Source organism: Telopea speciosissima, chromosome 7, assembly GCF_018873765.1.
Source record: "Telopea speciosissima isolate NSW1024214 ecotype Mountain lineage chromosome 7, Tspe_v1, whole genome shotgun sequence".
Lineage (NCBI taxonomy): Eukaryota > Viridiplantae > Streptophyta > Magnoliopsida > Proteales > Proteaceae > Telopea > Telopea speciosissima.
In genome coordinates, this window is record NC_057922.1 from 54,357,504 (window position 1) to 54,429,592 (window position 72,089).

General features: G+C 39.5%; 3 protein-coding genes and 1 long non-coding RNA gene across 5 annotated transcripts in view; all 4 read right to left on the reverse strand.

The window, feature by feature from the left end:
* LOC122668867 (protein SEMI-ROLLED LEAF 2-like) overlaps nucleotides 1-11,676 on the reverse strand; it is a 24,398-nt gene extending 12,722 nt beyond the window's left edge. Inside the window, exons 1-5 of one of the 2 annotated variants that reach the window (XM_043865422.1) lie at nucleotides 11,657-11,676; nucleotides 11,063-11,200; nucleotides 10,040-10,114; nucleotides 9,824-9,939; nucleotides 1,072-1,186 (exon numbers count right to left, since the gene is read on the reverse strand). In XM_043865422.1, the coding sequence (XP_043721357.1) occupies nucleotides 1,072-1,186; nucleotides 9,824-9,939; nucleotides 10,040-10,114; nucleotides 11,063-11,197 (441 nt within the window). In that variant the 5' untranslated portion in view covers nucleotides 11,198-11,200; nucleotides 11,657-11,676. Of the gene's footprint in view, nucleotides 1-1,071; nucleotides 1,187-9,823; nucleotides 9,940-10,039; nucleotides 10,115-11,062; nucleotides 11,201-11,475; nucleotides 11,516-11,656 lie in introns of those variants that run through there. The other variant, XM_043865421.1, reaches the window with a different exon arrangement.
* An 11,547-nt stretch (nucleotides 11,677-23,223) lies between these two features.
* Nucleotides 23,224-24,540, reverse strand: LOC122667162. Its single transcript, XR_006333764.1, has 3 exons — nucleotides 24,529-24,540; nucleotides 24,150-24,157; nucleotides 23,224-23,503 (listed from the first exon to the last, which is right to left on the reverse strand). It is a non-coding gene; the product is annotated as an uncharacterized LOC122667162 (long non-coding RNA).
* Nucleotides 24,541-28,295: 3,755 nt separating this feature from the next.
* Nucleotides 28,296-29,488, reverse strand: LOC122668695 (F-box protein CPR1-like). Its single transcript, XM_043865229.1, has one exon. The coding sequence runs from the start codon at nucleotides 29,466-29,468 to the stop codon at nucleotides 28,296-28,298; it is 1,173 nt and encodes a 390-aa protein (XP_043721164.1). The 5' UTR covers nucleotides 29,469-29,488.
* Nucleotides 29,489-53,025: 23,537 nt separating this feature from the next.
* On the reverse strand, nucleotides 53,026-54,228 carry LOC122668696 (F-box protein CPR1-like). Its single transcript, XM_043865230.1, has one exon. It carries the CDS (start codon nucleotides 54,226-54,228, stop codon nucleotides 53,026-53,028), a length of 1,203 nt encoding a protein of 400 aa, XP_043721165.1.
* Nucleotides 54,229-72,089: the final 17,861 nt, after the last annotated feature.

Below are 72,089 nucleotides of genomic sequence, written 5' to 3' on the forward strand. Positions count from 1 at the left end.
ATGAAAGCTAGTCAACACTCAAAAGATTGGGACATAAGATATCAAAAAAAATGTTTTTTTAAAGCAATGCCCAAGACATAAAACAAAAATGCAGATGCTTAATACTTTGTTAAGGCCAAAAAATAAAATCCATAAGTTGATGGCATCTTCTCCAAGTACGAAAGCACCTCACAAGGTGTTGGCACAAATGCCCAACCCAACCATCTCAAATCTAGTCAGGTGCTCAAACAAATTCCCCTTCTTCAGAATTCAGATCAAGTGATTGAAGAGAATTATTCACTACACTAGTAAACTACCACAGATCCCCCCCCCCCTCCAAAAAAAAATAAAATTTAGGGATCAAGAACTCCTGGCTTTTTTGCATTGGGGTTACAATTTTTGTGGCAAGGAAAAATCCATCATTAATTCCATTATGTTGCTGGCTTATCACAATGGGAGATAAGCTCAATAACCTTTCAAACTTCACACTTATGCCCTTAATTTTCTGATTAAATTTCCAGTTAAAAGAAATTTAAAGCACGGAGGATAAACAATTATGAACATGAATGTCTACAAGTGTAGAATGCCCATTATGCTGCTAAATGTTCAATATTTATATCATTCTTTTTTTCCATTTGATTGATCTTTGCACTTCCCTCCATACCAGGAAACACTATTTTGACACCACAATCTCTTTAACTTTCCTCTTTTGCCAGGAAGAACTACAAAACCTCAAATCCTATAAATCAAACAGATTACCATAACATGGTCTACCAACAGTGGAAAATTTGTAAAATAACCTTTATTTTTTCACTAAATGGATGTTTCACCAATCGGAAAATTTTCCCGATTTCTCAACAAAATATTGTTAGCAGCTTTTTTTTTTTTGATAGATAGGACCCTAGGAGAGTTGAACCCATGACCCTTTAATTATGAGGTGTCGTCATTACCAAATGACCTAACCCCTTGGGGTTGAGACATTTACATGGAAGACTTGAAAAAATTCAACAGTTTGTACAATGTGAAGAAAGTGATGGCAAGACACCTGAGTACCTTATCAGAATAAATAAGTCAATAATATACTACAATCACCTGACTACGAATGAATCTGGTCAAGGTTTTGCATCCAAGAATCCGAACACTGTCTTGCTTTGTGTAATCCAAGAGTTCAACTACCACATTCAGTAGGCTGAGAGAAAAGTATGCCCTATAAAACAAAACACATCCATTTGAATTATATTCAAAATATTGCCGAAGACATCAATTATGGCCTAGCAACAAAAGAATGGAAACAAACTCACCTTTTTATTATTATTATTTTTTTGTGTGGATAGAATAACAGATAAGGGCTAAAAAAGCAAAGGTGTCCAGCTATACATGCATACACGAAACTCAATTAATCGGACCCATAAGGAGGTCATGAATATACCAGAATGCCAAAATAAAGACTCTGCTCACAGCTCACCACATATTCATCACACCGACCTGCCCTATAAACAAAGTATGTCTATTCATCCACTCTTGGCTCACAAGTCTGCTAAGGAGTTTGAAAACCTCAGTTTCCATGAAAATGAGACATTCCACTGTTTACAATGGTGCCTAGCCCTTATTATTAGATAAGCTAAGGGTGTCACTTTGGAATCAAAACCGACCGTTTAAAACCGTACCTAACCAAATAAGAATTGGTACGGTTTCGGTATCTAAGGCAAAACCGTTCAGTACAAGCTGTACCATACTGAATTAACTATTCCCGAACCGAACCATGTATACACATGTATAGTAAATATAAATTATGTATCTCAATATATATTGTATATGTGTATCTCATGTATTATACATGAGATATGGTTTATGAAACTGTATAAAAACCAAACCAAACAAGAAACCGTTTATGAAACCGAATAAAAACACACCGAAACCTAACCTACTCGATACGGTTTTGGTATCGAAAATGCATTCAGGTTCTTGGTACAGTATGTTTTTGTTTTCTCTTTTCTGTCTCCTACACCGAACCGAAACTGTACCAAATTCCAAGACCGTACCGATTGACACCCTTAAGCTAAGCCAGTCTGCTAAGGAGTTTGCTGACCTTGGTTTCCATGAAAATGAGATATTCCCTTATTATCAGACAAGCTAATCTCCAAGGAAGTTGTTCCTTTTGTGAAATCATGTAATAACCAGTGCCGAGTACTACCCTCAAATCACAAGATGGATCCAAGGCTGACAATTAAAAATTTTGAACCCACTGTATTACTGACATGGTTTGAGGAATCAGTATTGGATCGCCCAAATCGGGCAATTCGTATCGGAATCGGCAGAAGGCAATACTGATTCCGAGGTGATCTTGTATCGGTGGATCGGTACAAACCAAAGTTACAAAAGTTTTAAAAAAACATCCGACTTTTTTAAAGAAAAACTGGGGTAAATCCATTCGATCTGGCCCAATTCAGGGTGATCCGGATCGGTATCTGCCGGGACTGATACCGATTACTAAAAACTGTGATTACTGGTTGAACTTCTGCTGCATTGGAGTCTGCTCTTCCAAGTTCCAAGGGGCCTGAAAAAATGAGAATGATTCCCATATGGCAAATAGATCCATTTTCCGACTACTAAAATAAGTAAATGAAGGTTGCTAGGAATTTATGGAGAAAAACTCCCCAAATAATATAGTAAAAACATAAGTGAAAGAGAAGAAGTCTTGAAACTCCACCATAAATTCCAAACAAGGAGAATATTCAAATAATACCAAATCTGGGTCAACCAAATGATACTGAATTCACTTCTTGAGTTGCCTTGATCAAGAAATGGAACCACCAGTTCTTAAAAGTTCTAAGAATAGAGGACAAGGAGTCTAGTTTCATTAGAACAATTAACTCCAAAAAAAACTTATTTACTAACAAGAGAACCCTATTCAACAACTAAAAGTAGAGTAAAATGTTAAGAGTTTATGTAATAAGGATACTTTAGGAACTAGTTTATTGTCTAGTTACCTTATATTGTAATTTTTTTTACCTTTTACCTCCCTAGGGAGGTGTATGTAATTTCTTTCTTATTACTAGTGAAGTAATATAGGTGTGATGGAGATAATACTCCAACACACAACATTCCCAAATCTTCTCTTCTCTTCTCCTCTCTTCTTCTCATCCATCTTCTTCAACCTTCTTCCTCCATCTTTCTCCTTGTTCTTTACATTCCTTAACTTCAAACTTGGTATCAGAGTGCACTTTGTTGGTTTGAGAGTTGAAATACCTTCTTGTTCCTTCATCTCTCTCTCTCTTTGGAACCCTAGGTTACAAAGAGGTTCCAAGGAAGGGATTCTTATGTGAAGTGTTTGAAGAAATCTTGCAAGGAGCATGAATGAAGACCATGGAGACATCAAAAGAGCATCTCTTTTGAAGGAATAGGCATTTGAAGCTCATCTCAAGCAAATCCAGCCATGGCCATGTTACCGCCAGCCTATTTTAATATTTTTTTTCTCTCTCCTTCATGCGGCCAGTGTTGCAGCTGAAGTTAGGCTCCTTTGGATCGCCCTAGGGTGTTCATTACCCCTCCCATGGTCTTGCTTCATACTTCTACGAGTTGGTGCTCCACAACTAAGTTTTTCCCTTGTTTTCAAGTTACCGCCAGCTTTTTTTCTCTGTTTAACCTGAGAAATGGTTCTATGATAATTTGGTAATGTAAAGGCAGGTTAGGGTAACCTAGCCCCAATTAACCCACAATGCAATAACTCTACAGCAGGGTACAAACCAGGTCCGACAATAGGACTTAGGATTCAGGTCAAACACAACTTTCAGCCACTTAAAAGGGACTGTAACTAGGGCCAAATGCAAGGCTGAGAATGCTCAGCAAACCCTGAGAACAGGGACTGATTTGGATGAGCAGAAACAGTAGGTCACCAAATTAGAAAGTAAAAGAAATAGGTGTGGAAACCAAACCAACCTGTAGAAAGTCCCCAAAGTCAGGTAGAGTGGAGAGAAGGTTGAAGAGGGGCTGCACTCCAAATTTTAGCCAATTCTCCCAAATTAGAAAGTTTGGAGAAAACTTGCAAACCAGCACTGCACTTGGACTCCAAGCTGGATCGAGCGTAGGGCTTATTGAAAGGAGGCTTTGCTGCAATTTTGGTGAAGTTCTGATAGATGAAAGTGAAGTTATGGAGGTGGAATGAAATAGACGGTTTGTGTTCTTGGTGGATTCCAGCCAATGGAATGGGGTAGAAGTGGGAATCGAATGGAGGGGATGGTAGTGTGAGATGATGTTCCAAAACTCTACAGGTTTAGATGAAGGGGAGTGGAGTTTCACAGCCTTGATGTTGTAGCAGAAATCAAGTCTCAGGGGCAGCAGCAGCCTCACTCGAATGGGTGCAGTGGCACAGCAATCTTCAATGGATCTTCTCAGCACCTGTGTTGATGTAAGGGGAAGCAGCAGCAGTAACTGTTGCAGCCACAGATCAGTGGTAGCAGCACTAAAGGAGCTCGAGTAAGGTAATGAAGAGGGGAAGAAGAGAAGATAGAAGAAGAGGGTAGGGGAATGGCTCTCTCAGCCTTGGCCTCTCACCCACAGCTATCTCAGCTGTTGCAGCACAGGAGAAATTCCCATACTCGATGGGTAAATTGGCCTGAGATTCTTTTCTCTAAATTCTCATCTTTCATTAAGATGTGATGCCTCTAATAGCTTAGGCAAGCTTACAATAGAATAGAAACTTCCCAAAAAAAAAAGCTAATCTAAAATAGAAACTACTAAATCCTAACTAAATAGAAGTTCACTAAATTAACTTGGCTTTATACTTCAGCCACAAATTAGAAACTATTAAATATGGAAACTATTAAAGTGCACCAACTCCAGCTGACCGGTCAAAGGAGGATCCTAGCAAAATCGCGGAGCATCTTCCTCTCAAAATTGGGGAGCATCTTTGACTGGTCAAGGGGGATTCTTGTCACAATCGTGGGGCATCTTGGACCCCTGCTGGGCTGACTCTAGCTGGTCCATCTCTGGCCCAAAGGGCGGCCTGGTCCTTTGTCTCTTCTTCTGGCCAGAATCTACATCATTTGGTTTCCTTGAAGTTGGTGCCTTATGATTGTTTGAGCTTCCTAGTGGTTGTATAATTGAAGCTATGCTTTAAAGGATTTGGTGGAGTTGCTTTTCTTTCAGACGTTTGCCTTGTTTGATTGCTGGACTGTGATTATCAATGTTTGAAAGGCTATTTTGAGTCTATTTGGGTTGAGACTATAGTTCCAATTTGAATTTTGAGTGTTCACCCCACTTTGCAAGCTTGATTTTACATCATGTCTGGGAAAAGTGGTTCAACAAAGGTTGTTTCGAGTAGTGCTCCTCCTACTCAGGTGCTTTTCGACAACCCCAACACTCAAATTTCCCTTGTAAAGGCAGACAATACCAACTACTTAGATTAGGCACATTCGGTGAAGCTTTCCCTCCGGAGTAGGGGGAAACTAGGGTATGTTACAAGCACCATCAAAACCCCCACTCTTGATGACCCAGCATATCAAAAATGGGAGATAGAGAACCCGACGGTTATGACTTGGCTTATCTTCTCTATGAAGCCTGAGATTGGGAGAAGATTTATGAGAAAGGAAACTGCCAAGGACACCTGGGATAGTGTTTCCAAAACCTTTGACCGCATTGGTGACTCGGCTAAGGTGTATCAACTTCACCAGAGGATCATTACAATGAACCAAGGGGATAAGTCTATTTCTGAATTTTATAATACTATCATTGGTCTATGGGAAGAGTATGATCATTATAGGGATCTTCAACCATCCAGCCCATAAGATGAAGCAAAGGTTTATCGCACCCTTGAGAAAGAGCATGTTCTTATTCTGCTTTGTGGCTTGAACCCGGAGTATGAGCCCATCCATATACAAATCCTAGGCAGATCTCTTCCATCCCTAGATGAGGTGTACAGTTATTTGTAGAGTGAGGAGACTCGGAGGGTAGCTATGGAACCTGCATCCTCCCTTGAGCCATCTACTCTTTCTTCTAGCTTCCAGAGAGATTGGCATGCTGGCGGCAAAGGCCAAGGCCCACCCCGTAGAGATGACAGAGATAAGCCCAAATGCAACCATTATGGGAGACCTGGGCATACTAGAGAGAGGTGTTGGACTCTTCATGGCCGTCCTCTTGGTGCACGTGGTGGATCTACTGGTGCACGTGGTGGCTGTAGAGGGGAGCTAGAGCACATTCTATGATGACTAAGACTGATACTCTAGAGTACCCACCTAGCATACAGGTTGATTCCAGCGTACTCACCAGGAAGGACATTGCAGCATTTCGCAGTTTCATGTCACAGTTGGAAGCAACCCATCTTCTACACCTACAATGCCAGATTCCTCATCATCCTCAGCTTTGCAGGCCTCTACATCCGTCCCTACTACGGCCCCATCTTGGGTCATTGACTCTGGTGCCACTGACCACATGACTGGTACTTCCCAATATTATGATTCCTACTCCATTTATTCTAATAGGAATAAGGTCGGATAGCTGATGGCTTCCTTTCCTCCATCTCTGGTAAGGGCAGTATTCCTATTACATCTTCCATTTCTCTTGATTCCACTGTTCATGTGCCTAACTTTGCCATTAATCTGTTGTCTGTGAGTCACCTAACTAAATCCTTGAATTGCTCTGTCACTTGTTTCCCTTCCCACTGGCTTTTTCAGGATTTGGGGACGAAAATGATTATTGACAGTGGACGTGAGGAGAAAAGGCTCTATCTTCTTGAACCTCGACCACCTTTTTTTGCCCATAGCTCAATCCTATATGTGTGGACGTTGTGATAGTAGTTTTGTGGATTCTATAATGTTATGGCATCGGTGTCTTGGTCATCCATCTTTTGTTGTAATGAGGAAATAGTTACCTCATTTATTTTCTTTTTTTTCTTCTTCCCATGTTTTTCAATGTGAACCATGTATGTTTGCCAAACATTGTCGCGCATCTTATCCGTATCAGGGTAATAGATCTATTGTTCTTTTTCACATTGTGCATACGGATGTTTGGGGACCATCTCCTACTACCTCTATTTTCTGTTGTCCCTACTTTGTTTCTTTTGTTGATGACTATTCCCGCACTACTTGGACTGTTCTGATGAAACATAAGAGTGATGTCTACGATGCATTTAAAATTTTTTATCAAATGATTCTTGTTTAGTTTAAAATTAAAATCAAAATTGCTCGTTCTGATAAAAGGGGGGAGTACATGTTTGGTGGCCTCCAAAACTTCTTTACTGATAATGGCATTATCCATCAGCTAGCGTGTATTGACACACCCCAACAAAATGGGGTAGCTGAGAGGAAAAATCGCCTTTATTGGAGGTCACTCAAAGTCTTTTATTTGGCATGCATGTTCCTAAGACATTTTGGTCTAATGCCCTTCTTACAGCTTCCTTTTTCATCAACCGCATAACTACAAAACTTCTTGGTCCAATATCTCCCTTGGAAACCTTGTCTCCTCAAGTTCCTGCTTTCTCTCTTCCTCCCAAGATCATTGGATGTGTTATGTTCATGTTAACAAATCTTCTCAGACTAAACTTAACCCCAAGGTTCTCAAATGCCTCTTTCTTGGATATTCTTCTAATACCAAAGGCCACAAGTGTTATCATCCTTCCTCCTGTCACTGTCTCCTCTCCAAAGATGTTACCTTCCTTGAATTTGTACCCTTCTTTGCTGCTCATCAACATCCTCTTCAGGGGGAGAATTGTGGGAGTGAAAAGGTTGCTAATGATATTCCCTTTCTTTCTCGCCTAACTATTTCTCCTTTTATGCTTGACATTGGTAAACATAAAGAAGTGGATGTGGTTGATATTGATAGTCAATCAGGTGTTGGTTCTAACAATACGAAGGAGTTAAATGTGTACAAAAGTGGCTACTGGAGGAAGAAGACCTGCCAAGAGTCCTCTTTGGGTCCACATCCTGAGCTCCACCATCCTCATGCAGGTGACAATTCTTCCATGCCTTCTGATTTAGACCTTCTTATTGTTGTTAGAAAGGGACACAGAGTTTGTACTAATCCTATAGCCCAATTTATTTCTTATGATGCTCTCTCTCCTACAGGTATTGCCTTTACTGTTGCCCTCTCTTTTGTTTCCATTCCCAAGAGTGTTACTGAAGCTATGTCTAACCCAAAGTGGAAGCAAGTCATGTCTAAGGAAATGATGGCTCTTGCAAAGAATAGTACTTGGAAATTGGTAGATCTTCCCAAGGGGAGTATACCAGTTGGATGCAGGTGGATCTACACAATCAAGTATCGATCTGATGGTGTGGTTGAGAGGTACATGGCAAGGTTGGTAGCCAAAGGGTACAGTCAGGCATATGAGATTAATTACCCGAAGACATTTGCTCCTGTGGCTAAACACAACTCTATAAGAGTTTTCTTATCATTGGCGGCCAATAAAGATTGGCCATTGTATCAGTTAGATGTGAAGAATGTCTTCTTCCATGGTGACTTAAAAGAGGAAATGTACATGCAAACCCCACCCGACTTCAAGCTTCCTTCAGCTGAAGGGAGAGTGTGTCTTCTCAAGAAAGCACTATATGGCCTCAAACAGTCGCCAAAGGCATGGTTTGAGAGGTTCAAACAAACTATTTTGAAGAATGAGTATTCCCAGAATTAAGCTGACCACACTCTATTTAGCCGGCAAGGTAATTAATGTTATCATCACAACTCTTATTGTTTATGTTGATGACATTGTAGTGATTGGAGATACAGAGCTGAGATAGCTAGGCTGAAGACCTACTTGTCTCAACAATTTGATATAAAAGATTTGGATCCCTTGAAGTATTTCTTGGGAATTTAAGTGTCAACATCCAACAAAGGAATCAACATATGTCAAAGGAAGTTTGTTCTTGATTTATTGAAAAAGACAAGCATGTTGGGCTGCAAAATAGCAAATTCTTCTATTGAGTAGAATCAGAAACTAGGAGAAGATTGTGGTCCCTCTCTTGTTGATGTCGGGAAGTACCAACAAACTAGGAGAAGACAGGCGAGTGGGAAAGCCCATCTATCTGTCTATGACTCGCCCAAATATTTCTTATGTACTGGGAGTGATGAGCCAATTTGTGCATGCTCCTAAGAGTGGACATTTGGATGTTGTATACCGCATTCTCAGATACTTGAAGTCCTCTCCAGGGAAAGGACTATTGTATGCCAAGCACAATCACTTGATAATAGAAGGTTTCACAGATGCCGATTGGGCTGGATGCATCTTAGACAGAAGGTCTACATCTGGTTATTGCACATTTGTGGGAGGTAACTTAGTCACATGGAGAAGCAAAAAACAATCGGTTGTAGCTAGATCCAGTGCAGAGGCAGAATTTAGGACTATGGCTCATGGAGTTTGTGAACTCATATGGTTACGACGAATGGTCCAAGAGTTGGGGTTTGACACTGAAGGACATATGCGGCTCTACTATGATAACAAAGCCACCAGAAGCATTGCTCACAACCCGGTGCAACATGGCAAAACAAACACATCGAAGTGGACCGACACTTCATCAAGGAGAAGATAAACTCTGGCTGCATTTGCATCCCTTTTGTGAAGACTAGTGATCAATTGGCAGACATCTTCACCAAAGGGCTTACTTCTCTCCAATTGGTACCTTTTACCTCCCTAGGGAGGCGTATGTAATTTCTTTCTTATTATTAGTGAAGTAATATAGATGTGGTGGAGACAATACTCCAACACACAACATTCCACCATCTTCTCTTCTCTTCTCTTCTCTTCCTCCATCTTCTTCAACCTGCTTCCTCCATCTTTCTCCTTGTTCTTTACATTCTTTAACTTCCAACTTAAAAAAATCAAAAAAAAAAATAAGAAAGGGAAAAAGAGTATACTTACATCTGCTCCTTGCACATGCAAAGCAGCTTATGGTAGGCTTCTATGATGACACTGATATATTTGATGTGGTCAGACCGCAATTCTTTTGAGCACCTTTGTTCAAGATACTTAGCAATCTACAACAAATAAAAGGAGAACAACACAATTTCAAGTAAGTAGAAGCCAATTATACTAATTAATCATAGGAGGTTAAATTATGTTGAAAGAGGGCAGTACCTTAGGAATACGGAAGGGATTCTTGGCAGCATATTCACATAACTTACCAATTTTCCGTTCATTTGGAGCACCTTCCTGCAAAATTAGGCAGCAAGACTTTATTCTTCTGGATTTTAAATATACAATTACGACTATTCTGTACTAATTAACACTATTTAAGGAGACGTGTGTCTCTTTCAAAGAAGGATACAAGATATCCAACATGGTAACCCTACAAACTCGACAGCCAAACACTTCTGTATTGGTATACCTTACTTATGTTCTTCATGTAGGGAATCATCTGAATCCAGCTTTCCTCTTCTAGCCACTACCTATAATATGCTTTCTTCAAAAGGCAACATGTGTGAACACAGCCATAGAATGACTGATAGGTGTGTTCTTGTTACATAGGCAAGGACAAGAGAGCCGCTCATCTTAACATTTAACATATACAATAAGTTAACCATCAACTGAATGGCTCAAGCTCATATTGAATTCTCTAACATCTTTCTTACATTTCACACTCATGTTTGAAAGATTTAGCTAAAGCTCAAAAAGTTAAAGCACCAGATAACATTAACTGATTTCACATTTTTCCCGAGTGAAGGAAAGGCTAGCCTAAACAATGGGCCCCACAAAAGAAAAAGCAGCCACAATTACATAAAAGTAATTTTTGCCAGTCATTTCCATGTGGAGTAGAAAGCATTTCATTCTGACAAAGAAGTTGAAACAATGGTAGTAACTGTAGTTGTAGTAGTAGGTGTATGGAAATCACTCTTATAATAATGCTAATAATATAAAAATAATGATATATCTGCAACAGATACATAGTTCACTATCTGAACCAACAAACCAGAAGTAGATTTTAGCATCCCATTTAGCTCGTTCAAATGCAAGAGAATCAATCGAGTACCTTAGGCAACATCTCACATTACAAAACCAAACGCCGCACGTTTATTGTGCAACAACCAGAGCATGGTATATTGATTCGTAAACAAACAAACAGCGTAGAAAAGATCAAATAAGAAGTTGGTAAGTACTCACAAGAGATTTGGGGAATATCTCAGCAAGCAGCTTCTTGTACCGTTTGACGGGTTGCCTGGATCTCGACCTGAAAGCAGGGCAGCAAACACACATGTTCCCGCAAACAGGAAGAATTCTTCGGGAGATAAAACCCATTCTCTGCAGAAATATTAAAAAAAAAAAAAAATTGGAAACGGGAAGAACTCCTCTTAGATCCTCCAGAACTTGAAAGTTAACAAAAGCAAGCAAAAACCCAAAATGCCGAACCGACAACGATATAGCTTAAATACTAAATAAGCAAAACCAAGTACGAACAGCAACTCAAGAAAAATGACCACCCCGGAAAAACCCTCAAGCAGAAAAGTTTTAACACTTCAATGTATACAATTTCTATCTCCTCCCAATTAAAAATGTAGGAGAAGTGGAGAACATACTCTGCTCTGCAGAAGCAGCTTCAGTTAGCAAAACCTTCCAAGAGAAGCAGGCGCGATATACGAGGAGAAGAGAGGGTGGGAAAAGTGGAATGGAAGAAATCGATCACGAGATAGAGTCAGTTTTATACTGGAAAAAATAAATCTGCTTCCTGTCAGAACTCGAAGGGAACAAAAATCCAACCTTTTTTTATGTTTATGGAATTTAAAAGCTCTCATGGTCTTGGCGGGCTTCAATTTAACCGGCTGTGAGCGGCTGTTTTATATTCTTCTTCTGTACCTTTTCTTCATCTTCTTTAATGGTGGATTGTGGAACTCTCTACTGTAGTACCGTTGTCACCTTGTATTGCAGAAATCAGTTAAAACTCTCAAACAGAAATTCTAATTTCTAAAGCCATTTTAATGGAGAACAATCTTGAATCAAAGTGGAAATCCAGGTGGCATTCCAAATTGTTCCTACGTGTTCTAAAACTCAATAGAGAAGTGACTGGTTTGGACATTGGACACGGAACAGAGCCAAAACTGAGAATTTTGTAGGGCATTGGGCTTTCGGGAATCATTGATTGGGTTGGTTCTGACCATGGTTTCAGTGCATGGTATTGGAACGGTTATCGGTAACGTAGAAAATCGATATAATATTGATACGATAGTGGCCTAGATCGACTGTATCGGACAAATTATCCCTTGATTTTTTAAAAAAATAAATTTTCGGATCATTTTACCCCTTGTTCGTACCTTGCCACCGATATGATATTGACTCGGTATCGATATCGGTGACTAGCAAAACTGATATGTATCACCCGATACAGACGATACGATACCGATACTTAGAACCATGGTTCCGCTTCAAGGTGGAATGTTGGGTTCCAGATCCTCTACTACCGAGTTGCCCGATAGGACCGTGTTGCACAGACACAGCAAAGTGGGAAATGACTACCTTACCTCTGTCCGAGCAAGGGTAAGGCAATCATTTTCTACCTCACCATGTCTGCACAGCTTGGTCCTACTGAGCTGCTCAGCAGTAGAGGATCCAGATCCCCTTCACAATAATGAGAAATTGATAGAATTTCTGTATGCGTCCAAAGGGTAAGAAAACCCTTTGAATTCAATAAGCATGGTATCAGTCACCTGCAAAACTGATATGGTATCAACATGAATCAGCTGTATTGGACATATTTGCCTTTGATTTAAATTTTTTAACGGTTTTATCCCTTAACTATACCGTTTCATTGATACGGTATTGGGATTGGTGATTAACAAAACTAATATGTATCACTTGGGCGATACGATACTTTCACCTTAAACCATGTGAATACTTGACAAGCAAACCTTGGATCAATCGAAGCAATCGAAATCGATCAGACCAAATTGAATTTGACTGATGGAATTCTTTAATTGGTTCAATATCAGTTTTGGTTTTTAAGATCCATTAAAAGCCAAAGCGATAAGATCCTTAACGAAACTATTAGACAACCACCGCGAAGAAGATGAAGATGAAGATACACATGGGATGACAGAGAGTTATGTGGAAGGATTTTTCTTTTTCTTGGCGTAATTGTATCAAGTATTTTTATGGTAACCTTAATTATATAAACCGGTAACTTGTATGGTTAGTATTGATATAAGAATGGAAAACTTATCTAATTCAATTGGATTTTTTAAAAATTACTTTAAATTATATCGAAGGTCATTAGTGAATGATCGTGTTAGAGCGAAACACCAATCAAAGCACGAAAAGAAACAAGAACAGAACAAGATGACACAGAGATTTAACATGATTCACACACCAGTATAGTGTGCTGCATCCACGGGTGAAGGCGAAGCTGTTTCACTATGTAAATCGGAGAAGGTTACAATGGAGAACTCTCAAGAACACCTAAAACAGCGTTGCTGCTCTCTCCCTGAAACCCTAAAACGAAAACCCCCCAAATCTTACTCTCTTTACAATAAACCGGGTAAAGAACATAAATACTCCTCCATCGGATCCTGATCGATCCATCGGGTCGGATCAAACCATAGCCAGGTCCTTCGCTACCATAACAAATCTCAGAAAAAGTTTCATTCGAATCACCACAAAAAATGTCAGAGCGGGTCATTCTTAGAAACTGGTCCAAGAATTCAAGACATGTATATAACAGCTCCCAATCATACATTTTGAAGGCTGCCTCCGTGGAAAATGCACCATCGTTATTTCTCCCATAAAAAAAATTATCAAGCATCCAAGATCAAAATATTTATACCAATTTAACAGTTCTAGGTGTTATAACTTTTTTCGTTTAGTTTGATACACCTGATCGCAGCCGCAGGGTGAGTGAGAGGAGATCGGGATTCAGGTCCGGAAGCAGGGTCACAGAGGGATCTTTGTCACCTCCAGTTGGCCGCCTGGCCCAGTTCCCCAAGTTCCTCTAACAAAGGGGGGCTGAAATGACCTCTCTTCTCATGCCCAAACACTCTGCCCGGGTGGGGTCCACCATCCCCCTATTAGAGGAACTAGGGAACTAGGCCGGTCAGCAAACTGGAGGAGATAATTTTCCGTCACAGAGAGGACGTCACCGTTGCCACTGAAGAGTCGTGAGAGGGATGAGTGAGATAGTGAGGCACGAGATAGCATTTCCATATCAGGTTAAAGCTTGCGGGTTAAAAATTTAGATTTCAAACCTCACTGTTGGATCATCGTACTCCACATGTCGCCATTTTAGATGGGAATGGGGAGGGGAATTGGGTTGACAGAACTGGAAATGATAAAAATCCGTAAGGACGAGACCATTTAAATTGCGAAAATGATAAAAATCCGTAAGGACGAGACCATTTAAATTGCAAAAATTATCATCTGCGATTCCCTGTTTGATACGGTTCCCTAGTGCCTCAAATAAGAAGAGATGGACCCCCCCCCCCCCCACCCCCCACCCTTTTAAGAGAACCGCAGGTGATTAAATTGGTGTTGACGCTCAAACTTGGAGATGGTTGCGGTTCTCCATGCACTAGAATGGAGTTCCCCGTTGATTTTGAAGATTTCCCAATCCATAATCTTTCTCCCAAGGCTAGTGTTGGGTAAAATAGGACCAAAATGCTTTTAATTTTCAAGTATTTTGCTCAAAACATTCTTTTAATTTTTTCAACACCATAGCAACCAAAGTGTGGTATTTAGGTTCAGGCATATATAACTTAACAGTAAAGTATACGTAAGGCATTAGTACTCTGTTCTACAGATCTGGAAACACAAGTCCACATCGGATGTGTGAGTGTGGTGTGTGTTGTGTATATCCGCCATTCTACGGTCCTAAAAGTCGATTAACCTTTGAGATTGGTGTGTGGTTTATTTGATTACACTTTCATCAAAAACAAAAACTAATAAATGCACCGACGGCGAAGAAGAGTACTAGGTAATAAAATTGGACATGTCAAAAGGATAATTTTTAATCCCAAAAAATGCCTAGATGAAAGTCACAAAAAATGTGTGTATATCCGCCATTCTACGGTCCTAAAAATCGATTAACCTTTGAGATTGGTATGTGGTTTGTTTGATTACACTTTCATCAAAAACAAAAACTAATAAATGCACCGACAACGAAGAGGAGTACTAGGTAATAAAATTGGACATGTCAAAAGGATAATTTTTAATCCCAAAAAATGCCTAGATGAAAGTCACAAAAAATGTGTGCTCATGAGCTAAGAGCATATAAGAATTCAATAGATAGTAATGGCATAATGGCATAATAGGATTTGTACAGACAATCAAACCTGATGGAAGTAGAGTTGCTAGTCTTAAGAGTTTTTTCGCTACAAAGCTGACCTGAAAATTAAAAGAATACTTGTAATGATATCTATATTTCCCAGGTGACGTCGACCCAGTTTGAAATTCGTTACCGGGAAGTATAAAAAAAAAACAAAAAGGAATGACTGAATGAAAAATTTAAGAATTTGCTAGCCAGGCAAGGCCAAGATGAAAAGAAAACCCCCAAATCTGATTAATGGGGACAAAAAAGGGAAGGGAATAAGAAGGTTCTCGGCTGCATAATTCAGCATTTCGATACCTATAAATGAACTCTCACACAAACAGAAATAAGTCAGTAAGCCCAGTCCAGATATATCTTTAATTTTCAACAAATGAAACAGACATCTAATCAAGCAATATCGGAGATAAACCTCCATTTAGTAAACGGACCACCAGATCCACTAAGGCTATGTTTCCAAGTACAAGACTTGTATAACCTACACATGAGCAAGAAATAGTAGGGGATCTAAGAAGCATATCAGGTGGTACAGTGTCATCTTGATGTGGTGTAAATCATCAATATAGTGAATATGAAGCATAACCAACAGCAGCCTTTTAATACCAACAGCAGATCAATTGATGATCAACCGTAAGTGAAAACAATATACAGACAGCAGTTTAATACCAATAACAGATCAAGAACATCAATAGCAACTCAATGATAGCATTCCTATTGAAGTAACTGATTTATATAAAGGTTATCTATAAGCCTGCTATAATGTCCAAATCAAAATGACAGTAATCATGTTCGAAACCATTTAACCCAATACCACAAAAAAGCTGAAAACCATATAGATAAAGTAAAAGTAAAAGTAATGATGTCCGAAACCATTTAACCCAAACCATAAGCATGCTATCGTTCATCCTTGCCCACCTAAAAACCATATATAACCCAAATCCACAAAAAGCTGAAAAGTTCATGACTCGTTCATCAATCTTCATTGATGTCCTTGCTATCTGGCATATACAATTCCAATACCTTCGGCTTGTCTTACTCAGTTGCTTTCAAGAAGAGATTGACTACGTTCTTCCTTTCCATTAAAAACTGTTTCGCACACCCTGACCATATTGATGTGGAGTTAGTCTCTATTAGAGGCTTGCAAAAGTTGTAACAGTCTACTACTATCAACATCATTAGCAAATGATTCTACAATCATATGTAATCAACAAGAACTTCATCAATAACATTTAGACATGGCAAGAAGTTTCTTATTCCCAGTTCATCAAATTTTTATATTGATTTGGCTTTTTCCTCAACTGATCATTTTGGGGTGACAAGGATTGTTTCTAAGTTGAGGTGGTTTTACTATGAAAGCATAGCAAGTATAAAGTATGGGACTTGGAATTTCAACTGCAATCCTGAACTTCTTTCTCATCATTAAACAGAGCCAAGCACCAGAACCACTACCACCTACAATTTCAGATGAAATGCTGAAACCAGCACACAGTGTATTCACAACTCAACTCCACCACCTCACCACCCCTTACCCCCTCCCCAATCCCACCAAAAAAAAACAAAAAAAACTTGAGAAGATTATGTTCTTTTTCCCTTGCCCACTCTACAATCAACTCTTGCACTCCGAGCATTTCTTAACCAAAAGGTTTGTTATTTTTAACAACAACACTAATTGTTTAAAAAACTACAAGTTAAGGGCATGGATCTGAAGGTAGAATGAAAACAGGGACAGCTTAATAGGAAAAAGAATCTCATTGATAGATCCAGAGCTCCAAAGAATATCTCATGGGACTGATAAAACATGGGTTTACACCAAATCCTGGCAATAATAGTTTTATTCCTTGTTTGACTACAAGTTGTGAGACCCAAGATAATATATATGAGAAATTAGAATCCGAGTAATGGTTGCAGCTTTCAGATCCACAACAAAATGTACTATTACCAACCAATCTCTGCATTCAAAAATAACTCCATTCCAAATCATAAACCAGTCACTGGATTAAGAAACAAATTAACCATCTAAATTCTGCTTATCAAACTAGTTACTCAGGCTAGAACTACTCTGTCCAGAAGGTTTGGACCCTACATCAAATTACTCTGAACCAAAATGTAACCAGAGGTGCAACACTTTCCAGATGTTAGCTAATGAAAAGATATAATGAATAAATAATAAAGCAAATGCAGAATAATCAATTCCAGCTGAGAGCAATCTAATGAGATCCATATCTTGCACAGATCGAGAAAGCCTAAACCCAGAAATTGATACTCCAAAAACCTAAAATCCAAAATGATGTCCTCGCCTGAGAGAGATAGAGCGACCAAGCAAAAAAGTAAGAGATTCAAGGTTAGTTAGTTACCTTCCCAACAAATTGAAATCTGAAAAAAAAAAAAAAAAAAAAACCCCCTAAATCAGAGAGACAAAGAGACCAAATAACAAGTGAGATAGAGTGACATAGCTCAGTAAGCTTGTTTTATTAGGAATAAGTCTAGGGTTGGGTTATATTTGGACCTTTGATCCCATGGATTTTCTCTGTAATAGGTCACTTTTATGGACCTAAAGAAGGGGTACATAGGCATAGTACAAATTCTCGTTTCGTCTCGGTTGATATCTCGGAAGCTTCGAGCATTTCGGTCGAGCCAAAACGAGATGGCACATCGAATTGGAAAAATACAATATTTCGGTTGAAATTTCGGCGAGATGTCAAAATTTTGACTGTTTGTAACATGTGGCCGAAATTTCGGCCACATGTTACAAACCCCAAGTATAAAAACGACATATCTCATCAGTCTCGGCCAAAATTTCGATTGAGAGCTCTCTGGAAGTGCCATTTCGCCATTTTAAGCTGGTTTTTCATGCTTTTGTACTTTCTTCTTTGATTCTTCGCTGCATCAATGCCAAAATCACTGGGAAACACATCATTGAAGCTTTCTAGCACATCATTGAGGCTTATTCTACAATTTTAGGAAACCATATTCTCCAAAAATCTTTTTTTGAGAAAAAAATGTCAATACATATTGGTTAGTGATGAATTTATTATATGTTAGACACTGGAGGCTGATCTACAACCTCACAGTATCGCATTTTTTTCCTATATATATATATATATTAGATTTTTTATTGTTCTGTTTCAAAATTTTGAATTTCCTACAGCAAAAATCTAAAAAAAAAAATAGGGGTTATGAAAATTGTATGTAGATTAATTAAATATATGTTAGACACCATTGGGCGATCTACGGCCTCACGGTGTGAAAATAGGGGTTATGTAAACTATATGGGGATCAATTAAATATATGATATGACTTATGAGTCGTTGACTTTATGTTAGGTAGAGAATTTACTTGTTGAAATTGCTTATTAATTATCATGTCCTCTAGTATGTGTATGTGTAATTAATTAAGTTATACATTAGGATTCGACCGTATAATGCCAATCAAGGGTACAAATCCAAAACACCACTTTGGGTGACTATTTTTGCAATTTGAACATATAAATGAGTTTATATAGCCTAAAACATGGTTTCCATGAAGTTTCAGGCCTTAATTTAGCCTAAAACCAATCGAAACCTTGCAGGAAAAATACCAAATTTCGGTCGAAATATTTGAAATTTCGAGTATTTCGGATATTTCAGTCAAACCGAAACACCGAAACGAAACAAGATTTTAAACCTTGTACATAGGTTGCATACGAGATTAGCTCTATACTCAGTTTATTTTCATGTTTTAGTGTTTTAAATTGAACCGGTTAAACCGCTGGTCCAATTTAAGTGATTTTAAAATATTCTTTTAGAATAAAATCTTTTTAACTTGAGTTATATTTTAGGGTCCACACCTCTCCACGAATTTTAGAGAGGGAGTGTTTTGTATTTAGACATATTCCTAGGCTGCATAGGAATTTAGGCATTTGGCCAATATAAATAAAGCTAACCGTGGGGCTCCTCTTTACCTCATTGTTTTTAGAAAATTCTGCTCAAGCTGCTCTGCAACTTTGACCTCTCCCTTGGAGAATGTCTTGTGTTTGATCAAGGCTGGTGGGATTGGTGTTTGATCCAATCAACACCTTGCAATGTGAAGCCCGAGGGGTTCGTTGGTGGGATTGGTGTTTGATCCAATGGACACTGTGCGGTGTGAAGCCCGAGTGGTTCCTCTCAAGTTCTACTTTCAAGTTTCTATCCAATATTCAATTTTTATTCAACTCTTGCATTCAATCAAACAAGCTGCTGCCAAGGATTCCCTGCACAACAATAAGTTTGAAACATCCCCCATCCCCATACTTCTTCTTCTAATCCTCTACATCCCCAACCCTAAGTATACCCCTTTTGTTTCCACTTTTCTCCACGTTCTCAATTCTGTCCAGACTTATCCTTCCATCAGAAATTCACCAAATTTAAACCACAACACCCCCTTCCTACCCTACACTCGATCCATACTTCTGCCGCTTTTCATCCAACCAAACCCTAGATTCTCCATCTCATAGTAAAACCCAAAACCCTAAATTTACCACAGACCAAACCAGCCATCAGTTCTTCCCCAAATCAGGATCGAACCTTCCCCTCCTCAACTGGGAAACTCGATCTGAGTTTGATCCCCAAACTCCCACTCAAAACCTAGAAAACCCCACTTCCATTAAACCCCATAGACCCTAATTTCTGCCCAGCCCAATCTAACCATCAGAACCTCACCCAAAGCTGACCAAGTGCTCTATTCTCCCTAGGGAACTAATGTAGAAGGGGTTCAAGTAAGAACCACTCTACAAGAGGATTGTTAATAGTTGCAACAGATCGTCAATAATGGAAGCAAATCAAAATTAGAAGGTAAATACCAAAATAGAAGGTAATAAATACTAGGTAATCCAACCAGCAGTTTGGTGTCAAACTTGGATCGAATGGAGCAGGAAGTGAGGAGAACCTTTGCTGGAAATCACAGCCAATTACAATGGCTAGGTTGAGAGACACGAGGCTGACACCAAAATAGAAAGTTAAGCCCTGCAGGCCAAACTAGCCAACAACTTGAACTCTAATCTGGATCGAGTGGAGGTCTTGAAGGGATGAAAGTTTGCTGCAAGTTTGGTTCAGTTCAGATGGACAGAAGTGGAGATATGAGTTGGGAATGAAAATAGAAGGTTGGTGCAATGGTGCTGTAGAACAATCCAGCCAATAGAAGGGCCTCCAACAGGGATCAAATGGAGTGTCTGGTGGTGTGATTCAGCTCTCCAAATCCCAACAGATTCTGATGGAGGGTGGTGAAGATATGGGATTCAGAAGTTGCAGCAAAACATCAACTTGCAGGAGCAGCAGCAGTCTTCAATCGATTGGTAGCAGCAGTAGCAGTCTTTGGAATCAATTGAGGATGGATTCTGATCTTCAGGTTGAGTTCTCAATGAATTGTTGGAGTCACAAACTAAAGCAGCAATGGAGATCGAGTAGGGGTAGGAGAAGAAGGGGGTAGGGAAATGGCTTTCTCAGCCTGGGTTTCTCACCCACAGCTATCCCAGATGTTGAACAAGGGTTTTACACCCATAATCGAGTGCAAGAATGCCTCAAAATTTCATTCATTAATTCTGTCAATCAATTACAATAGCTGCCTTTATATAGACTGAGGCTAGGCTACAAAAATAGAAAGTACAACTTAACAACTGTTTGGAAAATAGAAACTAATGAAAATAGTAACTAATGGAAATAGAAACTGAATAAAATTAGAAACCACTAAAGGCTTTATAACTCAGCCTTTCTAAACATGCAAAGATAACCAAATTAGAAACTGTCTAATATAAACTGAAAATAGAAACTAAACTATGGCAGCATTAAAATAGAATCTTCCTTCACTTGATGGGCCCACAAGATCTTCTAAAAATATTCTCACCAAGGCAAAACAAGGGGCTGTGACACTGTTCACATGAACAGTAACGTAAACAGTGTTTTGACCTCTTTTTCTTCATATTTCGATCTACATCATGAACAGTCAATCCAACCTGGTTCCAATTCCCTCACTCTAAACCCTAGATCCTTCCAATTTCCACTTTCCAAAAACCCAAAATCCGTAACCCTAAACCTAATTTGCTGTTAATTCAAGTTTACACACTTCCGCCCATCAAAACATCTCAAGACCTTCATTGATACACTCCCCAACACCTGCCTAGCCTAACCAACACCACAACCCCTAACCCTAATTTTGACCCTATATTGACCTTGTCAGATCACCAGTTCATATCATCCTGGTTTACTAGCTCCTAGTTGGTCTCCTACCAATCTAGGACTACATTAGGGACAGAGAGACAAAGAGAGAGAGAGAGAGAGAGAGAGAGAGTGAGAATGAGTTTGGGAAGAAGCCATACCGTTGCCCCGAGTCGCGTTGTGTGAGGTTGAGCCGCGGTTCTCTTCTTTGAGGGCGATTACGCCGACTTGAGCCCTGGTAGAAGCAGCATTTTTATTTGAGGACACCTCAAATGGAAAATTTTAATTAGAAAACACCTATGTAGGTGAATTCTACCTGATGTAGATCAAAACATGAAGAAGAAGAGGCCAAAACAATGTTCAAGTGAACAGTGGTGTCACAGCCCCTTGATTTGGCTTGGTGGGAATATTCCTAGAAGAATCGTGGGGCAGAACAGTCTTTAATTATTAGCTACTTCAAGTCTTTAAGTGAAGGGTATAAATGTCAATTTCATTTGAAAATTTTTGAATTGCAAGTGCTGGCTGACTGGCATCTTTGGTGGGGACCACATGAAGATTTCGGCTGCACCTTTTGGAGAGTGCAAATTTTATTTTGTTGTTATTTTCTTTCACTCCTAGTTATTTAAAAAGTAGTTTCTATTTTCATGTTGCAAGTCTATTATGTTAAGTTTCTATTGTCTTTTAACTTGAGGTGCAAGCATAGCCCTCTATATATTTGTAATGGCTTTTAGAAGCCCCCCACGATTTTACAGTTGAATGAAGATTGCTTTTGGCAAATTATGATTCCTTCCTCAAGTTTTGATTGTGACTGAAGGGTTGAGAAAACTGGCTGAGAGAACCGAAGCATCTTTAGTCTTCCCTTCTCCTATCTTCTTCCTTTTCCTACTACCCTGCTTGACCTCTGTTGGTGACTGCTGCTGCCTGTGACTGTTGCTGCTACTGAAGATCACCATCCGAAGACATCCCTCCACTTCAACTGTTGTTGCTGCTGATAGATCATTCAATCGAAGCTGTGGCTGCACCCCCGCAAACCCCTTTGGCTGCAAGTTTCTAATTTCATAACTCCTCATCCCATCAACAAACCCAGTTGGGTTTTGAAGCACACCATCCCCCGTTCATTCCCTCCACTCGATCCTCACTTCCACCCCATTCCACTGGCTGAAACCTTCTATTTTCATTCCACCCTCATAACTTCACTTCTACTCATCAGAACTTCACCAAACTTGCAGCAGAGCCCTCTCTCCATAGATCCTACACTTGATCCAAGTTAGAGCCCAAACTGGTGGCTAGTTTGGCCTACAGAGAATTAGTTTCTAGTTTGGTAGTTGCTGTCATATTTTCCAGCTCAACCATCAGAATCAATTGAAACTTTCAACAGTGTTTCTATCCTATACAAGCATCATTCAATCCAAAGCTGGGAGAATTCCTTTGGCTGGTTTGGTTGATTTCACAAACTTTCTAATTCTGTCTCTTGTTTCTATTTTGGATTTGTGGGTTTTCTTGGGACTATAGGGTTAATTTAGTCTTACATTTCTACCCTAAGTCGCCTTTTAGAATAAAAACTTAGTTCCATAGGTTCACATGCTTCTGCTTTGGTTCACCTCAAATAGCAACCAAACGGTTTAAATAAATCGAGTTTACGTTTCTACGAAAAGACTTCCCGTAGAATTAGTGAACCAAACAACCCCTTTCGGCATTTCATCGAACACCTAATGGGCATCCAAAATCAATAACAGCAATGCACAGACGAATGCAAAACCTTTTTTTCAGCATTTCATCAAACAACTCATGGGTAAAATTTGCCGACGCGGTTGATTAGCAAAATCTGCATGAGAATTTAACCTCTCTCTGTTCAGGACTCCCAATTGTTCGGCTCCAGAGAGATTCAAAACTCACCAATTCAATTAAGCATTTGATATTCATATTTGGATACTCTCCCCTCTTCCCTCCTGCATCCACTCTACTCCACCAGAAGTTCTTAATTTCATATTCAGAATTACTCCTCTCTCTTTTTCAACTTCAATCAACTCCATTATTATATACATATAAGAACAAGATCTGGGTATTTGATTCCTGCATTTAGTTTTTACTTCCACCACATTGGGTCTGAAGTTCTTAAACCCTTTTTTTCTCCCTTTTCATCGTCAATCAAGGGCTTCAGATTACATTTGTTTGCTTCTTTCGAAGAGGTACCTTTTAAGCCTTCATAATTAATTTCTTTCCGTAGATGCAGTTGGTTGCGTCACTCTCACAACTCCCTCCATGAGTTCAAATTGTTTCCACCTTCTAACTTTTTACTGTTACTCTCCATAACGTATCCATCTTTAGAACCATCCCATCCCATCTTTGGTTGATCTTGGAAAACGATGAAGAAATCAATCCTTTTCGTTTCATTGATTCTTCGGTTGATACGCCTAGTTTCCTGTGGCATTTTTGTGTTGGACCATTGGGAGAATGCTTAGACTCTACTCGTCTCTTCTCATGTTGCGAATGTTGTGCTACTAATGCAAAATCGACCTCGAACCAGGGAGAAACCAGTGAGACATTGATTGCAGCCAGGATCAACACGATAAGGAGCAAATTAAATGACAAACTCTTTTTTTTTATTGCTGTTTTTCTATTACACATGAATGAAGAACAGAAAGGATAAAGAAAAAGAATAAAGGGATATAGAAGGGGTGATAGGATCAGCTCTCTCAGCCAGGCTCTCACCAGCCCATCGTCCTCTCACCTACGGTCTCTCACAGTTGCCGCATCTCATAGCTTCAACCATAACTCTTTTCTCTTCAATTTCTGTCCTCTTCTGCTCACCACATACGCCTATTTATAATAAACCAGTTACAAAACAACCCAATCCCAACCTAATTAAGAAACTAAATAATCCTAGAAAATAGAAACCAAACTTGATTGCAATTAAATACCCTACAAATCAGCAAATCAGTAACTAATAAATCAGGAAAATCTTCACATAGGAGGCAGGCCGATAGCTAGTATTACTCCCAAATAAGACTGATCGATTGGGCCAGAAATTGAACCAAACTAGGCTGGTTCGATGGATTTAATTAAACCCAGAATATGGGATTAAAAAAAAAACCATAACCAATTGGAGCTCCTCCATCCCAAGTCGTTTCTGCATCAGCTGTTCACAGATTTACATTTTATCGTCGCTGCAGATTCGCCTGAGATCCCACCAAGCCACCGACTCCAGCCCCTGAAAGTGGAGGAACCCACTCCACGTGCTTTTAGAACAAGGCATTTTCATTGTCTCAGAACGTGGAATGGGTCATACGGTGGGTTCCAAAATTGGACGCATTCCAAGATCCAAGTACCAAAAATGGATACCAAACACTAATTTTATTACCTCAGAATGCTTGCTAAGCTTGGAATGCATACCAAACACAGCCTTAGTTATTTGATTTAAGAATGCCACCAATTTTTATTTTTTTTTCTTGTGTGTGAAAATGTCACATTTTGATAGAAGGTCTGGTTATCATGTCTCAGTTGGGTTTTTGCTATTAGCTCCATCTTCCACTACCTTGGTTTATGAGTAAAACGTCACTATTCTTTTTCCTGTTTTCCTGTGGACTGCATATGGGGATGTAAAGTTTACTATTTACCATATTATATCTATAGTCCATTCAATCCCATAAAGCTGCATTGTTTTATTGGAGCAAGCAAAGGATTTTGAAAGTATTTTGGAATGATCGTTTTGGTTGGAATGTCTGGTTACACTTCCTAAAAAGGTTTAGGATGAAGTGGTCTTTCCCTGATACTTGCTGACCTTGATCAAAGGGTGGAATGAAAGCTTTCTGTATCATATGAAACATGTTTTAATTTTTTTGGAGCAGGCACGTTGTTATGGGTGGAGGAAACTGGTCTTCTTACCTCTTTGAGAATGAATGCTCCCCGCTCCCCCTCCCCCAAATAAGAAAGATTTAAAAAAAAAAAAAAAAAAAAGACAGGTGGGGTGGTTAGTCAGATCATCTTCTTATTGCTGGTCCTCCAATTTCTTAATCTGTTTTTGGTTTGGGTTTCCTCTTTTTCTTTTTTATTCTCAGTGAATACCTAAATTTAGGGGGAGGACTTCTTGCTGGTTTTGCAGGACCCAAGGAAAAAGGAAAAAGAAATACCAAATAACAACTAAAGACTCATTGGTAGATTTGAAATCCAATCAGCCCTAATCCTACTAGAGAAATTACTATAAAAAGGCCCTGATGCAGGACAATCATGGGGTAACCCTAAGTACCAAGTTGATGTATGAAATCCATCCACTTGGAGTTGATCTATGAAATCCATCCATCATATTCTAAAGAAAATAGAGGATAGGATGGGTTCAGGTATATGTTTTAATGAGTCCTACTTCATGTAGGATACTTGGAAATTGTACCTCTAGAGTTGAGATTTCAATAGAAGCAAGTAAAGGGAGGTGCAGTTAGGCTAGTGTCGATTATTATTGCTTCTGGACAGGTGCAGCAGGTTGATGGGTTATATAAGCAGTTATCTGGGGATTTGGCTTCTATAGTTTCAATCAGTTGGCTGAAATTGGTTAAAGCTTGAAGGCTGAGGAGCTATAGATTTGAGAGATTCAGTTGGTAGGGTCATTTTTCCGTTTTAGTATCAACCCTACCTTTTAATGAAGGAAAATCTTTTGCATGTCTCTTTAAACTTGATTCAAGCTGGAGTTTGGGTACCAACTCATTTATTTAAGGGGTTGTCCTTCTTGTTGTATTTGTTGTTTCTTTCATTTGCCCCAGCTGCACCCCATCCTAATAGAGAGGAGTTCTAGTGGTTGGGCCCTGTTCAACAAGAGAACAGACTAAAACACTTGGTGTTCATGGATTTATCATTTTAGGTTTGTAAACTGAATTAATCTTATATAATATGCTTTGCCTTCATTGTTGTCTTTAAGAGTTTAGACAAAGTTCACTCTCTGGTGGCTGTTATTTGACTTTTGGATTTCTTTCTGATGCTTTTTTCAGGACACCATTCCTCAACTTTATCTTCCATGTGTTTGTTAGCAGCATATTCTTGTAAAAAGAAAGCGTTGTTTTAGTCTTCTTGGGATTGAGAAAGCATTACAGTTTTCTAGATCTATATTCATCCTGAGTTTTAGTAGGCTCTATCTCTTTTTTTATATTAATGAGTCTTGAAATTTTAACTTTATATGTTTGCTTTTGTTGGAAAATACTATCTTGTTGATTCTGGATATACACATACGCCTGGGTATATGGCACCTTTCAGGAATATTCGATATCATCAAGTCCAAATATCACCATACTAAATAATATGACTGAAAGAGTCAGTTTCAGTATACTCTGTTAGTAGGGGTGGTAGATCGACACATTTGTACCCACCTGCATTAAATATAAAAAAAAAAATGGCACAAAGAATGTAGCTAACAACATGAAGCACATAGGAGATTAAATGTCATTTCAATTTATGAACAGATTCTGTTTGAAAAAGCATTCCCAAAAAAAAGTGATGATAAACTTCCATCATAAAAAGCCTACTGCACACTACTTTTAGGTTTGGCTTCACAAATTCTATTCCTGCAGTCCCTCTATGTAGAGAAAAATCTACAGTTAGTTTATAAGTGGGTCAGCCTTCCTGTCTCTCACCACCACATAATGCCAAGCCAATTCAGCATAATGATATATATATATATGTATACATATACCAGAAGTAGACCAAATACGGATTCGAAAGCTAACCTGGAGATTCTCCAAGAGATTCTAGCAATGTCTCTCTTAAGACGTGCTATTTCTACTTTCTTTTCTTTTATATTTGAAGCCACAAATGGAATTATGCTTTCATGACAAATATAAATTTGATCACATAATATAGTTAATTCAGCTTCAGATGAGGTGATCAAATTTCTTATAATACCTATTTCTTCTCTAAGCTGATCAATACAATACATTAGCAGATGAACCATATAAATGAATAGTAAAATATTTTTAGATGAACAGTGACATGAATAATGCCAACCAGCTTGAATCCTAACTATGGAAAAAAATTATTCTATCAAACCAATAAACTCCATATATATTAGAATTCACACTTACATATGAATTGTACAATAAGAATCCGACTGAGAAGAAAGACAAAAGCAAACAGAGGGAAGAAATTCCACAAGTTGGAGAAGACACTCGTAGTCCGAAAACACCGTTTAAATTACAGAAGAAACATTGTCACTCATACAGGAATAAGAAAATACACTCAGACACTTGCACACTTACACATCAAGTAGATCGTTCTGAGTCTGAAGATGTTGAGACATTAGAACAAGAACTCCAAGGAGCACAAGTTAATAAAGTTATGTATGGACGCAAAACTATTCCAGTAGCTCCAACCAATATATAATATATATATATATATATTTCAGTATTTTCACCAAGCAGTTCTGATAAGTGCAGCTTCTTCACTCTAATGTGTAGTCTAACAAGAAAAATAAGCATATTTCCAAAAGCCCTTTCAACAGTCTAATTAAATGGAAAATAATGAATGCAGAAAGCAAGGCTCACTGCTTAACTCTTATTCAAGTAACTTAAATCTGATTCACATGGAAAGACCTCAAGTAATTACAACTAACAGGTAAATTATATGTGTGCCCCTTTCATATCACCCAAGTGCATTAGTATTTAGAGCTAACAAAGGAAAGGCAATTCATGTCTTCACCCTACTTTTCCTTTAGTTTGAATGCAAACAACTTGAAACTTTGATTGATTGCATTACGACTTTAGACGGTTGCAAGAATGGAATAATCATTCATGGGAATTTTTTAGATGAAACTATAATTGATAAGAGCAAGAGTGTAAACACACAAACTAACGAAGCAGGAACAACTGTAAACATGATATAGTAGCTAGCTTGAAGTGTAATTCTGCTCTACCAAATTACCTCTGTTTCTTCCTCTCTTTTTTTATTCAGCTCCATCTTTGACATCAAGTGAAATGAGACTCCCAATGCTTACTATTTGCCAGTTGCCACGACGTGTAAGATTACTAGCCCTTCCATTATGGGGATCATAAAGCACCAGCATGCCTAAACGCTTCTCCACCCCTGGACTTGTCTCGAGTAGAACTTCACCCTTCTTTGAATAGCATATAGGCCTGATGTACTCATCAAAATACCCTAACACCGTTCGTTGTTCGATCGAGAACTGTTTCTCCCAAGAGTCCCTCACGCCATAATCTTTCATCACCCACAGCTCGACATGGACCCTGGAGAAGTTACAGAGCATGCAAAGTTGTCCTCCTAGAACCCCGACGGCCATGTTAAACTTATTGTCCACAAAATGGGGCAGTGGCACCTCTCGATACACATCATCTTTAACGTCAATGGAAACAATCACATTGGGGGCAGTGTTAGGTCCCATGACTCCCGTCTTGCGCTTTGCAACCCAATGAAAGGCAGAATTAGTAAAAATCCCAAGTCTGTGTTCGATGCTAAGGAAGGGAATGCCCTCTACTCTTCTCCATGAGTTGGTGCTGAGAGAGTAGACCTTCACCTCTGAGACAATGTACTTACTGTCATCAAAGAGACCACTCTCAGGATAGAACTGTGAAACCCTTATCACCTTGTAATCGTCGGTGGTAGGGTCGTAACCGAACCCATAAGCAGTGAAATGGGCAAAGCAGGAATTGTTGGGAAACTCTATAGGCGTAAAGGGCAGCTTCTTATGCGTTCTTGTAGATGGATTCCAAAGGAATGTGTCGTACACTTCTTTTCGGTAATCAGAGGCTACGCCGTCGTCGTCGAACATACATAGTAAGCCGTTACAGGAAGCCAATATAAGGAATCCTATTGGAAACTCGAACGGGCAATTCAGTTCTACCGCCGCATCAAGTACTTCCGCCGCTTCTTGTTTGCAAACATTTAAGTCCACATACAAGAATTTTGGGTCTCCCGTTAAAATGAGGATGAGGTTGGTATTGGTTGCAAGGGATCGACTGAGGTGCATTTTGACAAAATCAGTATCAGTTATTAGAGCACACCACGGTTTGCATACGCACCTAAACCTTAAAAGAGGCTTGACCGGAAGCCTTGAAAGTATAGCCATGATGAGGTCCTCAGGGAGATTCTTGGTTAGCATTGCCTCTTCTTCTTCTCTTATCTTCTCTTCATTCAAGTCATTGTCCGCCATGGCTCTACTGGCTAGGGACTAGGGCTTCCTTCGAAGAGAATTAATAAATAATGAGAATCCACAAGCAGCACAGCACTCCTCCACAGTCCGCACAGAGGAAGTGAGGAACTCAGGGCGGAAGACGATAGGTGCCTTTTGCTGTTAATTGAACCTTGGCCTTCTGTTTATTGATCTTTTCTTGTCTGTGGATCTCCTTCGTCCTTGAGGTCCGTTTCGTTGCAAGAGAAATGGGAAAGGGAGTGAAGAGGGATTTTCTTTTGGGGCTGATGTTCTCTGGACGCAGCGCAGCCTGCGCCCAGTCACATGAGTTTGCCATTCAGGGGGTAGGGTGGTTATTTCGCCCACCCCATGTGGGCAGAGAAAACATTTGACCTTTTTTTTCTTCTCTTTAACAAGTTATTAGATTGGTTCTAAAATTGATGTAGTAAATTTTTTTTGGGTTGATGTTCTCTGTGCCGTAGTGTAAGTTGCGCCCAGACACATGGGCATGCCACTCAAGGGTAGGGACGCAGGGTGGTCATTGTGCCCACCCTCATGTGTCTGGGTGGAGCGTGTACCTCCAACACAGAGAACATTCTCCTTTTTTGTTTGTTTAAATTTGTAATTCAACCCACTTTACCAACTTGCATTTTTTAAGGCTTTTTCTTAATAATAATTTATTTAAAAAAAAAAAAAAAGCATACATTAAAATTTTGAAATTCAAAAGAAGACATTTATCGCAATACATAAAATTTCAATTTTAGTTAATCATGGTGAGATCAAACTTTTTGTTATATATCACTGAATTTTGATGAATTTAAAATAATATTTGAAAACACATCATAGCTACCTCGTTGCAACCCACACACAAATGTGTATAGGCAATTAGATAGCTTTTGAATTCTAACAATTTGGAGATCAATTGGGGGATATTATTGGACATTCATAAATAGGTGGGTAGACATTTATAGTCATTAATGACCATAGTAGCAAAACCAAACTGTAAATTCGGGCCTTATAATTCAAAATGCAAACATTCAACGGACCTCTTCTGCATTTCTCGAACTTTGTGTGGAAGAGAAAAATAAAACGATTTCCAATGTCCAATGACAAGTTGGATAAAGGAAATGCTATCTACAGTCGGTTGGATTTTTCCTCAATCAAACGAAGTGTATATTTTACTTACAAAAAAAAAACACAGAAATGGCCACAAACAAGACCAGCCTCAATGGCATGTCTATATCAAATTGCAATGTCAAATTCTTAATTTTTTTTTTTTTGAAGTTTTCTAGTTATGATGCGAGCACTACATACAAGGGCAAGGATAGGGTCACCACCATTCCTAGGTAAACATAGTTCTTCCAAAACAATAAGACCCTAGGCCATTCTCTGAAAACTATGGTTTATGTCTTCCTTCAAGCTATTTAATCTAGCCATGACTTTGGAAGAAACACTTCCCATTTTCAATCAAGTAATGGTTCTAGGAAGAACTTCCTACACCAATAAGAGAAACACATATAAGAACACTCCCTAAGTACCTCTGTCCGTGTAGGGGCGGGGGGGGGGGGAAACAAAGGTTTCTCTCAATCTTTCCCTTACTCTTCTTGAGTTCAAAAATCAGCATCAATTAAGCCTATGAACATTGATGATGAATTACAGAAAAAGAAGCTACTATAAGGCGAAAAACAACAAAAAATAAAAATCAATTCATCTCAGCATTCAATTAAACTCCAAAAAGCAACAACCACAGAGTCCTATGTTTAATGGATCATTTTGCACAACCCTATCAACATATATAGAGTTCCAATCTAAAAATATATCATGCCCTGATTTATCTAGATAAATCCTAGTCAAAGGGGTCAAAGGGACGAGTGAGGTTATCACTCGTTGATAAATAAAAATAATAATGAATAAAAACAACCAAAAAGCAAGCGCAAGAAGAGAGAAGTAAGCCAATATGAGAACCTCATGAACATCAATAACTGATACTCTTGATGCAATTTACAATTATTTCCTTCAATCTGCAGTAGTCACCCCTTCAAGCTTGTTTTGAACAACATTAAATAATCCCATTTTGTGGAAATAGATTCAAATAATACAGTACTGAATGATGAGAGAACAAAGGGGCGAGTGGGGTTATACTCTTATACATATATTTGGCCATATTATTTCTGTTTTCGCCCCTCGACCATCTGTGCCTTTACTTGTAAGTAACTTTAGTGGAGGGCCAGTTTGAAGGATCTGGTTACCATGAAACTAGCTTCACCTCAGAGAGAGAGAGAGAGAGAGAAATATGGAAAGGGGTTTTAAAATTTGAAGGTTTATTTATGGGGAACCCAATTTATTAATTTGATAAGAAAATCTTGATCAACAAATTAGCAATACCCAGAGGAAACATAGTAAAATCAGTTCAATTTCTAGAAATTTCTACCACAAAATAAATTTGGAGGTCAACTCAAAAGTAACACCTTTCTCACAAAACTACAACATAGCTACCAATTAATCACTCTATTTAGTGATGGCGTCAACATAATTGATAAATTGGAAAATTAAATTTTACAATTTAAGTAAATAAAGGACAACAATTACGTAGAACAAGATGAAAGACATAAGGAAGCCAGACTTATGTATTTTTTATTTACCCTGATTGACCTTGAATATATGTATATAAATGTACTTTACCCTTCTTGTTTATTTAAATATCATTTCTCTATTATTATTCATTTCTTTCTATTTTCATAAATTCATGGTACCCTTACCATCAACTTTTTATAATAAATAAAAAATTCTTTTTCATGGAAACTCTAGATTTCTCCTCCCATTCCACGTCAATCTCTCTCCTAGAGATCATCTCTTTCTTAGTCTTCTCTACGTTAATTACAGTAAGAAATCAGCCAAATTTACGGTAAAAAGAAAAACAATCCCTTTGAGAGGATAAATTTCTTCCCATTTCTATCTCCTCCCTAAAGCCTCTTTCCTTGATTTCCTTTGCATTACTCCTCCTCCTCCTCCTCCGTTTTCTTCTTCTTCTCTCTCCACATCGCACAAATAACCTCCCCTTACACGTATCTCTCTCTATGTTTCCAAACTTAGGTTGTCACCCCAATTCAAACACCATCTCTCCCCCAAAACTGTCATTCTCATTTCACTCCACTTCCCCATTCCTTCTGTATCCCAAACTCTCTCCCTCTTCTCCCCTCCTCTCCATACATCTCTCTCTATATACATATATATGAATTGGTTAGTGATTGAATTCCAGACTTCCTTCTCCTTTCAAGGCTCCTATTTGAAAGAGAATCCAGTACGTAGGCTCTTGTCCAACATCTTGCCCAGACTGCACATGCAGCATCAGACACAGTGAGGCGTGAAAGACCTCCTCACCTCTGCCCGAGCACCTTGCTCGAACAGGGGTGAGGAGCTCTTTTCACGCCTCGATCACCAAGTCTGGCACTGCACATGCAGCCCGGGCAGCGTGATGGACAGAATCCTTTTTGCCACACGTACATTCAATAATTGAAAATTGACGCATGTTGGCATTCCAATTTTCCTTCTCCTATCAGGCCTATCTGAAAGAGAATCCCGTACCTACTTGGAAATCATCTATAAATACCTTCATAAAAATTCCAAAGCATAAAACAAATGTCCACTTGTGCATTTGAACTTTTTATGTTTCCCTGATCTCTATTGTTTTCAATCATGGCAAATACTCTCTGTATGGTTCATTTTTGCACAATTAATTGGTAGGACTATTGGAGCCATAGAACAGATCGTAGGATCTCGTTGGATTTAGATGGTGGGTTCATTATATATCGTAACTGGGAACTGTTTTGCTTCTCAATCTAGATCTCCATAATCTCCCTCTCCATCCAATCCTCTTTCAGATTTTTTGAATCTATTTCGTGATACAAGTCAGAGATTGTTGGAATTTTTCAAAATATTGATATGGACTTTTAGTCCCACATCGGCTATGAAAGGAAAGCTCATTGGGTTTATATGTGTTAGTAGTAAGTAGTTATTATAATCACATCTAATGCTAGAAGAGATTGTACGGTGCACTTGCGAGAGAGGACGGTACCCGTCCGAGCGCGTACGCGTGCGCGTGCGTGAGGCGCAATGTGGCGCTTTGATGGCGCACTATGAGAGCCAATGGGTGTGATCCATCCGAACAGGCCTTGTGGGCCTATAAATGGGCCACGAATTCTCTCAGTCCAGAGAATCAAAAAAAATCTCTGATAGCTTCACAGTGTTACTGTCCCTGCAACCAGTAACAGTCCGCCTGATTTATCGATTTCGTTCGACTCAGGCCTTCTTTCTGTCCTCTCCTTTTTGTTCAGATTTCTAACAGAGATTAAGGGGGGGGGGAAAGAGGAAGCAAAGTGGATAGATCTCTCTTTCTCTCTCTTCCTTTCTCTGTCTCTTTTCTCTTGCTATAATTTTTTTTTTTCAGATTATGTCCAACCTCATGTAGCAACTTTAAATACTTAATTTATACTTCTGAAATCTGTATTGTGTATAGAGAAATCCAAAATAGAGAGAGTAGAGCTAGCACAAGAGGTGAGAAGAGTCCAAAACCAAAAAAAGCTCAAAAGCTTTAGTAATAGAATACCAAATACCAAAATCCAACATGCTTTCAAGATTTTCTTATTAATACATATGAAAATTTTTTAGTAATCGCAAAGATATGTGGACTTTTCATTTTGTGGTTGTAATTTGGTGGTTTTTATTATTAAATAATTATCCTAATTAATTATATACTAAACCGTAATTCTAATTTTATGGACCTTTACAATTAATTATCTATCATTAAAAAGAAACCATTAACAAGTCTCAAAATATGAATGAATGGAAGTTTAGCTCCTAAAACACTCTCTCTACATGCACAAGAAGATGATGGTGATTAAAGTCTACTACAGTGACAGTATTATAGATGAGCTCCTGTGGAAAAATAGATCCACAATTTAATGATAAAAATATTTCCACCTCTCATTCTTGTTACTTAATACTTATTTAATATGGGAAAAAAAATGAAAAAGTCATCTTATTCAATTCAAAACCCCTAGGAGAAATTTGGATCCCTCCCACTTCACACTGCAAAATGCGTCAATTAAATTTTTTTTAATTATTGTTTAACTATAATCTTAATTTATTAGTCGCTCGAATCAATATAATACACGATTGATAATATCAACATAAGTAATTTTTTTGGGTAAAAATATCAGTATAAGTAAGTTAATAGATATATTATGCAAATGAATATTTTTATTTAATTTAAATAAAAATATTTGAGTGTAGAAGAAATCAATTTAAAAATGGAATAACATCTCAATGAGGCATAAGTTTGTGTATCATAAGTGTTTCTTCATAGGAACACCCATGAATTCTATCAATTACGGTTTTATTTTGTCACATTCCAAGAATTGATACAAAATTTTGGATTGATCTTGTAAGGATTTTGTTTTCTTAGAGTTCTCCATTGATATGACATTCTTATTTTAATGAAAATATAATTACTTTTGAAAAGGAGAACAATAACTAAAGTTGAATCGCTGACAGGAACAAAATAAAAGAATTAGGGAATAAATCAGACACTTATTTTTAGGATATAGGATAGAGGGACTTGAACCTTCACGATTTATTTACATAATTTAAATGCATTTAGTGATTTCGTTATCTTCCATTTAACAAATGCCTACATGTGCATTTGCATGTGCGAGTTTAGTAGAGAGAGATCGAATGCCTACATGTGCATTTGCACGTACAGATGTCTATCTGTCACACCCCTATCCCCACATTAAGGCAACGTGACGAGAATACCCCTGTATTCCACCCCAAACCATAGGATCTATATTTTGTTGTGTCATGTACACTACCCGGCATTCTCATTTAAGGAATACGAACATAATCAGAGTCATAGCGGAATTAAATAATAATAATCCAAATATTATAAGAGTTCTAGATGATAAGATATTTATATGAATAGCCACTTGATTCCAATCCATCAAGTTATCATCACGTATATCAAGTACTAAATATCGGAAGTAAAGAAGGTAATGAAATACCAAGAGTTATCGGTTACATTCATCCAGTATAAGGTTCAAATGAAAATAAAGTAATATCCGAATCATGGGCCTCTAGCTCAGCCTATTGTGCCTCGTGAGCACAATCATCACAAATATAGTCAGGTCCCTGCTCCATCTCTAGCTGGACACCCCAAGCCTCGTACTCATTGCCATGATGATACGCTGGATTAACCTCAGTTGGATCCACCACACCTACATCCATATCTAAAAACATAGATTCCCGCAAGATGAGCTTCCACAAGCCTAGTGAGCGATTAAACCATACACAATCATACAATATTAAATATACCATTGATGCATGCTAAAGTATGCTTATTGCATATGATGCATGGATGTTTTTGTTCATTTTCTCTCTAATAACGAGATTCTAAATCGGGTCAAGTACTATAATAACCCAGATAGCATCGTCGGCAATAGTGCCAATAACCGGTTGACATTCCGACCATGTCAAATCCAAGCTACAATGAGAGCCTGCGAGACCGGACCCCCTCACCGGGTTGTCCGCAAACCCTCGATACAAACCCCGTCCTGGTGTCTAGCCCGATATACGGTCGACACCTGAACTTCACGGTGGGCTACCTCGAAATACGGTCGGGACCCATGGGTTTGCCCGACACCTAAACCCCTGCTGGTAAGGGTCTTAGTACTGGGTAATTATAACCTAACCAGCAAGCAACTATTGTAATGCAATTATATATAGATAATCATTCACGGGTGTAACTTAGAGGTCGAGTCCAGAGTGCCTTACACGGAGGCCCGACTATCCTCTCACCCTCTAGCTTACATCCAAGCAAGTAGCAATACGGTGAGTGTGATACCGATGTAACGGTTGACCGGTCACCACCCGAATTCAATCAATCATTTCCATATCACATATAGAATAACATTTGTAACACTCTCCTCACCACACTCTCATGGTAAACTCATGCCCAACACTAAATCACGGTACTTGGATTCCATTACAAGTACATGCTACATTCCATATCCATGTATTTAGCATCATTCAATCATGGTTGTATCACATAATACTACGCATCAGTCCATGATAGTAAGAGAAATGAGGGATAACACAGCATGCATAATATACACACGACATCAACGATGCACAGCTTAGTTTGATGCCTAATGAGAAACACGCCATAAAATAGTCAAAGTGCTCAATCCACTCACAAAGTCAAAGTATAGGTATCCTTAGCTCCCGCACAGTGCATGCTCCTCCCGTACGTGTACGCTAGCCTAACATGTCAATATATAGGCGTATCATAGGTGAGAAGAGGTCTAGTTGAAGTTCTGAAGTTGGAACTTCAAAACAGTGTTGAAATAGCCTTGGCGGACGATGTCCTGTATCCTAGGCAGCTCATGACATCAGTCGCCTGCTGCATCGTCCATCAGAGTCTGAGAATGCAGGAAATGGCCTGGTTCTTCTCCAATTCAAGGCCAATGGCCAAGGGGGCTTCAAGGTCTATGTAGGGGGTACCAATGGCCTCTAGTGAAGCCATTAATTCATTGGGTTTAACCCAATTAGGGTCCAATAGGCTAGGGTTTGATTCCTAAACCCTAAATCTTCAAGATTGAAAGTCTACAATGGGGTTTCATAGCATCTAAGCAAAAGGGACTGAGAATGGTCTGTCCTAGGATTTCAATTGATGCTCTAGGCATCCAATTAAACAAATAGATCATTTACAAGGAAAAGCCCTAAGTTTTGGTATGAGATTGGATGAATTCCAATCCATTCCAAGTAGGAACAAGCTTAGAAATCACATAGGCTTGAGAGCTTACCAAAGGATTAGCTAGGACAGCCAAGGGAAGGTCTTCTATGGTTGAGATGGAGCTTCAATCAACTATTCCCATGAGCTCCAAGGGCCAAGATTGAAGATAACCAGCGTGGAGAGTGAGGTGAGCTCAAGTAGGTCTTCAATGGAGGTGGAACCTCCCTTTCTCTCTCTTCCTTCTTCCTTCTTCCTTCTTCCTCCTTCTCCTTCCCTTCCTTGCTCTCCATGTTTTCCCTCCTCAAGGTTGTGAGATGAGAGAAATGAAGAGAAGCCGGTCTCTTACCTTGTTTAGCTAAGGATCTTAAGTCATGTTTGGTTGGAGCGCTTCCCTAAGGTCCAAAATGGGTTTGAGTCACGGTGGAACCCAAATAGGTCATAGGTTCATGGGCTTAGGGTTTAGTTGAGTCATTTGGATTCCAAATAGCCTAAAACAAGCAAGGGCTGAGCCCTAAGTTGAGGTATGGTCAAACCATGGTATGATTAGCCACACAGAGAACATTTCTGTACTAGGCAGCTCATGGCATCATCCGCCAGGCCTAAAATGGGTCTTTTGAATGGCTGAAAGGGCTGGGGCTTCTTCGAGGGGTCAATACAAGTAAGGAGATAGCAGTGGGTATTCATGGCATACAATTCACACGTATGGGGTGCATCAAAGATGCGAAATGATTAGGTAGTCTAATTAGTCATGCGATTTACGGAATACTTGTAATGATGCTCACCTAATCGAAGTCCTCCTTCAGGACACCAAACAACTTCCTTGTTTCAATGCACACCTCGTAGAGGCACCATGTGCCCATGCGATCGGGTCTCGGGTTCTCTCTTCGGCCGGCTCTCCCATTCTCGGGTTGATAATCTTGTAGGTTGGTTTAATAGCTGCTTTAAATAATTCCTCATCAAATAATTTACCCTTATGAGTTTGGAGGATAGTTCTCGAACTTACGATCGACAAATCTTCCCCACTCTCGGTTAATGAATCTCTCCTCGGCCGGCTCTCCCATTCTCGGGTTGATAATCTTGTAGGTTGGTTTAATAGCTGCTTTAAATAATTCACCCACGAATAGGGCTTCCGTATCTACATTACAATACAAATTCACATGTTTAAATTAGTATAGGTTTGGTTATGGATGTAACACTATCCTTTTTTCTCTTTCTCTCTCTCTCCCCATTGAGCTTACTAAAAATGGTTAAACAATTGAAAGGTTGGTGTTTCGACGGAGGAAGTGTTGCACATGATAGTCGAGAAAAGGATCATGCAAATCGACATTCAAGGGTAAACAACAATCTCTCTGTTCTTTTTCTCCATCTTATCTTAGCTTTTTTTTTCGTTTTTTTTCATTTTCACTTGGACCGTTGGGTGTTCCAAATTTTCAAATGGAACTAATTCAACGGAATTCCTCACCAAATAATTTACCCTTATGGGTTTTAGTACAGGTTCCTCTAGTTATTTAATTGTTTATTGAGATTGGAAAGGTTCGGTTGTGTTTGGTATGAGTGCGTATTCCCATTCTGAAAACGTAGAATGCATTTTTATCTGAGAATGCAAACAATGTTCAGATACATGTTTAGTTTAAATGCATTATTTATTTAAGAATGTCTAGGGGGCGTTTGGTTCACTAATTCTGTAGGTGCCTGTATTGATTTTGAACATAATTACATAGAGAAACTTTCTACAGATTCATTCTCCCGCCAGATTAATTGTTTGGTTACCCTATTTCTGTGACCTGAATATTCTTGAAAAACTATTAGGTTACAGGTCAGTTGGTTCATCTTGGATCCGACCAAAAAAACTGCTTGGTTGATCAAGTTCCTACCATGAATTACATTAATTCCAGCTCAACATATGCAAAAAAAATAATTTTTATAGACTTATTCCCTCCTCCCAGACTTCTTCTATTGGTCTCTGTGCTATTGCAGGGGTCACACAGTCTGGCAGCAAAACCCTTTCCAATTTGTAAATAAATATTAGATTATTAATATTAAGTATTTAATTTTTTTTGTTTATGCATAAATAGCACTTAGATATTATTAAGCTACGGCAATGAAATCTATATTTCCCAGGTGACGTCGACCCGGTTTGAAATTCTTTACTGGGAAGAAAAAAGTGAATGACCGAATGAGAAATTTATGAATTTGCAAGCCAGGCAAGGCCATGATGAAAATTGAAAAGAAACCCCACCCCCACCCCAAAAAAAAAAAAAATTCTGATCAATGGGGAAAAAAGGGAAGGGAATAAGAAGGTCCTCGGCTGCATAATTCAGCAATTCGATACTTACTAATGAACTCTCAGACAAACAGAAACAAGAGCTGCAAAAGCTCCACTTCAAAAAGAACCTATTCAGTAGGGAATAATATATAAGCCCAGTCCAGATATATCTTTAATTTTCAACAAATGAAACAGACATCTAATCAACCAATATCGGAGATCAACCTCCATTTAGTAAACGAACCACCAGATCCACTGGGGATATGTTTCCAAGTACAAGACTTATAACCTAAACATGAGCAAGAAATAGTAGGGGATCTAAGAAAGCAAACGAGGTGGTAGAGTGTCATCTTAATGTGGTGAAAATCATCAATATTGTGAATATGAAGCATAACCACCAGCAGATCAATTGATGATCAACCGTAAGTGAACAATAGATAGACAGCAGTTTAATACCAATAGCAGATCAAGAACATCAATAGCAACTCCATGATAGCATTTAGTAAATGAAGGACAGCTGCAATAAGTCAACGAACCATGTTCTATTCCAAATGTCTATTCCTATTGAAGTAACTGATTTCTATAAAGGTTATCTATAAGGCTGCTATAATGTCCAAATCAAAATAAAAGTAATCATGTTCGAAACCATTTAACCCAATACCATATAAACGCTGAAAAACATATAGATAAAGTAAAAGTATTGATGTTCGAAACCATTTAACCCAAACCATAAGCATGCTATAGTTCATCCTTGCCCACAAAAAACCATATAATCCAAATAACCAAAATCCACAAAAAGCTGAAAAGTTCATGACTCCATTCATCAGTCTTCATTGATGTCCTCGCTATCTAACATATACAATTCCAGTACCTTCGGCTTGTCTTCTTCAATTGCTTTCAAGAAGGGATTGACTAAGTTCTTCCTTTCCATTAAAAACTGTTTCGCACACCCTGACCATATTGATGTGGAGTTAGTCTCTATTGGAGGCTTGGAAAAGTTGTAACAATACTACTACAACATCATTAGCAAATGATTCTACAAACATATGTAATCAACAAAAACTTCATCATTAACATTTAGACATGGCAAGAAGTATCTTATTCCCAATTCATCAAATTCTTATATCTAATTGGTTTTTTCCTCAACTGGTCGTTTTGGGGCGACAAGGATAATATCTAACATGAGGTGGTTTTAGTATGAAAGCATAGCAAGTATAAAGTATGGGACTTGGGGAATTTCAACTGCAATCCTGAACTTCTTTCTCATCATTAAACAGAGCCAAGCACCAGAACCACTACCACCTACAATTTCAGAAGTACTGCTGAAACCAGCACACAGTGTATTCACAACTCAACTCCACTATCTCACCACCCCTCACCCCCTCCCCCCTCTCCCCCCCAAAAAAAAACAAAAAAAACACCTCGAGAAGATTATGTTCTTTTTCCCCTTGCCCACTCTACAATCTCTTGCACTCACAGCATTTCTTAACCAAAAGGTTTGTTATTTTTAACAACAACAATAATTATTTAAAAAACTACAGGTTAAGGCATGGATCTGAAGGTAGAATGAAAACAGGGAAAGCTAAATAGGAAAAAGAATCTCACTGATCAATCCAGAGCTCCAAAGAATATCTCATGGAACTGCTAAAATATGGGTTTACACCAAATCCTGGTAATAATAGTTTTATTCCTTGTTTGACTACAAGTTGTGAGACCCAAGATAATACAATGAAAAATTAGAATTCCGAGTACTGGTTGCAGCTTACAGATCCACAACAAAATGTACTATTACCAACCAATCTCTGCATTTGAAAATAACCCCATTCCAAATCATAAACCAGTCACTGGATTAAGAAGCAAATTAACCATCTAAATTCTGCTTATCAAACTAGTTACTCAGGCTATAACTACTCTGTCCAGAAGGTTTGGACCCTACATCAAATTACTCTGAACCAAAATGTAAGCAGAGGTGCAACACTTCCAAGATGTTAGCAAATGAAAAGATAAGTGAATAAATACTGAATCAGATGCAGAAAAATCAATTCCAGCTGAGAGCATTCTAATGAGATCCATCCCTTGCACAGATCGAGAAAGCATAAACCCAGAAATTGATGCTCCAAAAAACCCTAAAACCCAAAATGATGTCCTCGCTGAGAGAGTTAGAGCGACCAAGCAAAGAAGTAAGAGAGATTCAAGGTTAGTTACCTCTCCCACAAATTGAAATCTAAAAAAAAAAAACCCTAAATCAGAGACAAAGAGACAAGATAACGAGAGAGAGAGTGACATACCAAGAGGGATAGAGAGACAGAGAGAGAGATAGGTACAGAGCAAGAGAGAGAGAGAGAGAGAGAGAATGAGAGTTTGGGAAGAAGCCATACCGTTGCCCTGAGTCGCACCGTGTGAGGTTGAGCTGCGGTTCTCTTCTTCGAGGACGACCACGCCGACAAAGTTGAGTCCAGGTAGAAGCACCATTTTTATATGAGGACCTCAAATGGAAAATTCTAATTAGAAAACACCTATGTAGGTAAATTCTGCCCTGAGTCACCTTTTAGCATAAAAAGGTAGTTCCATAGGTTCACATGCTTCTGCTTTGGTTCACCTCAAATAGCAACCAAATGGTTTAAATAAATCGGGTTTACATTTCTATGGAAAGGCTTCCCGTAGAATTAGCGAACCAAACACTTCCTTAGGCATTTCATCAAACACCTAATGGGCATCCAAAATTAGTAACAGCAATGTGCAGACGAATACAAAACCTTTTTTTCAGCATTTCATCAAACAACTCATGGGTAAAATTTGCCAAGGCAGTTGATTAGCAAAATCTACATGAGAATTAAATCTCTCTATGTTCAGGACTCCCAATTGTTCGGCTCCAGAGAAATTCAAAACTCGCCAATTCAATTAAGCATTCAATATTCATATTTGGATCCTCTCCCATCTTCCCTCCTGCATCCACTCTACTCCACCAGAAGTTCTTAATTTCATATTCAGTATTACTCCTCTCTCTTTCTCAACTTTAATCAATTTCATTATTATATACATATAATAACAAGATCAGAGTATTTTATTCCTGCATTTAGTTTGTACTTCCACCGCATTGCGTCTGAAGTTCTTAAACCCATTTTTTTCTCTCTTTTCGTCGTCGATCAAGGGCTTCGGATTACATTTAATTCGCTTCTTTTGAAGATGTACCTTATTAAACATTCATAATTAAATTTTTTCCGTAGATTCAGTTGGTTGCGTCACTCTCACAACACTCTCCATGAGTCCAATTGTTTCCACCTTCTCATTTTTCTACTGTCACTCTCCATCTGTACCCATCTTTAAAACCATCCCATCCCATCTTTGGTTGATGGGGGACCGGAAAGGAGACAAGAGAATACAGGAAGAAAATCAGAATTGCAAGGGGAAAGAGGAAAAACCGTGAGAAGAAGAAGATGGGGGATCAGAGTTGCAAGGGGAAAAGGAGGAGGGTGCACACGCACAAATCCATGAACTCAATTCATTCTTTTGGTTATTCAATTCTGTTCCCCATTCTTTCTCAAAATAAAGTCTTTTAAAAACTCAAAATCAAAAAAAAAAAAATGAAGAAAATAACTCCCTAACAACTACTTCTACAACAATAACTGCCCCCTAATAAATACTTCTACAGCAATAACTGCTAAATAACTATAAAAATAAAATATAAAACATAAATAAACTAAATGCAGGGCTGGTAGGTCTTGGGCTTGGACCTGAGATGGTATCCCTTGGAATATCTAATTGGGCTTGGGCTAGGGCTAGTAAGAGCAGCCCCCAAATGTCCTGCATCAACTCTCCCTTGCTTTAAAAAAAACTTAACCCCGAGTTTGGATAAACCTGGGAAACCAGTACATGTGATGCACATCCATGCCGTTCAAAAGCTCCGGTAATTCACGAGAAGAGGATATGAAATCTTAAAACAGCACGTCCTCTCAATACTGGAATGTCGAAGTCATACTGTTGTAGCATCTCCGGTGTTGTTCGTCAATCCAAGTTGATGAGATGGAATAATATGGAACGATTGGTTGTTGCAATCATGTGGGTAAAGGGGTTCAAAGGATGTTATGGTAAAGAGGATAGGTAGTTGTATATGAGTATTTTGGAGTTCTGGCTTGGGGTTTCCAGAACAAGGAAGGGAACAAGATAAGAGAACTCAGATAGGAGAAGAAAGATAAGGAGAGGGAAAGAGAGACTGAAAGTGAGAAGAATCTGAGAGAGAGAGAGCGAGTAAAGCTTTTGCCACACAGGAAAAGAAGAAGAAGAATAGAGATTCACTCAGGCTTGGGCTCTGGTACCAAAATAATGGGGGAGAGAATAGGAGAAGAGGAAAAGATAGAAAGAAATTAGAATTGCAAGGGGAAAGAGGAGAAACCGTGAGAAGAAGAAGAGGGGGGATCAGAGTCGCAGGGGGAAAAGAGGAGGAGGGGGGGAAGGAGGTTGCACACGCACACAGCCAAAAACTCAATTCATTCTTTTGATTATTCAATTCTGTTCCCCATTCCTTCTCAAAATACAGTCTTTAAAAACTCATAATCAAAAAAAAAAATGAAGAAAATAACTCCCTAACAACTACTTTTACAACAATAACTACCCCCTAATAACTACTTCTACATCAATAACTGTTAAATAACTCTAAAAATAAAATATAAAACATAAATAAACTAAATGCAAGGCTAGTAGGGATTGGGCTTGGGCCTGAGATGGTATCCCTTGGAATATCTGATTGGCCCTGGGCTAGGGCTAGTAGGAGGAGCCCCCAAATGTCCTGCATTGCGAATGTTGTGCTACTCACAGATTTACATTTTGTCGTCGCTGCAGATTCGCCCAAGATCCCACCAAGGCACCGTCTCCAACCCCTGTAAATGGAGGAACCCAACTCCCCGTGCTTTTAGACCAAGACATTTTCATTGTCTCAGAACGTGGAATGGGTCATATGGTGCGTTCCAGAATTGGCCACGTTCTCTGATGCATTTCAAGATCCAAGTACAAAAATGTACACCAAACACTAATTTTATTACCTCATAATGCTTTCTAAGCTTGGAATGCATTCCAAGAATGCATACCAAACACAGCCTTAGTTATTTGATTTAAGAATGCCCAAATTTTTTTTCTTCTTAGTGTGAAAATGTCACCTTTTGATAGAAAGTCTGGCTATCATGTCTCAATCGGGTTTTTGCTATTAGCTCTATCTTCCACTCCCTTGGTTTATGAGTAAAATGTAACTTAACTCTTCTTTTTACTGTGGACTGCATATGGGGATGTAAAGTTTACTATTTACCATAGTATATCTATAGTCCATTCAATTCCAAAAAGCTGCTGTAACAAAATAGAGCCCTAGTTCTGACCAGCTGTGAAGAACAAAGAAGAAGAAGAAGAAGAAGAAGAAGAGGGAGAAGAGAAGAAGAGAAGAAGAGAAGAAGAGAAGAGAGAGATCGATTGAGAGCAATAAACTCCCTCACGATTTCTGTGTAAGTAAATCGTGAGGGGGGCAGTCTTATTTATAACCTTAATTAATGAATTACAAGTAAACTGCCCAAAATACCCTTAAGACAATGAAATAAACTAGAAATATAAATAAGACTAAAACACCCCCAGAAACCCTGTAAACTCTAATCGACAACTCTTAACAATCCCCCTCAAGCTGGAGCGTAGACATCACCAAGATCCAGCTTGGAACAACCACTCAAGAACTGAGGTCGAAACAAAGCCTTCGTAAACATATCTCCAAGCTGAAACAGGGAACGAACAAAGGGAGTAGTAATTAGCTTCTTCTTAACAACATCTCGAACAAAATGACAGTCAACTTCAATGTGCTTGGTTCGTTCATGAAAAACAGGGTTGTTGGCAATATAAATGGCAGCTTGGTTATCACAGTACGTCTCCATGGGCTGATCACTAGAATAACCAAGCTCACGAGCAAAAGAACGAACCCACATCAACTCTGCAGCTGTATAAGCCATAGCTCTGTACTCAGCCTCAGCACTGGAACGAGCAATGGTGGTCTGTTTCTTGCTCTTCCAAGTAACCAAATTACCTCCAAAGAAGGTACAATAACCTGTAGTCGATCTTCTATCGCCATCAGAACCAGCCCAATCAGCATCAGAGAATCCAATAATACTAGTGTGACCATGACGACAGTAAACCAGCCCCTTACCTGGAGCACCCTTGAGATAGCGTAAAATACGACAAGCAACATCCCAATGTACTTGCTTAGGTGTCTACATGAACTGACTAACTACACCTACAGCAAAGGAGATATCGGGACGAGTAACAGTGAGGTAAATAAGTTTACCGACCAGGCGTCGATACGGATGTGGGTCACTAAGTTCCTTGTCATCAGAAGTACCAAACTTGACATGTGGATCCATAGGAGTATCAATAGGTTTGCAACTCAACATTCCTGTCTCACCAAGTAAATCAAGTACATACTTCCTCTGGGACAGGCTAAGATCTCGAGAACTGCGAACAACCTCAATACCAAAAAAGTACCTGAGGCTACCCAAATCCTTGATCTGAAAATTATTATGCAAATATGTCTTCACCTGTGCAATCCCAGAAGCGTCATTACCAGTAACAATAATGTCATCAACATAAACTACTAAGATGACCACGTTAGACCCCTGACGTCTAACAAAGATAGAGTGATCAGAATAGCACTGAAAAAACCCACAACCAGCCATAACACTGCTAAATTTATCAAACCACGCACGGGGAGACTATTTCAGTCCATAAATGGCCTTATGAAGGCGGCAAACCCGGACAGTATCCTCCCCCTGAGCAACATAACCAGGAGGTTGCTCCATGTACACCTCCTCCTGTAGATCACCATATAAGAAGGCATTCTTCACATCCATCTGATAGAGAGGCCAATCAAGATCGACAGCCAAGGAAAGCAAAATGCGAACAGAATTCAACCTCGCAATAGGAGAGAAAGTCTCGAAGTAGTCGATCCCATAGGTCTGTGTAAACCCCTTGGCAACCAAACGGGCCTTGAGTCGCTCCACAGTGCCATCTGGATGGTACTTAACTGTGTACACCCACGACACTTAACAAGATCCTTACCAGGAGGTAGATCAACCAACGACCAAGTCTTACGAGAGACCAAGGCATCCATCTCTACATCCATAGCAGTTTTCCACCCAGGGTGGGATAAGGCAAGCGTATAAGAGTGGGGAACAAAAGTAGAATATAAAGCAGCAACAAAAACACGATGATGAAGTGGAAGATGGGAAACAGAAACATAATTGGCTAATGGGTAAAGAGGGGTCTGAGTGCAAGTGCGAGTACCTTTCCTCTGGGCAATAGGGAGATCATCAACGTCTAAAATGGGATCCGCAGGCAAGGAGTCAGTTGGTGGCGGTGGAGAGGCAGCCTCAATAGGTGGATTTGGCAGTGGCAGCGGCTGCTGTTGGGTACGACGCGTGTAGACCTTCACCTGCGTGGGACCAGGATTTGCAACCAATGGGATAGGAGGAGGAACATGTTCAGCCACAATACAATCAACCCCACCAGTATCAAGAATAGGATCCACACCAATGGAAGAAGCAGCAAAATAAGGAGAGTTTTCGAAGAATGTAACATCAGCGGAAACAAACTGTTGGCGAGAGATGGGATCAAAACACCTATAACCCTTTTGGGTACTAGAATAACCAAGAAACAAACACTTGATAGCCCTAGGAGATAGTTTATCAAGACCATGACAAATTGGACAATATGGAAGCACATGAACAAAACATTGGCAACCAAATACACAAGGGGGAAGAGAGAAAACAGCTCGATTAGGAAAAACAATATTAAATGGAATTTGATCAGTAAGAACAGAAGAAAGCATACGATTAATCAAGAAACAAGCGATTAAAAGTGCATCAGCCCAATAGAGTTTAGGAACATGCATATGAAACATCAAGGACCTAGTAATGTCTAACAAATGGCGGATTTTGCGCTCTGCCACACCATTTTGCACACCATTTTGTTGAGGTGTGTAAGAGCCACTAGTTTGATGAATGATGCCATTGTCAGAACAAAAGGAGGAAACCTCACGTTGAATTATCTCTACGGCATTGTCAGTACGCAAAATTTTCAAATGAACACCAAATTGAACACGAATTTCATTATAAAATTGTTTGAAAATAGAAACAAATTCAGATCTATCCTTCAAAAGGTACAGCCATGTCATACGAGAATGATCATCAATAAAACTAACAAAATAATAAAAACCCAACCGACTCTTGACCCAACAAGGGCCCCAAATATCTGAATGGACTAACTGAAATTAAGAAGTACTCCTAGACTCTGGACTCAAAGGAAAAACAGTACGATGATGTTTGCCAAGCTCACAAGCTTCACACTCAATGCGGGAGACAGATTTGCAGCTAGGAACAAGAAGGTGCAACTTGGATAAAGAAGGATGTTCCAGCCGATAGTGCCAATGTAAAGGAGAAGTGTTAGAAGAAGTAGCAACCACTGCCGTAGGAGGAGATGCCAAATCAAAGTAATAGAAGCCACCCTTCTCATGTCCTCCACCAATCGTCGTCCTTGTTGCAAGATCCTGAAAGACACAATGAGAAGGATGAAAAGTTATAAAACAATTCAAGGTCTTAGTTAATTGACTAACAGAGAGAAGATTAAGAAGAAGCTTAGGTACATGAAGAACATTAGACAAGGAAAGGTCAGAAGATAAGGGGTTGTCCCCATGACCAGTAACCGGTATAAAGAACCCATCGGCAATAGAAATCCGAGATGGGACAGTGGACTGTGTAAAAGATGAAAATAAATTGGGCTTACCAATCATGTGAGAAGAGGCACCGGAGTCAATGACCCACGGAGAAGATGAGGAGGCGAAACATGCAGTAGATGTACCTGAGTGGGCAAGAACAGCTGTAGATGTAGAGGAGGATGCCTCAAGTTGCTACACTTGTTGTAATAGTTGAGAAACCAGGTCATTGGAGGAACTACCACCATCAATTGAAGACCCATAAGTAGTGTCAGAATGTGGCACAGGATCAGCCGCTCCATCAGAGACTGCAGCGTTAGCAAATTGTTCACGTGCCCATTATGGTTTGCCATGTTTCAGCCAACATTTTTCAACAGTGTGGTTAGGACAACCACAATGAGTACACCATCGAGAGCTACCATCACCTGAGGGGGTACCAGCAGAATTTGAAACAGCCCCACGACTACCATGACCACGACCAGATCCAGAACCACGACCTCGAGAAGAGGTACCACCACCACGACCACGTCCTCCAGTAGAGATAAAGAGGGCAGAATTATCCTTGGAGACAGGAGCTGGATCAGACTTTACCACCGAAGGAGAAACAACTCTCTGGATCTGACAATATGCTTCATTCATAGATGGAATCTTCTCCCCAGTCAATAATTGGCTTTTGACAGATTGAAGATCAGGATCCAATCCAGAGAGAAACTTAGCAACCAAAAACTCAAATCGTTGGGATTTAATTACAGAGGCATCGGTGGAGATAGGCTGGTACACATTGAGTTCTTCCCACATTCCCTTCAGTGAACTATAGTATTCGCCAAGGGACTTTCCTTCTTGCATGAAAGAGAAAAATTTCTCATATAGATCATAAATGCGAGACAGATTAGTATCTTGAGAATAGCTTTCCTTGAGTTCTTCTCAAACACCCTTGGCAGTTTTATGAAACATAACATTAGAGGCGATGGATGGCTCCATGCTATTCCAAAGCCAGCAAAGAAGGGTCGCATTTTCTGCCTTCCAATCATCATATTTTGCATCAGTAGATGCTGGCAGTGTCATAGTGAGATAAGACATCTTCCGGCGAGCAGTAACATAAACTTCAAAAGCTTGAGACCAAAGCAGCTAGTTGGAGGCACCATTCAGCTTGAATGTAGTAATCTGAATATTAAAATTGTCCGTGGGAGGCTTAGAATCAGCCATTAGGTTAAATAATATTGTCACAAATTACCTGGGGTAGATAGAGAGCAGGGACAGCCAACAATAATGAAGACAAACTAAACAGTCGATTTCAATCGAAACCCAAATTAGGGTAAAAATCGACAACTGCAGAAAGGGGGCTGAACAGCCCAAAAACAATCAATTGTTGGTGTAGATAACCACAAAATATTGAGGAATAAAAATCCCCAAACCAGCAGCCAATATGGAGAAGAAATCCCAGGAGAAAAAAAAAGGAGTCGATTCTCACAGGGTTTTGAGAATCGATCACTTCATGCAGCAGAAACTCGAACAGCACCAGCCACAAAAGGCACAATCATTCTTCAGTAAAACAGGGAGCCCTAGTCCTTCATTAGGGTATGACTAGGGTTCAAACAGGAATGTACAGCATCTGGTTGCTGTAGACCAAGCTAAGAGAGCAAGATGAAGGAGAGGCCTTCAAAACAGCAACAAACAAAAATTCTGTTGATCAGAATTAGTGCTTTGATACCATGTACCAAAATAGAGCCCCAGTTCTGACCAGCTGTGAAGAACAAAGAAGAAGAAGAAGAAGAAGAAGAACAAGAGGGAGAAGAGAAGAAGAAAAGAGAGAGATCGATTGAGAGCAATAAACTCCCTCACGATTTCTGTGTAAGTAAATCGTGAGGGGGGCAGTCTTATTTATAACCTTAATTAATGAATTACAAGTAAACTGCCCAAAATACCCTTAAGACAATGAAATAAACTAGAAATATAAATAAGACTAAAACACCCCCAGAAACCCTGTAAACTCTAATCGACAACTCTTAACAGCTGCAATTTTTTCTTGGAGCGAGGAAAGTTTTTGGAAAGTATTTTGGAATGATTGTTTTGGTTGGAACATTTGGTTACACTTCCTAAAAAGGTTTAGAATGAAGTGGTCTTTCCCTGGTACTTGCTGAACTTGATCAAAGGGTGGAATGAAAGCTTTCTGTATCATATGAAACATGTTTTCATTTTTTTGGAGTAGGCAGGTTGTTATGGGTGGAGGAAAGTGGTCTTCTTACCTCTTTGAGAATGAACGCTCCCTCTTCCCCCAAACAAGAAAGATTTAAAAAAAAAAACAAAAGACAGAGGTGGGGTGGTTAGTCAGATCATCTTCATATTGTTGGTCCTCCATTTTGATTATGGGGCACTATCTGGCAACTTCTTTTGCTTATTTGGGGTGGTTATTTTTTATGACTCTTTTTTTTAAGCTTCTAGCTGGACATCTGCTTTTGTATCTGGCTTTTGATAGTGGGTTTTTTCTTAATCTGTTTTTGGTTTGGGTTTCCACTTTTTTTCTTTCTTATTCTCCATAAATACCTAACTTTAGGGGGAGGACTTCTTGCGGGTTTTGCAGGACCCAAGGAAAAAAGAAAAAGAAATACCAAATAACAACTAAACATTCATTGTTAGAAATGAAATCAAATCAGCCCTAATACTGCTCGAGAAATTACTATAAAAAGGCCCTGATGCAGGAAAATCATGGGGTAACCTTAAGTACCAAGTTGATGTATGAAATCCATCCACTTGTAGTTTATCTATGAAATCCATACATCCTCTTTTAAAGAAAATAGAGGATAGGATGGGTTCTGGCATATGTTATAATGAGTCCTACTTCATGTAGGATACTTGGAAATTGTACTTCTAGAGTTCAAATTTCAGTGTGAAAATTGAATAGAAGCAAGTAAAGGGAGGTGCAGTCAGGGTAGTGTCGATTACTATTGCTTCTGGACAGGTGCAGCAGGTTGATGGGTTGAGAAAAAAACAGAAACTTCAGTGTGTTATATAAGCAGTTATCAGGGGATTTGGCTTCTAAGGTTCCAATCAGTTGGCTGAAATTAGCAAAAGCTTGAAGGGCTGAGGAGCTAAAGATTTGAGAGATTCAGTTGGTAGGGTCATTTTTTCGTTTTAGTATCAGCCCTACCTTTTAATGAAGGAAAATATTTTACATGTCTGTTTAGACTTGATTCAAGCTGGTGTTTGGGTACCAACTAATTTATTTAAGCGGTTGTCCTTCCTGTTGTATTTGTTGCTTCTTTCATTTGCCCCCGCTGCACCCCATCCTAATAGAGAGGAGTACAAGTGGTTGGGCCCTGTTCAACAAGAGAACAGACTAAAAGACTTGCTGTTCATGGATTTATCATTTTAGATTGTAAACTGAATTAATCTTATATAATATACTTCGCCTTCATTGCTGTATTTAAGAGTTTAGACAAAGTTCTGTCTCTGGTGGCTGTTATTTGACTTTTGGATTTCTTTCTGATGCTTTTTTCAGGACACCATTCCTCAACTTTATCTTCCATGTCTATGTTAGCAGCATATTCTTGTAGAAAGAAAGCATTGTTTCAGTCTTCTTGGGATTGAAAAAGCATTAGAGTTTTCTAGATCTATATTCATCTTGAGTTTTAGAAAATGCAATATTGCATTTAACATCATCTCTTTTTTTATATTAATGACACTTGAAATTTTAACTTTATATGTTTGCTTTTGTAGGAAAATACTATCTTGTTGATTCGGGATACACACATACGCCTGGGTATATGACACCTTTCAGGAATATTCGATATCATCAAGTCCAAATATCACTATACTAAATAATATGACTGAAAGTGTCACTTTCAGTTTCAGTATACTCTGTTAAGAGGGGCAGTATATCATCACATTTGTACCCACCTGCGTTAAATAAAAAAAAAAGCACATAGAATGTAGCTAACAACATGAAGCACATAGGAGATTTAATGTAATTTCAGTTTATGAACAGATTCTGCTTGAAAAAGCATTCCTAAAAAAGGTGACGATAAACTTCGATCATAAGGAGTATAAGACAGCAAACAAAACCCAAAAAAAGCCTACTGCAATCTACTTTTAGGGAAAAATCTTCACTTAGTTTATAAGTGGGTCATGCTTCCTGTCTCTCCCCACCACATACTGCCAATTCATCATAATGACATATATATATATATATATATAGATAGATAGATAGATAGATAGATAGATAGATAGATAGATGTCACTATTTTCACCAAGCAGTTCTTACAAGTGCAGCTTCTTCACTCTAATGTGTAGTTTAACAAGGAAAATAAGCATATTTCCAAAAGTACTTTCAGCAGTCTAATTAAATGGAAAATAATGAATGCAGAAAGCAAGGATCACTGCTTAACTCTTATCCAAGTAACTGAAATCTGATTCACATGGAAAAATGTCAAGTAATTACAACTGACAGATAAATTATATGCCCCTTTCACATCACCCAAGTGCATTAGTATTTAGTGCAAACAAAGGAAAGGCAATGCATGTCTTCACCCTACTTTTCCTTTAGTTTGAATGCAAACAGCTTGAAACTTTGACTGATTGCGTTACGGCTTTAGACGGTTGCATGAATGGAATAATCATTGATAAGACCAAGAGTATAAACACACAAACTAATGAGGAGGGAACAATTGTAAACATGATATAGTAGCTAGCTTGAAGTGTAAATCTGCTCTACCAAATTACCTATGTTTCTTCCTTCTTTTTATTCAGCTCCATCTTTGGCATCAAGTGAAATGAGACTCCCAATGCTTACTATATCCCAGCTGTCATGAGGTGTAAGATTACAAGCCCTTCCATTATGGGGATCATAAAGCACCATCGCTCCTGGACATTTCTCCACTAATGGACTTGTCTTGAGTAGAACTTCACCCTTCTTTGAATAGCATATAGGCCTGATGTACTTATCAAAATACCCTAACACCAATGGTTGTTCAATCGAGAACTGTTTCTCCCAAGAGTCCCTCACGCCATAATCTTTCATCACCCACAACTCAACGCAAACCCTGGAGAAGTTAGAGAGCATGCAGAGTTGTCCTCCTAGAACCCCGATGGCCATGTGAAACGTATCATCCACAAAATCGGGGAGTGGCACCTCTCGATACACATCATCTTTAACATCAATGGAAACAATCACATTGGGGGCAGTGTTGGGTCCCATGTCTCCAGTCTTGCGATATACAACCCAATGAAAAGCAGAATTTGTAAAAACCCCAAGTCTGTGTTCGATGCTAAGGAAGGGAATGTCCTTGATTCTTCTCCATGAGTTGGTGCTGAGAGAGTAGACATTCACCTCCGAGACAATGTACTTACTGTCCCTAAAGAGACCATTACGAGGATAGAACTGTAAAACCCTTATCACCTTGTAATCGTCGGTGGTAGGGTCGTAACCGAACCCATAAGCAGTGACATGGGCATAGCCGGCATTGATGGGAAATTCTATAGGCGTAAAGGGCAGCTTCTTATGTGTTCTTGTAGATGGATTCCAAAGGAATGTGTCGTACACATTTTTTTTGCTAAATAACGAGACTACGCCGTCGTCGTCGAACATACATACTAAGCCGTTACAAGAAGCCAATATAAGGTATCCAATTGGAGACTTGAACGGATGATCAAGCTTTACCGCCGCTTCTTGTTCGCAAACATCGAAGTCCACAGAGAAGATTTTTTGGTGTTCCTCTAAAATCAGGATGAGGTTGGTATTGGTTGCAAGGGATCGGGTGAGGTGCATTTTGGCAAAATCAGGATCGGTTATTAGATCACACCATGCTTTGCATACATACCTAAACTTTGAAAGGGACTTCACCGAAAGCCTTGAAAGTATGTCCAAGATGAGGTCCTCAGGGAGATTCTTGGTTAGCATCGCTTCTTCTTTTCTTATCTTCTCATTTACATCAGTCTCCGCCATGGCTAGGGTCCTAGGGACTAGGGCTTCCTTCGAAGAGAAGAAATATAATGAGAATACACAAGCAGCACTCCTCCACAGTCTGCACAGAGGAAGTAAGGAACGCAGGACGGAAGACGGTAGGTGCCTTTTGCTGTTAACTGAACCCAGAATGGCATTCCCGTCCTCGATTGCTTCTTTCGACCCACTTAACCAAGTATGAAGTACCCAAGCGTCAAACGGCTCAAAATATTAAAAAAACAAAAAAAAAAAACCTTTCAGCCTGACCCGAGTGTCTCAGAGACTCAGACCTCAAAGGAGGTAAACAAGGATTTTGAAGAGTGGCGAACGATGAGGAAATCAATCCAGTTGAAGTCTCCACTCAAACCCTAGGAATGTAAAGGACGATTGATCGATTATTAGCTAGCGTTTGGGTTTTTCTGTTTCTTGGCTACGACAAAAACTCCACAACCCAAATCGGACTTGGCCCAACTCGGTCAAAACTCGGATATTGAGATTGGGTTTTGTCTATCACTTGGTTCCCTAATTTGGTGATGAGGCATATATGTTCATCAAAGAGGTGTGTTGTACTTGTTTCGGCACTACACTTATGGACCTAATGGATAGTATATGCCCAACCAATCCACTGATAGGATAAGTCTCTTATCTTATTTTTGAATGAGTGGATGGTGTAGACCTATTTACGGGATTGGTCTATATCATCTTATTTGCATGTAAGTACGTACATATAAATTTGTATATGAGGTAACACTATCAACACTATGTTAAACGATTCTGGATGATATAGTTTTGTTATGTCGTTCTTTTCTTTTTGTTTTCTTTTGCCATGTTCTCTTGATGTAATTAGAGAAGCCCATCAATTAGCAAAGGCTGCATTTACATTTTCATTGTCCCGTGTGCGGTGGTATTCTCCACCCCCTTCTCTTGTTTGTAATCATTTTGGCCGGAGTTTCTCCAAGGCCAATTTTGCTTAATAAAGGGTCCTTTTATTTGTCACTATGGATAGTGAAGTAGTTCAATTCACTAACTTTTTATTTACACTTTGAAATCATTTTGAGGAATTGAAATGGAGGGGTAAAATTTGTAAATTCACCGCTAATGGAATCTTGTACGGAGGGGTAGGGACATTTGGGGGAAACACAAATGGAGCTGCAAAGGGAAAGTGTAAAACTTTGAAGATGGTGGCGAACTGCCCAACACCACCGTCAAACAAAACTTCAATGGCTTCAACGATGCCCATTCCGAGTAGTGTAAATTTCTTCGGAGATCTCACAAGAGACGCAATGAAGGAGAGAGTGAGAAAGAATAGAAATTAAATTATTGCTCTTTAGCCCTATTCCTAAACATACTCAAACTCAATTTGTAGTGGCAGTGGCGGAAGGAAAAAACAATCATCTCACAATGGCAGTGGTAAAAGAATTAAAAGAGGAATCAATTTCCATAGTGGAGCGACAAGAGGAACTGGAATCATCGACGAGGGAAAACCCACTCTAAGAATCGGGAGATTCCTCAAACCTTGTGTTCATTATATAGTGAATCAGCTGATAGATTCCTCAAACCTTGTGTTTATCATGTAATCAAGCAGCTGGGATTCCTATAGTTTGTCTTCTTTCCGAAATCATCACTTTAAGACCCTGCAAATAGCCTCCAAAAGTCCATAGATGTCCCTAGATGAAATGGAAGCATTGGGTCTCCCGTTTGCTGCCATTGTACGGACACATATGGGTGAAGGCCAGTATGATGCGATCATGGATAGAGTCTGAAAGGACCAAGATTTGGTCCTTGCATTAGCAGATAAATGGTACCCTCGGTATCCTCTTATAAGGCCACGTCTAATGTGGAGAGATTCAAGGAGGAAATCTGGCACCAGAGTCTCGGATGTTCCCACTTACATCAGTCCTTGCAACATGATCGGAGAGAATTGTAGGAGGGAGAGGGACGGGGAGGGGATCCCAGAGGCGAAGAGGAAGGGGAACTGAAGATGGGGGTAGAGATTTGGTGAGGTATTATTAGTTTGTAAATTGTTATATGAACCCTTCTTATTAGAATAACATGAGTGAAAATTGGGAATAAGAAAGTCATTGTGAAGTTAAAATTTTCACTAGACATAGTGACACGAAAGAAAACCTAATAAAGAAATATATAAAAGAAAAGACCCATAAATAATGAGCCGTGCGCTTTGAGATAAAACCATAGAATTTTATGGGAGGCCCATCAAGAAGATCCCGAATCTACCTAACATTCGAACAAATTATATATTGAATGTGGAAAATTTATAGATCAAGGTCTATTAACATTTTTTGGGGAGGGGTCTTACAAAAATAATAATTCATTGGGATTGAGTTCTCCATCGGGAGCGTAGCATACACTAGCACTCCCTAAGTCTATCTCTTTCCACCCCAATAATGGACAAAAATGTCATTTCATAGAGAGAGTGAGAGAGTGAGAGATTGGGAGGCACTAATGCTATGATCCCAGACAAAAAACACCATTGATATTTCCTTTTAGGGGAAAACTCCTCACAATGCCAAAGTGCAATTCCTCACTATCGTGGGTTTTTTTTTTATTATTTTCTCCATCTTGCTCTGAATATGTCTGTGCCATATGGATGATGTTTTTTTTAGGACAACCATTGGTGTGGCACCATGAGACACACCATGGCAATGGAGAAGTAAGTTTTAGCCCTTGGCTTATTTATTTATCTTTTTCCTCGATGCCCTCGAAGTGCGGGTCAAGATTTAGACCGCCCGGGCTATTTTAGTTGAGTTGGGAATATTCTATTTGTGGGTCCCCCTTATTTAAGGGAGCGTGTGATGGGCTTATAATCCCATGGTGGATGGACCCATCCCCAAGTGGGTTCTTTTCTATTTGAAACCTATGGGCAGGCCCATTTAGTTAAGAGGCCCATTCAACTTGAGGGCCCATTTGACTCTATTTGACCCAAAGATGGGTTAACCCATTCCTTTACCCTAAATAAGACCATGGGTCAACCCATTAAGCCCTCTTGACCCATTTAACTTAAACTACCCATTTGGCCTAATGACCCATTTATCTTGGATCCACCCATTTAACTACTTGACCCATTTAACTTAAAGGACCCAAGCCCATTTTCTATAAATAAGACAAAAGGGGGGGGGGGAGAAGCATTCATTTTCATTTCTTCTCCCATCTAACCTAAATCGTGGAGGAGAGAAAGAGGAGAGAAAGGAGAAAGAAGAAAGAAGAAAGAAGGAAAGAAGAAAGAAGGAAGGAGAAAAGGAGAAGGAGGAATGGAAAAGCTTGGTTGAAGGCTTGGAATCTCACCTTGTGGAGCCCTCTACGTGGAGCTTTTCTACATTGGGGAAGGTAAGCCATTGAAACCCACATCTCTTCATCTATTTTGAGTTTTGAGGTTTGGGAAATGGGAGAGATTCGACCAAGGAATCGATGGAACCTCTAAACCTAGACTATAGTGGAGTTATTTCACTCCATTACAAGCCCTAAGCCTAAGTAATCTCTTTCCATTTAAGAAATTTAAGGTTTCTACCATATTATGTCTTAATTTAGGTTCTCTTTGTTTTCCCTCTTAAATCCATGGGATTACATGGACCTAATGAGGTCTTAGAACCCTAATGTACCTAGGAGGAAGCTTTCTTGAAGCCTCCCTACCTTTAAACCCCTTGGAAAATGAATCCCTAGCAAGAAACCCTTCAATTTTCGATTCTGCGGTATGTGGTTTTACATGTGGTTTCGCACTGAGAAACCACACCGCAACCACCCTTGGCAGAGACCTTCCTAAGCCCCCGGTTAGCTAGGACTTACATGTGGTTTTAGACCGCAAGAAATCACCCCGAAATTACCTTCCCGAGAAGGCCCCGTGAAGGTCGGATTTACACTCGGTTTCTTTCAAACCACATCCGCATCCGACCTTGACTAAAATTGTCCCGAGCCCCTCGTGAAGGTCGGATTTACACTCGGTTTCAGTTTTCAAATCACATCCGCATCCGACCTTGACTAAAATTGTCCCTGAGCCCTCGTGAAGGTCGGATTTACACTCGGTTCATTTCAAACCACATCTCGCATCCGACCTTGACTAAAATTGTCCCGAGCCCCGTGAAGGTCGGATTTACACTCGGTTTCAGTTTCTAAAACCACATCCGCACCGACCTTGACTAAAAGTCCCGAACCCTGGTTTCCTAGGATTTACACTCGGTTTCGTTTTCAAACCACATCCGCAACCGACCTTGATCGAAACTGTCCGAACCCCGGTTTCCTAGGATTTACACTGGTTTAGCCAAAACCACATCTCGCAACCGACCTTGATCGAAATCGTCCCGAGCCCCTGGTTTCCTAGGATTTACATGTGGTTGCAATTTGGGCATGAAACCACTCCCGCAACCACTCTACTTCAAACCTTATACTTAAATGATTTATGGGAGACCTTTTGGGGATCCGTCCCTTTACTTAATTAACCCTATTTTCACTCTTTATTTAGGTTTAAAGTTTTCATCTTGTGACGTGTTACTTGATTTCGCGACAACTCATAACATCGGGGCATAACACATATTGTGAGTGGGTTTGGTTGTTTGGGCTTGATATTATTATTGCATTGTATATTATGTCATCATTATAAATTATTAAGCATGCTTGCATATTGCATACTTTTATATATGAATGTTATGATGTTAATTGGAGATGCTTTACTTTGATGGGTCTCTGTGCGGTGGTGCGTCGAAACCCCGGATAATATATATATTTATGAAGAAATTATGTTGAATGTCATGTTGAATCAGATGCGCGCGTGCCGTGCCGGTAACCGGGCACTAAACCGATGAAAAGTTGATGCGCCCGGATTACCTCTCGGGACGATAGGACTTGCATGTAGTCGTGGCTAGGATTTTACACCCTTATGCTACGACCCTTACCAACAGGGGTTTAGGTGTTGGGTAATCGCACACCGGATTCGTGGAGGTGGGAGAGGCCATCATGGTAGTATTGGTTATCGGGGTCCGCCACCGAGTGGTCTTGGAGGCTTCGATCGGCGTAGGTCCCAGGTGACAATTGAGGTTTCATTGTGGTGATAAGTTAAGTGACCCACTGTCTCCCGAGTTGTCACGAGAGCATATGCCATTGACTTAGTTGTGATGTTAGGTGGAAAATTTACTTAACATATGCATGCATCATTGGACTATGTGAATTGTGTGTTTGTGCATCCCCATCCCCTCACGGCTCGGTGGAGAGCTAACCCCTCGTGTACACAATTTTTAGATTATGATGCAGTACGGAGGAGCCTAAGTCGTGTTAGAGGAACATGGCAACGGGTGTCCTTGTGACAATTGTGCCTACGGGCCGTGAGAATTCTAGGGACTTGTTCCCCTTTTGTTTATTTTAGGCGTAGGCCCATGTATAAACATTTTCGTTATACCCTTGTTGATCATTATTAGATGGTAATGAAAAATGGATTAACTACGTATTTATCATCTAGGCTTTGATCATCTTGTAACTATTAATTTTATACGCTTCCGCAAAACTAGTGATCATTTGGAATGTAATATTTCCCTTTCCCACACGATATTATATTGTTTTAATATTAGTTATGATCGTGCGTTGGGACACCGTGTCGTGATCCTGGCAGCTTAGTAGGATGACAAGCGTCGTCCTAGTCACCCCTTATAATGTATTTTATCCCTTGTTGGGATGGGGGCGTGAGAGTGGTATCGAGCCATGATGCTCGCACCGACCACAGCCTCGCGGACTCTTGATTTACTCTCCACAATTAGGTTCTAAACTAAAAATCTTCAAGAACATAAATGATGGTGTGCAGACATAGGAGAAGACGATTGTGGTGAAACAAGAACTTAGAAGATAATAGGTAACATGGAACTTAGGACTTGAACCATAGGTCGTAAAGCTACAACTATATAATTGCTTGGTTGAGCCTTAAGTAGGTCATAAATGGGTAACTATATGTTATAATTCATAAACAATAATGAATCAATCATAACCAAGCACAATTATCAACAATGATTTAAATAAGAGAGAATTAAGCAAATACATAGAGATACATATAAGATTAATTATAAATATTCAATTATTCCAAATCTTCTTGGGAGGCAATCATATCCTTCCCATTTCAACATTCATGATTTCATCTATTCCAACAAAGACATATGATTCTATCCCGCTTCAATCAAAAGATACTTATCTAAACACCATGATTGTTCCGATTCTCTGCTCGCATAATCGTGTCTTTCTCAACTCGAAATGCAAGATCTCATCTGCTCCAACTCAAAACATTTGATTCTGTTCATCTCGATTAAATATACAAGTCTACCATTTCTAAAAGTTCCCAGTTGTTCATCCTAAGACAAGAACTATAAGAACCGATCCGGGATAACTTTAATTGTTGAGAGAAAGCTGAGCTAGACATTGCACCACCGCCACCATCGCGACCAAGAAAGGTGTCGATGTCACCTACCCCTCTCTCGATACCTCCAGGCGCCAAGTCTGGTTGGAGAGTTGCTTCGTGACCTCATCGAAGCCATCCACCACTCGTAGGTTCAGCTGCCTGATGGTCATCGAATGTCAATACCTCCCACTTGATTAAGGTATAGGATTCCTTCTAAGTGAACAATAGGTCCTTGCTCCTCCAATGGACACATTGATAACGCCGGCAACTATGCTGCAATGAAGGCTATAGGAACCCCTTGACACATGAAACAACCTGATAATTCTGTATGCCTGGGTTCTCGGTGTCCAGATTTGTATAGAATGGTAAATGAGTTGTAGGTAGTATGGTTCAGGAAGGTTGAGAATGTTGGTCCACCCCAATGCCTCGAATCTCTGCCCCACCATGGAAGCTTTGAGATCATCCAACACTACATCCCGCCCTTCCACTATATTTTTTAAAGCGAAAGTAGTCCTGGTAAAGCTCGGGTCCTCTATCTTTTGAAACCATAGTGGATCTAGGACAGTTGGTGCAACTTGTTCAACACATGCACGCTGTGTTCTTGGAGCCATTGATTATTTTAACCTGCAGCTAAAAGCCAAGATTGATAGCAAATTTGTACCTTGAATGCTAAGGCCTAAGTAGATGATCAATGTAAGGTTGTGAAGTTCAAAACCTAGTCCTTGATTTTCCTTCCAAAGCAAATTAAATTTCAGCAGGATTCTTAGGCTAGAAAATTTTGATTTTATCCAATTGTGATCTAAGAAGTTAGGGAAAAAGGAAAAGGCATGACCATTATGTGAATGACATGATAAATAATGAAGATTCATGGTCATAATATGCCTAGAAAGTAATGCTTTATGCAAAACAGTGAGTTCAAGCAAAATATGGACTTATTTGATCTTGAAACATGCTATAAACTTTAAAGAAAATTTTTAGATTTTGTGATTGGAAGTTTGAATCTTGAGAAACAAGTAAAGTTGGCTTGTGACCACTCAAAGGATGTAAACTAAGCCCTATCTAGTAAGACCGATTCATACATGGCAAAAGAGAAGAGGAAAATTCGAGTAGGTTTTGGTTTTTCCAAAATCCAACCTAAATCCTTGAGTTAGATGCCAAGATCGTATGCAAGCCCTTGTATAGGTTGCTTATGGTGAGAAAATGGTTAAGATTAGATTGTGAACAGTCTACTGAGCAAAAGAAAGCAAAACCCCCCAAGTTTCCAAAACCTAAATTGTGTTTTGGGGTTTCTCCTTGAGAGAACTCGATGGGAGAGAGAAAGATCTTACCTGAATGCGATTGGATGTTGTTGAGGAGTAATTTGGAGCACTAAAATCCACCGAGGAGGGAAGTGAGAGCAAGAACGATCGCGGCTTTTGGTTCTTCAAATGTATTAGAGTTGTGTTTTGAAGGAAGGAAATAAACCTCTAAGTCGTGGGTTTTAAAATTTTAATTTTTGGGCCATGCGGTTTCATCCGTGGATTCAATTTTGTGAAACCGATCGAGAATCCATGAATTTCTAATAACAAAATTGGTTCTGTGAAAGCTCGGATTTACCTGTGGTTGCAACCATCGAAACCACACCTAAAACCGCCCAAGCCATAAAGGGTTTTCTTGCCCTGTCTTGATGAACCAACCTATGTTAGGCTTTTATTACCTCTATTTGATGTTTCCTCGCCCCTCTTGTGGCATATCTTACCCCGGTAACTTAAGCTTTATGCTTGACAAATAAAATTATAGAAGTGAAATGTCTACAAGATGTGGAAATTGTATTGTGACAAGAGCATATAAGGGAAATGAGACATGATAACCAGAGGAAGATGTTTGGAGTGAAGAGAAATGAATAAGATCAATGCACATGTAAAATCCGTGTGAAATCCCTAGTGCATGGACGTGAATAATGAGATCAATGTGAACAACATATACTTTTGGCTACTTTACATCCCAACGAATATGAAACAAGCAAGTTATTGGATGAAAATACCTCAACAAGAGACAAGAATTATTTATTTGAGGAAGAGAGGAAAGATTCTAAGGATTTTTATCAACGATCATGTATACAAGAGAATATGCTTGAAGATAAGACAATGTGATAATTTTCTATGAGATTTTATGGCATGTAAAAGGATTAGATTTGAACTTGAAGAGTTTCTTCAAAATATTGTGAATTGAGGACTTTACCACAACCAAAACCTGGGCATAATCCAAGTAAAATTCAACTAGACATGACAGCATAGTGATAATCTCTAAAATGCTTGCAAAGACTTGAAAGTTTATAAAAGATGCAATAATCAAACAAGGATCCAACAACTTAGTGCCATCGATCAAATAGGACTTGATTTATACCCAAAAACCCTAGTTCCAATCGGTTTGGCATGGATTTGGTGTACATGGTCATGGTATTACAAGCAAAGTCAAGACATGATCACAACTTGAAATGATTCATCCCAAATCCAAGAAAAGAGAAAGTAGGAATGGGAAGAAAGCCATATCTTGAACAAGTGAGAGTTAAACCTTGAGGCTTAAGATTATAAGAAAACCACCCGAGGGAAGCTTGAACGGAAGTCCCTGTAGAGCTTTTTCTCCCTGCGGTTATGTTCCTTTCTTTGGAGCCAAAAGTGAGTTTTAAAACTCGCGGCTCTGTTATGTTAAATTTCGCAAATGAACGAACGAGCGAATCCACTTATCGTGAATCCGCTCCGCATAAAACTTGAAATTATCATTATAAATCTGTGCGGATCAACGAACGGATCCACACTCATGCATCCGTCCGTAAATCCGTTTGACTTAAACCCTCTCGGCCATTGAGACTTTTGAGATTGGACAAACGAACGGATTCGCATTCCACATCCGCCTGTTAGTCCACTCTCCCTATTTTCGCGAGAGGAGCCACGAATGCACCCGAGTCCGACACCGCTCGTGAGTCCACCCGATTTCTTTTAGGATTTTTAGCTTGTTTTGGAGACCTTTGACTACACTTATATGTGATGATTATGTGCCTATACCCTAGATCGGACACCCCGTTGTGTGACCCATTTGTGGGAACCACCTAAGTCTAGTCAATACCTTGAATTGAAAGAGGTTAGGACTTTTACCCGATGGGCCAGCTAATAAGAACTAGCAGCATTGGTAACCGTTGTGACTCCTCTCTTACATAAAGGAGAAGAGTTACCTTTGAGGATAAAGACCTTAGACCCGTGAATTTAAAGACCCAAACCTTATGGATAGGAAACCTAAACCTATACGGTAGAGACCCTCAATGGGGTGCGTAGGAAAGGAAAGTAATAGACTGGTTTATTTGAGTAAGCCATGAAGGTCATGTGTATTTGGAAGTCATTCATAACACCTCAAGCTAGTGACGACTCTATTTGAACTTTACTTGGTCCATCCAAACCTTGTTTAGACTCATAGAGAAAGTCCTACACCGTGATTTGACTTTCCAAAAAAAAAAAAAAAAAAAAGACTTAGTGAACCGTACCTGAGAACTTCTTGTTGTGGTGGATTGACCTAGATGACAAATATGTCCATAGGGATTTGAATGTAATTATTGAATCTATGCCTACATATTGGTGTGATAAATATATATAGATATCCCTTAGAACCTTGGACTTGTGTGTCTAGAGTGATTCTCTGGTACTACAAGTATGACCTTACATCGACCTTGCTGTGTAACTAGTTGGTGCCCTGACCTTGGTTGACCAAACCTTAGGGTAATGAAGAATGAATTTAATGACCGGATAGGTTAAATTATGGAGACGCTTAAAGAGTTGACTTGGACAAAAGCTAGTAAAGGTTGTTGGTTCTCGAAAGAGGACTGATGTGGACTCTTTCCTGTGGGATAATTGTGTTATAGGTTTAAAGGTTGTGAAAGCTAAAACTGAAGGATGTAACAAAACCTTCTCCAACGACAGATATGAATGGGGTAATGGATCACCAAATGCGTTCCCTCCGTACTGGGAGTGAACAATAGGAGATTCCATCAATATTCCAAATCATTCTAAAGTTGGGTTAGGTAATGAGACAACCGGATGTGAAAGCCTTCGAATGTGAACCCTATGTTGGGACATGGACAAAGTTAAATCCTGTAACCCAAGACTGACTGCAGTAGTGAAGGCTAGAATGGTATCACCGATCGGAAGATTTAGGGAACTCTGTTCCTTGAGACTTAACTTAGTAGTTGGAACCCTGTTTTCTAGGGTTATTGTGAACCACACCCCGTGGTAATGTGACCCTGTAAGGAAAAGAGAATTGTGGAACCTGACTTGCTGTGCCACGTAGGCACTGCCTCATCTTGACCCGACCTTTGACTTAGTTCAAGATGTGGGTGACCGGGATGTTGTTATCCAACAGCCCTTCTCACTTGAGACCCTAGCGCCTCAAATTTCGGGGATGAAATTTCTTGTAAGGTGGGGAGGATGTTATACCCGCACCCGGATCATAATTAATTATTATTTCTTCCCGTGACGTGTGGTTATCACTGCCACGTGCTGGTGAGCTGTTCTCACTGGTGGTCAAACCCAGTTATAAATTATTGACCATGATACGGGCTTACCATTGACACACCATGGCAATGGAGAAGTAAGTTTTAGCCCTTGGCTTATTTATTTATCTTTTTCCTCGATGCCCTCGAAGTGCGGGTCAAGATTTAGACCGCCCGGGCTATTTTAGTTGAGTTGGGAATATTCTATTTGTGGGTCCCCCTTATTTAAGGGAGCGTGTGATGGGCTTATAATCCCATGGTGGATGGACCCATCCCCAAGTGGGTTCTTTTCTATTTGAAACCTATGGGCAGGCCCATTTAGTTAAGAGGCCCATTCAACTTGAGGGCCCATTTGACTCTATTTGACCCAAAGATGGGTTAACCCATTCCTTTACCCTAAATAAGACCATGGGTCAACCCATTAAGCCCTCTTGACCCATTTAACTTAAACTACCCATTTGGCCTAATGACCCATTTATCTTGGATCCACCCATTTAACTACTTGACCCATTTAACTTAAAGGACCCAAGCCCATTTTCTATAAATAAGACAAAGGGGGGGGGGGAGAAGCATTCATTTTCATTTCTTCTCCCATCTAACCTAAATCGTGGAGGAGAGAAAGAGGAGAGAAAGGAGAAAGAAGAAAGAAGAAAGAAGGAAAGAAGAAAGAAGGAAGGAGAAAAGGAGAAGGAGGAATGGAAAAGCTTGGTTGAAGGCTTGGAATCTCACCTTGTGGAGCCCTCTACGTGGAGCTTTTCTACATTGGGGAAGGTAAGCCATTGAAACCCACATCTCTTCATCTATTTTGAGTTTTGAGGTTTGGGAAATGGGAGAGATTGGACCAAGGAATCGATGGAACCTCTAAACCTAGACTATAGTGGAGTTATTTCACTCCATTACAAGCCCTAAGCCTAAGTAATCTCTTTCCATTTAAGAAATTTAAGGTTTCTACCCTATTATGTCTTAATTTAGGTTCTCTTTGTTTTCCCTCTTAAATCCATGGGATTACATGGACCTAATGAGGTCTTAGAACCCTAATGTACCTAGGAGGAAGCTTTCTTGAAGCCTCCCTACCTTTAAACCCCTTGGAAAATGAATCCCTAGCAAGAAACCCTTCAATTTTCGATTCTGCGGTATGTGGTTTTACATGTGGTTTCGCACTGAGAAACCACACCGCAACCACCCTTGGCAGAGACCTTCCTAAGCCCCTGGTTAGCTAGGACTTACATGTGGTTTTAGACCTGCAAGAAATCACCCCCAAATTACCTTCCCGAGAAGGCCCCTGTGAAGGTCGGATTTACACTCGGTTTCGATTTCAAACCACATCCGCATCCGACCTTGACTAAAATTGTCCTCGAGCCTCGTGAAGGTCGGATTTACACTCGGTTTGATTTTTAAACCACATCCGCATCCGACCTTGACTAAAATTGTCCTGAGCCCCTGTGAAGGTCGGATTTACACTCGGTTTCGTTTTCGAAACCACATCCGCATCCGACCTTGACTAAAATTGTCCGAGCCCCTGTGAAGGTCGGATTTACACTCGGTTTCGCCAAACCACATCCGCAACCGACCTTGACTAAAACGTCCGAACCCCTGGTTTTCTAGGATTTACACTCGGTTTCATTTTCAAACCACATCTAACCGACCTTGATAACTGTCCGAACCCCTGGTTTCCTAGGATTTACACTCGGTTTCAGTTTTCTGAAACCACATCTGCAACCGACCTTGACTGAAACTGTCCTGAGCCCCTGGTTTCCTAGGATTTACATGTGGTTGCAGAATTTGGCATGAAACCACTCCTGCAACCACTCTACTTCTGAAACCTTATACTTAAATGATTTATGGGAGACCTTTTGGGGATCCGTCCCTTTACTTAATTAACCCTATTTTCACTCTTTATTGAGGTTTAAAGTTTTCATCTTGTGACGTGTTACTTGATTTCGGCGACAACTCATAACATCGGGGCATAACACATATTGTGAGTGGGTTTGGTTGTTTGGGCTTGATATTATTATTGCATTGTATATTATGTCATCATTATAAATTATTAAGCATGCTTCGCATATTGCATACTTTTATATATGAATGTTATGATGTTAATTGGAGATGCTTTACTTTGATGGGTCTCGGTGCGGTGGGTGCGTGCAAAACCCGGATAATATATATATTTATGAAGAAATTATGTTGAATGTCATGTTGAATGTATGCGCCGTGCGTCTTGTGCCGGTAACCGGGCACTAAACCGGATGAAAAGTTGATGCGCCGGATTACCTCTCGGGACGATAGGACTTGCATGTAGCGTGGCTAGGATTTTACACCCTTATGCTACGACCCTTACCAACAGGGGTTTAGGTGTTGGGTAATCAACATCGGATTCCGTGGAGGTGGGAGAGGCCATCATGGTAGTATTGGTTATCGGGTCCTGCCAGAGTGGTCTTGGAGGCTTCGATCGGCGTAGGTCCCAGGTGACAATTGAGGTTTCATTGTGGCGATAAGTTAAGTGACCCACAGTGTCTCCCGAGTTGTCACAGTAGCATATGCCATTGACTTAGTTGTGATGTTAGGTGGAAAATTTACTTAACATATGCATGCATCATTGGACTATGTGAATTGTGTGTTTGTGCATCCCCATCCCCTCACTGCTCGGTGGAGAGCTAACCCCCTCGTGTACACAATTTTTAGATTATGATGCGGTACGGAGGAGCCGGAAAGTCGTGTTAGAGGAACATGGCAACGGGTGTCCTTGTGACAATTGTGCCTACGGGCCGTGAGAATTCTAGGGACTTGTTCCCCTTTATTTATTTTAGGGCGTAGGCCCATGTATAAACATTTCTTGTTATACCCTTGTTGATCATTATTAGATGGTAATGAAAAATGGATTAACTACGGTATTTATCATCTAGGCTTTGATCATCTTGTAACTATTAATTTTATACGCTTTCGCAAAACTAGTGATAATTTGGAATGTAATATTTCCCTTTCCGCACTCGATATTATATTGTTTTAATATTAGTTATGACCCCCCCCCCCCCCCCCCTTTTTTTTTTTTTTTTTTTTTTTGATGAGAGGGGAGGAAAAAAAACCCCAACAAAAAAAAAAAACCCCCCCCCCACCAAAATAAAAAAAAAAAAAAAAAAATAAACAAAAAAAAAAAAAAAAAAAAAAAAAAAAAAAAAAAAAAAAAAAAAAAAAACAACCCCCCCCCCCCCCCCCCCCCCCCCCCCCCCCCCCCCCCCCCCCCCCCCCCCCCCCCCAAAAAAAAAAAAAAAAAAAAACAAAACCCTCCCCCCCCCCCCCCCCCCCCCCCCCCCCCGGGTAACCTTATTTACAATCTCATTCTCCCCCTCATTTTCCATTGAAAGGGATGGCAGCCCATTTACATATTTTGAGCTATCTAGGGACATTCAGGAAGGTTGCCCCTTAAGCCCCTATTTATTTATTTGGCTATGGAAGTATTATCATGATTGTTGACAACATATGGAGATCCAGGTCTCTTTAGAGGCATTAAAGTGGCTAGATCAGTTCCTGAAATTTCACATATACTCTTTGCGGATGACACTTTCATTTTTTGCAAAGCTATTGTGGATGATATTTTTACTATTAAAATTATTTTAGATCTCTTTTAAGACCTTTCAGGACAGAAACCAACTTGAGTAAAAGTGACTTTTGTTTTAGTAAGAATGTCCCAATTTCGGAGAAGAGATCTTTATGTACCTTGATAGGTATGAAAGAAATGCCTAATGACTCTATCTATCTTGGCACTAAGTTTTTCATTCTTGTTCAAAAGTAAAGGATTTGGGTTTGGTTATCTAAATTGATATAGAGGACATCTAGGACGAATTCTTGGGCCCTTTGAATTGGCAGAAGATCACGTGGTCCGGACGAAAATATTGATTTTCCCGGGGTCACTGCCGGGACCCTAACTTTTGACTAGGGTCGAGTTACGGGAGCCACAACCCTAGTTCGAAAACGACAACCAGTGCTCTATTTAGGGTTTTCCAGGCCTGCGAATCACAACCACAAATCATCCATTTTAGGGGTTTTCCGGGCCCGTGAAGTTTATTGCATGATTTAGGGTTTTTTGTAGTTTCCAATTTTCTTAAGTTTCTTGGCCTTCTGTGAGTTGACCTACCTATAAAAGGTGTCTTTGAAACTTCTATAAGGTTATCTCACATTTTCTAATTAAAAGTCACATATTTTCTCTTCTTCCAAACAAGCATTAAGGATTCTATTACCTTGTGGATTCGAGGGTTTGTCTGTACCAGAATGATATCTAATCCACTATATTTTCGACTGTGTTAAGAAGAATGAGGAATATAATGACTTCTTGGAAAACTGATCAGCTTTTCTTTGCAAGGTGTAAAGTTCTTATACAATCTATTCTAGCATCAATTCCAGGATATCTAATGTCAAGTTTTTTATGTCGCCTCAAAATTTGTAAGGGCGTTGATTCTATTTGCCTCAACTTTTGGAATGGTAATACAAGGTCTGTTTCATTGCATGGGATACTAGATGTCACACCCCAAATCACCCCTGGGAGGATTCGATAGGTGAACTGAATTGCACGATAGCAATCTGTCAAACCCCAAGGATCCAGAAGCTGTTAATATCATTCACAAACACACACACCCATAACGATGGATAAGAATTTAAATACAGAGTGCTGCAGAAGCTAATATTTACATTAATCATTCAAGTTAAGATATACACTGCATTGTTCTTGTTCTTACACACCACCAACCTAGCAGTCCTTACACCTCCAACCAATAGCTTCACAATACAACAAAAGGGGCAAGGCAACGTAAGCCCCACACAAAGCTATGCAAAAAGGGAAGTTAGTAGATTCCTTTCTGCTACCCCATTTTGTTGAGGACTATAAAGTGCTGTTGTTTGATGGATAATACCATAAAATTCACAAAAATCATCAGTAGAGAAGTATTCCCTTCCTCTATCTGTTCGTAAGATTAAATCTTACGATCTAATTGATTTTCCACCTCGGCTTTGTACATTTTGAATTTCTCCTACGCCTCATCTTTAATCCTTAGCAGGTATACATATGTATATTTTGAACAATCATCTATAAAATTGATGAAATATCTTTTACCACCTCTAGTTAAAATACCTTCTAACTCACACAAATTAGAATGCACCAATTCTAAGAGTTGTGTATTCATTTATACTTTCTTAAAGGATTTTCTAGCAATTTTAGACTTGATGCATACAAAACATTTGTCTTGACTAGAAGAAATGCATTCCGATAATAAACCTAATATAACCATATTTCTTATGCACTTATAATTAACATGCCCAAATCTAGAATGCCAAGTATCAAAAGTAGAAACAATATAAGCAGAAGATGAATGTCCATTAATCATATTAAACTTATACATGCCATTCGATGCATAACCTTTCCCAACATAAATTCCCCCTTTGGACACTATGATGTTCCTCGACTCAAATAGGATTTTAAATCCATGTTAGTCAAGCAAGCTTACAAACATTAGATTCTTCCTAATATCAGGAACATGAAGTACATCATTTAAAGTAAGCTTCTTTCCGGATATGAGATTCAGAACCATTGTGTCTTTTCCTATGACCTTAGCAGTTGAAGAATTTCCTATAAAGAGATCTTGTCCATCTGCTATAGGTTTATAAACTTTGAACAAGTTTTTGTTCTTGGCAATGTGTTTGGTTGCACCAAAATCGATTCACCATTCTTCATCATCACCAACTGTATATACTTCAGATATCATAGCAGCCCAATCATCATTGTCTTTTTATCCGAAACTGATCCTTTCCCATCATACTTTCTCTTTTTGCCCTTAAAAGATGCATTTTCTATAACATGAGCCTTTGGAGATTTTTCCTCCAATTCAAGTTTGTCCAATTTGCGAGAATTCTCTTCAACTTGGATATACTTGATCAACTCTTGCATAGTCATTGCATCCTTCTTTTGTTTCAACTCTTTCCAATAATCTTTCCAAGCAAGAGGTAACTTAAAAATAATGAAAGATACTTGGAAAGATTCGTCAAGAGAATGGCCCTCAGAGATGATTTGATTCATGAGACCTTGCAACTCATAAGTTTATGAAATAATGGACTTATCTCCTACCATTCTGTAATCAAATAACTTACTCACAAGAAACTTCTTGTTGCCCGCATCTTTGATTTTGTACTTCTTGTCGAGATCCTCCAAAAGTTCCTTTGATGTGCTTTCTGCAAATTTGGGCCCGTATACATCATACATTGAGTTCGACAGTCCATTGAGAATGTAACCTTTGCACATGAAATCGTCTTATTCCCACTTCTGGGGTTGCTTCATTTGTACCAGTGTGTCTCCACTTGTAGGTTCTCCATCGGTGTTTGTCGGTGCTACTGGCTTCTCTTCAATCAGAACATGAGCAATCTTCAGAGCAGTGAGGAAGAAATGCATCTTCCCTTTCCAAAGCTTGAAGAACGAACCATCAAACTTGTCCAGTTTGGTGATCTCGTTCCCAGGTATCTTCATTACTGTTGTCTCCTCCATTGATCAATTACTGTCTTAAGATTGTTACAAAATCGAGATCAAATAAGGAAGAGGACAGAGAGATGGCTTGATTCGAACGAGGTCGGTTTGTCCTTAAGATAGTATTTACACCCTAATACTGCAAGGGTTGCAACAAACTTGCCTCCCAAGATGAAACAGGCTGGACTGATTACAAGTTGCAGAGACAGTAATCACATGAAACTATTAGAGAGAATTATTATATCAGAGTGACTGAACTCGTGGGCTATATATGGGCTTGGACCTAGCTATTCGTATGGGTACAACCATTAAGCTCATATGGCTGTTCAGATGGGTCACCCCCTCCCTATTAGACCAGCCACCTATTCAACGGTCGGATCCTAAGCACCCCTTTGATTAGACACTGATCCAATGGTTGGAACATAACCATCGCACTGGTTCTCAGACCTGCA

Excerpts from the sequence above, each read along its gene's own strand:
- LOC122668695 (XM_043865229.1), bottom strand. The coding sequence starts at position 29,468 with ATGCTAACCAAGAATCTCCCTGAGGACCTCATCATGGCTATACTTTCA.
- LOC122668696 (XM_043865230.1), bottom strand. The coding sequence starts at position 54,228 with ATGGCGGAGACTGATGTAAATGAGAAGATAAGAAAAGAAGAAGCGATG.